This window comes from Peromyscus maniculatus, chromosome 2 (genome assembly GCF_049852395.1).
Source record: "Peromyscus maniculatus bairdii isolate BWxNUB_F1_BW_parent chromosome 2, HU_Pman_BW_mat_3.1, whole genome shotgun sequence".
Taxonomy (NCBI): Eukaryota; Metazoa; Chordata; class Mammalia; order Rodentia; family Cricetidae; genus Peromyscus; species Peromyscus maniculatus.
Genome location: NC_134853.1, coordinates 154,285,440 through 154,355,938, shown reverse-complemented (window position 1 = coordinate 154,355,938; position 70,499 = coordinate 154,285,440). Strand labels below are relative to the sequence as shown.

At 49.0% G+C, this 70,499-nt stretch overlaps 2 protein-coding genes across 7 annotated transcripts in view; both read right to left on the bottom strand.

Annotated features, from left to right (window-relative positions):
• Positions 1 to 10,842, bottom strand: part of Il22ra1 (interleukin 22 receptor subunit alpha 1) — a 22,338-nt gene extending 11,496 nt beyond the window's left edge. Inside the window, exons 1-4 of one of the 2 annotated variants that reach the window (XM_042272090.2) lie at positions 10,710 to 10,842; positions 6,947 to 7,067; positions 5,985 to 6,163; positions 3,810 to 3,985 (exon numbers count right to left, since the gene is read on the bottom strand). In XM_042272090.2, the coding sequence (XP_042128024.2) occupies positions 3,810 to 3,985; positions 5,985 to 6,163; positions 6,947 to 7,067; positions 10,710 to 10,752 (519 nt within the window). In that variant the 5' untranslated portion in view covers positions 10,753 to 10,842. Of the gene's footprint in view, positions 1 to 3,809; positions 3,986 to 5,984; positions 6,164 to 6,942; positions 7,068 to 10,709 lie in introns of those variants that run through there. The other variant, XM_076565399.1, reaches the window with a different exon arrangement.
• A 19,292-nt stretch (positions 10,843 to 30,134) lies between these two features.
• On the bottom strand, positions 30,135 to 51,835 carry Ifnlr1 (interferon lambda receptor 1). 5 transcript variants are annotated; one of them, XM_076565396.1, is made up of 7 exons: positions 51,418 to 51,834; positions 47,006 to 47,129; positions 37,942 to 38,103; positions 35,612 to 35,714; positions 33,442 to 33,601; positions 33,035 to 33,165; positions 30,135 to 32,062 (listed from the first exon to the last, which is right to left on the bottom strand). In XM_076565396.1, exons 1-7 carry the CDS (start codon positions 51,662 to 51,664, stop codon positions 31,286 to 31,288), a joined length of 1,704 nt encoding a protein of 567 aa, XP_076421511.1. In that variant the 5' UTR covers positions 51,665 to 51,834; the 3' UTR covers positions 30,135 to 31,285. The 5 variants fall into 5 exon arrangements, with proteins under 5 accessions (XP_076421511.1, XP_006975762.3, XP_042128022.2 ...); XM_006975700.4 differs by having other exon boundaries at positions 35,572 to 35,714; positions 37,919 to 38,103; positions 51,418 to 51,828; XM_042272088.2 differs by lacking the exon at positions 33,442 to 33,601 and having other exon boundaries at positions 35,572 to 35,714.
• Between the last annotated feature and the right edge of the window lie 18,664 nt (positions 51,836 to 70,499).

Here is a 70,499-nt window from a genome sequence, read left to right as displayed (position 1 = left end):
AATATTGGAAACCAGAACTGAACAATATCTTATTTTAAAAAAGTGCAGAGTGGCCTTCACAACGGTTTGGGAAGGAGAGAAGACAGAAGCCTGAAGACAAATGGACAGGATGAACCGCAGTAAGTAGGAGGGACAGTGGTGCCCTTCTGTGGCGTGCTGAAAACCTCGGGAGTCTTCCTTAAAAGGGTGACTTTAGGTCTGGGCATGTGGCCAGGTGCTCACCTAGTACCTGCAAGGCTCTGAGTTCTAGTCCACACGCTACAAAAATAGCGAGAAAAGAATATGTTTTTATGGCATGTGAGTCTCCTGTCAGCGAAAAAGGCCTGCGGGGTGGCTCAGTGGGTAAAGACGCTTGCCGCCAGCGCTGACGGCCTGAGTTCAAACCTGAGTGGTGGAAGGAGAGAATCAGCTCCTGCAAGATGTCCTCTGACCTCCACACATGCGCTGTGACACATGCATGCTCCTACACGTGCACACATGCACAAAATAAACCTCGAAAGGGAAGCTGTCAGGATATTGTCTGCAAAGATGTATTTTAAACATAAAGACACAGGCTAAAGATACATGGTTATAGAAAGGCACCAGGGCTGGATAGATAGCTCAGACATTCAAGGCTACAGTTTACAACCAAAACTCCAAGAGTTAGGTTCCTGAGACCCATGTCAGAGCCCATCTCTCTAGCTTCTCTTTTGGGGCCTGAAGAGATGGCTCAGTGGTTAAGAGCACCCACTAATTTTGCAGGATCCAGGTTCAGTTCTCAACACCTATATAATTGCTTACAACCATCCATAACTCCAGTTCCAGGGGATCTGATGCCTTCTTCTGAGCTCTAGGGGCACCAAGCATGCATGTGATACACAGACATATGTGCAGTCAGAACACTCGTACACATTAAACAAATCTTTAAATATATACGTATGTATGTATATACCATACACACTATAAGGAGACCAGAGTGGCGATATCCATGTCAGATCAAGTGGTCTTCAACAGGAGACAAAAGGGGGTGTCATCGTGACTAGTGGCCAACTTATCAGGGAGATGTGAGAATCATGCATGTGTGTGTTTAATAAGAGTTTCAAAGTGCATGACAGAAAAATGCACAGAACTAAGGGGAGATAAGTAAACTCATATGCCTAGCTGAAGAGTTTAGTACTCTTATTAGCTAAAAGAACAATACAGGCGCTCCACCCCACCCCCGTCAGAAAAGATACAGATGGGAAAGCTCCATTGGGCTCCACTATCTAGTCGGTGTGTGCAGAGCACACTGCTCTACACCTCCAAACACACTCACTCTCTTCAGAAGCCAAGCAGATGGCAGGCCATAAAACAAACCTTCATGAGCTTAAAAAAAAGACTAATTCGGATAGAGCAGGCTCACGGGCCACAGGCCAAATTAAATTAGAAATCAGGAATCATAAAATCTTTAGTCCAACCCAAATATTTATCAGAAGGAGCTGCTTTGATGACGGGCTAATCTCTAGCTGTTTCCATGACGACTGCAGGAATCCTCCACCACCTGCACCCCTGGCCCCCACAGCACAGTCCCAACAGGCTCCTCAGGCTTCTCTCTCGAGGTTCTCCCGCTTCAAGGCGAGGGAGGAGTGCCCTATGGGATGCTCACTACAATCCGGGTCTCAGACATGCCGCTGAAACATCCGAGCAGACTGGGAGGGACCCCGATGGTCTGTCTCATCAGCTTGATTGAATTAAGAGCTACTTAGGGGACAGAGAGGCCGTCCCTGGCTGTGTCTGTGAGAGTGTGTTCAGGATGGAATTGCTGGGGTTCTGACCTGATGGATGGATCAATCCCTTAATGGGTTTGTAATCTGATGGCTTCTCTAGGAAGCAGTGAGAGGTGGGAAGTGGTCTTCTGGGGAAGGAGGCCACTGGATGTGTGTCCTTGAAGGCCGCCCGAGTCATGCCCTGGCCTCTTCCTGTGTCCTCTCTCTGTGTTTCCTGCTTCTGTGACCTGCAGCACTCAGCTCTGCCACACCCCTCCTGACACCTCTGAGACTCCTATTGTCCCTTGAGTTACTTCTGACAGGGCCCACAGGAGCTGCGCTTTGACCAAGCTCCCTGGGAGGTTCTGACGCCACTGGTCCAAGGCATGTGCCGGAAGGCGGCCTCCTGTGGCTTCACGCTCCAGCCAGAACAGCCAGCTTTGGGCTTTCCAAAAACGTTGTGCATGGTCCTGCTTCTCTTTCTGATCATGGTGCCGCCACAGATGGAGGCCCTCCAGGGTAACTGCAGGCCTTGCTCGCATCTGTGACCCTGTCCAGTGAGTGGCTTAACCTCTCTGAGTGTGTGTCTTCTCATCTCAAAGATGGGGATGCTAGCTCCCATTCACGGAGCTGTGGTGAAGATAAGCGACATGCTTGCATGCCTCAGAAAGTGGCATGGACACCCCAGAGTTTTCCGCAGTCTCTTAGGTCCTGCCGAGCTGACATGCCTCGTTGCCTGTTCCAGTTCTTGTTTTAACCCCTCCCCCACCCACTAGGTCATTCACTCTTTGAGGGATTTTTTTTTTTCCAGAACTGCAGAGAAGGAAATGAAGGTTCACCCAACTGAGTCATGGATTAATGGTACACAGGGGAGTGTATACAGTCGGATCATTTGCATACCGTCTGCCACTTGTGGCCTTTTGACCTCTTGTTAGGACCCATCTTAAGTCACTCCCGACACACAGCTTCCCCAAACACTTCCGGGCTCACTCCAGGATTTTAATTTCCTTTCTCTCTCTTTTTTAGACACAGACTCACACAGGTCAAACCTGCTGCCTGAGAATGGTCCCGAACTCCTGATTCTCCTGCCTCCACCTCTGAGCTGTGGTTATAAGCATACACCAGCACACTTTGTTTCTGTGGTTTGGGGAACCAAATCCAGAGCTTTGCACATGCTAGGCAAGGACTTTACTAACAGAGGTATGGCTGCTGCCCCATGGCTCCAACATTTTCTAAAGAGACTGACTGGGAGGTGGTGACACACACCTTTAATCCCAGCACTCGGGAGGCAGAGGCAGGTGGATCTCTGTGAGTTTGAGGCCAGCCTGGACTACGTAGTGAGTTCCAGGACAGCCAGGACAACGCAGAGAAACTATGTCTTGAAAAATAAATAAAATAAATTTTTTAAAAAGAGAGAGAAAGAGAAGGACTGGAGATATTAATAGAACTATATTGTTCTCTGGATATTGGAGGATATTAGGCAAAAATAAATAAATAAATAAATAAATAAATAAATAAATAAATAAATAAATAAATAAATAAATAAGGCTTTCTGAACAAGGCCCAGTGACACAGCCTGTAATACTAGCGCTAATGCAGAAGGATTGCTATGAGTTTGTAGTGAGTTCAAGATGATCTTGGCTTACAGAGTGATACTCTGCCACAAACAAACAAACAAACAAACAAACAAACAAACAAACAAACACCAATCAATGTACCAACCAAGCAAAGGAATCTGGTCCAATAGATAGGAATAGTTTGCACGGTACAAAATTGAATATGAAAAGTTTATATGGTATAAAATTAAATATGAACAGTTTGCACGGTACAAAATTAAATATGAAAAGTTTGTACGGTACAAAACCGAAGCCTTGGCTCTGGAGGCCCTCCCTTGAGCATGCTACGGAATATGTGAGCCTACAGAGGTCGGTCGTGGCTCATGACCCCACTAGGATTCTAGGAACCCTACAAGGACATTTTTGGGGAAGTGCTGTTTTATATAATGTGTCACTTTTGCCGAAAGCAGACCTATCTTATTGGGAGGGAAGGGGGTTCAGGAAGGTCTGGGATATGACCTATATTTACCATTAGGTAGGTGTGGTTGACGTGGAGTTCTAAGCGGTAGAACAGGTCCTGGAAAATCTCCTCCAGAGTTAGCTGGTGGCCATCTTCCGAGAGGACGGGTGTGAATGTGGGGTGGATTAGCATCTGGATGGACCGCACTTGGGGGATACAGGTCACAGCCGGTGGTTTGATGGTAGCTAGAAAGGGGGAGAGAGAAAAGCTGGGAATGATTTGTGGAGCAGCGATGGATTCAACATGTGAAAAGAGGCCTCTGAGTGGCTGTTGGTCAAGAATGAGGCTGCCTGGGGGTGACAGAGGGTGGATGGGAGGTACCCAGGCAGGAAGGGAACTAGCCCTGATCCTGATGCCTTTAGTTCCGCCTCGATGCATCCTAGCCCTGGCATCCCCAATATGTGCCTGGAACACCCTTCCCCTTAGTCTGCTGCAATGACAATTTTGGGGGTATCAATGGCAGTTGAGTCCAGACAGAGTCTAAATAATACCCAGTCCAATGCTATCGCATCTACTCCCAAGACTCTGCTCTCTCAGGATGGAATTTTCCAAATGACTTCTCTGTTTTACAATACCTTAAAAAAAAAAGTGTGTGTATGTGTGTGTGTGTGTGTGTGTGTGTGTGTGTGTGTGTGTGTGTGTACATGTGGAGGGGATATTGGGTTTATTCTATGTGTATGGGTGTTGCACCTACGTGTCTGTCTATGTACTACATGTGTACCTGGTGTCCAAGGAGACTGAAGAGAGTGTCAGATCCCCTGGACTTGAGTTCAGACGGTTGTGAGCCACCATGTGGGTGCTGGGAATTGAACCTGTGTCCTCTGCGAGAGCAGCCAGTGCTCTTGATTGCTGAGCTAGTTTGTCAGTCAGAGTGTTGGGTGCCTTGTGTTAGGCCTCTCACTGAACTGGAAGTCGTCATTTCAGTCAGGCTGCTTGGCCACTGAGCTCCTAGTGATGGGGTTGCAGGCCGGTACACCCCACCTGTCAGCACCGCAGTGGTGGGGTTACAAGCCGGCACACCCATGCCTGACAATTTTTATTTTTACTTTTTTTACGTGGGTGCTGGGGATTCAAACCAAGTCCTCAGAGCTATATATCAAGAGCAGACTGAGCTCAATCAAAAGAGATCAAGCAGGGCACAACATACTCATCACAGGAAAGATCCACCAAGATGAAGTTTCAATTCTGAACATTTATGCCCCAAACACAAGGGCACCCACATATGTAAAAGAAACATTACTGCCGGGCGGTGGTGGCGCACGCCTTTAATCCCAGCACTTGGGAGGCAGAGCCAGGCGGATCTCTGTGAGTTCGAGGCCAGCCTGGGCTACCAAAGTGAGTTCCAGGAAAAGGCGCAAAGCTACACAGAGAAACCCTGTCTCGAAAAACCAAAAAAAAAAAAAAAAAAGAAAAAAGAAAAAAAAAAGAAAAAAGAAACATTACTAAAACTTAAACCACATATAAAACCCCACACATTAATAGTGGGAGATCTCAACACCCCACTTTCACCACTGGACAGATCTCCCAAATCGAAACTTAACAGAGAAATAAAGGACTTAACTGATGTCGTGACCCAAATGGACCTAATAGATATCTACAGAACATTCCATCCTAACAAAAAAGAATATACCTTCTTCTCAGCACCCCATGGAACTTTCTCTAAAATTGACCACATACTTGGCCACAAAGCAAATCTCAACAGATACAAAACAATTGGAATAACCTCCTGTGTTCTATCGGAACCGGATCTTATCTAAGACTCAGCAGCCAAGGAAGAGCTGGAGGCCTTTACATCCTGAGAGGATGGACAAGGGCTACCAAGAGAGTGGGGAAATGAATTCGGAGCCCCAGCTGTGGTGGTGGGGCCTCCTCTGACCTAAGAAGTTCTGAATAGAGGTAGAGAAAAGGAGCCACCCCCTGGGATGTGCCCTGGCCTGGAAATACCTTCTCTGAAAGCCATATCCCTGAGTGCAGAGATCGGCTGGGTCCCCATCCACTCCAGGTCTGAGAACTCTCCCTTCGCTACCCTCCCCCCAGATGTGTGGCCAGCCTCTCCCCTCCCCCCAGATGTGTGGCCAGCCTCTCCCCTTCCCCCAGATGTGTGGCCAGCCTCTCCCCTTCCCCCAGATGTGTGGCCAGCCTCTCCCCTTCCTGAAGTGAGCAGGCACCCCCCCCCCCCCTTACTGTGTTGCAGTGAGTTGAAACGTTCACTTCTCTTGGAGGTTATTTGAACTCCTGAGCTGACAACCGAGACATTGGCATAGTAAAATTCGGTGAAGTTGCCTGTCTCCATAGTCAGGTTGCAGGACTTCTGCTTGGTCCGTTGACAGCCTGCCTTGGCCAGCCACTCTGTCTCTCCGTACCTGTAGGTGAAGGCAGGCAGGGAATGAGGAGCCACACTGGGCCTGTGGTTTATTAATGGTGATAAGGACATCTGGTATTTACTCAGCATCAAAGCTGCGCTGTGGTCAGCTCTCACAATGGTCCTTATAGGTGTGTTTGTGTTGTTCTCAAGGGAGGAAGCTGCACTTAGAGGAGAAAGCTGTGACCAAGGGTTTGACGTGGGCATCTGATGACCAGACGGAACCCTGCCAGCTTGAGTTGGTCTGTGCTCCTTACCACCTAGCCTTTCACAAGCCCCTGTGGACCCTAATTTACAGGCAAGGAGACAGAGACTCAGAGATGGAGAGTGACCTGCCACATGTTGAAGTGGCAGGACCAAGAAGGGACCTGGGCTTTGTGGAGGGGCTGGAGCTGGACGCAGGTAGGAGGCATGGGTGCGGCTTCCGTGGACCCAGACGCGCCCATGACAATCAGTTGTCAGTACTTTATCACACAGAAGGCATGCACTCTAGTGATGCCATCTTACTCCGCCTGAGATCCGTGATGAGCACACTGTCATTACCCACCCTTGACAGATGGGGAAACTGAGGCTTCCCTGACTGTCCAAGGCTACATGGTGGGAGCTGGCTCTCACACTCAGTCCGACTCCACTGCCTGTACTATTAACTCTAGTGTGTCTTCCCTTTGAGAGGGATGTAGAAAGGAGCAGAGCTTCGTCTGTGTGGGGACATTTGGAGTTGGGGACAGCCTAGAGGTGCTGCAGAGCAGGGTCAGGAGAGGGCAGGGGAGGGTGAGATACCTGCCTCTTATACAACACGTTGTAGACCATGTCCGGGGTGCTCGCTGGTCCACTGTCCCACATCAAGATGTTTTCAAAGTTGCTGGAGTGGAATTTCACGTATCGAAGGAGACCAAATGCGTCCTCTGCAGTGCAGGAGAAAGCAGGGTGAGCCAGCGGGTTGGCACACTGAGGATTCCCCCCTCAAGGAGAGGGGCACCTCATTCTTCAGCACTGTTCCCTGCTCTCACCCTGCTTAGTGAGCCATGGTTTACACCCCAAGACATCCACCATTAAAGTGTTCAGGTCAATGTCTTCTGAGATCATCCCCACCCTGTGCAGCTGTCACTACTACCTAATTCTAAAACATTTTCTATCATCTATCTGTCTGTCTATCTATCTATCTATCTATCTATCTATCTATCTATCTATCTATCTATCTATCTATCATCTATCTGTCTATCTATCATCTATCTATCTATCTATCTATCTATCTATCTATCTATCTATCTATCTATCTATCTATCTATCTACCTACCTATTCATTTATCTTCTGCATTGCTGAGGATGGAACCCAGGGTCTGGGATGTTGATAGGTGAGCACTCTGCTGCTGAGCCTTGGCCTTTATTCTTAACTTTTGAGGGAATTACCAAGGGGTTTCCTAAAGCCTTAAATTCTACCCCCGCTCCCCGCAGTAATCCAGCTGTGAGACTTCTTTACACCCTGTGAATACTTCTGTCCCGTTCACTTTTCAACACTGAGGTTGGCATCCTTAATCTTATTTTAGAGTGCTCCAGGTAAAAGCCCCAAGACAGCACATGTCTGAAGTCAATCCTTTCACACAGTGGTGAAGAAGGTATTGCGAATTCTTCCCATGTCAGTCCCCACCTGCTAGCCATGTTGGGTGGCAAAGGAGCCTTCTACATTGAGACCTCCTAGGACGCAGGATGCTGACGAACGGACAGGGTCGCCATGGGGAAACTGTTTAAGCAATTTGATCTCATTTCCTTCAGTTTAGGATGGGGACAATTTGACTTACTTAGCAACAGACAACGATTACAACAGCAGCCGCCGCCACCGCCGCTTGGGAAGGATGTGCCACCGCTAGCCACCGGCCCCAGCCTCGCCACTCACTGAACGCCCACCCTGTGAGATGGTGACTACTGCTGTTCCCATTTCATGAATGAGCTAGTCATGAGTGCTATTGGCCAGTGTCACAGTTAGCCTTTGACGGGGTCCCAGGGCTACACGGACTGCTCAACTGAGCAGTGGAGCGAGGTGGGTGACCAGCTCTCCATAGGACTCCGCCTGTCCCGAGTGTAAGGGAGGGGCTGGAAAGCAGGAGTGTGTGTGTGGGGGAAGGAGTGTCCTCCTCCACCTCGGCTAAGTGGGGGCGTTAGTGATCTGAGTCCTGGGGGGGGGGCATCAGTTCAAGGAGGATGGAAGGAGGGAGAAGGACAGAAGACAGGCTAGGGAATTTGCAGCAGAGGCGGGGGCGGGGGGTGTAGCTCGGAGACAGAGCAGGGCTGCAACCCCTAGTCCCCCAAATCCCAACCCCAGACTAAAACAGAACCTGTCTGTCAGCCATTGTTTCCAGCTCAGGCCTTTTGCTCAGCTTTAGACAAGGAACGGGCCGGACAGGCCTGGGTCCCAGCGTGACCAGGGAGGGGTTGCTGCCTCTGAAGCGCCAGACCCCACCTGTGGTGAGGAAGAAGGGGCAGATGATGGCGGCCGAGCTGCTCCAGCTCTGAACATACTTAGAACAGCCTGGTTGGCGAGGGTGGGAAAAGGGACAGGTGCAGAGCTTCGAGTGGAGGCCTTGAGTACATATGTCTTTGATGTGTACGTGCCTGCCTCCCCCACACCTGACTACAGCCACGAGCAGGTCGAGGGCTTGAGGGGAGGGTAGCTATTCCTACAGTCCAAGTCTACATGGCTTCCTCAAGAGGGACCTGTGCGCTACAGGGGTGAGGGTGGGCAGACGATCGGAACAGCCCCTTCCTGTTACTGCAGGTCCCCTGCTTACACCTCCCCAAATCTGGGTCAGGCTGGGGCGGCAGCTGTGGCAATCTTTGTTTTCCAGGCTTTCCCAGTGGGACCTTGGGGACAGGGTTCGAGTGTTCCCACTGCCTCTACCCAGTGGGGTGGCTGTGCTGCTGGGCCTGAGATGTGGCTATCATTCTGCTCGGATCCTGGGCTGGGCAGATGCGAGGCCAGTTCTAGAGTTCTCTATTGGGGTGGATCGTTGGCTGGGAACAAGAGACCAGCAGAAGTAATACAGACCTCAGTAGAGGCGTCTGGGTGGACATGAGGGGGTGAGCCCCATGCAGGAGAGAGTAGATTTGAGAGAAGGCTGGGGTCTGTCTGTCCCCTCCAGGTGGCTTAGACTCTGCTGCAGGGCAGGTTGCTACCGGGGACAGTCCCCCGGGAGGATGTCTGGGCTGGGAGAGGCTGGGAGCATCCCTGATTGAAGCAGGGTGGGGAGGACCCAAGTGGGCTTTCTGACATGGGCAGAGCCCCTCCTAACTTAGGGGGTCAATGAGGCTTCTCTCTCTCCTCTTTCCCTCTTGAAATCCATCTGCTCTCCCCTTCCCGCCTGCGTCATCCCTACACTTCCTGGTTGAAAGTCTACATTGTGAAACCCGGGAAGGAAGGAGATGTATGGTGAGGAGTCTGGCCGTCCAGCCACTTTATAAAAGACAGGTTTCACATTTGCGTGGAAAAACAATGTATCAGCTGGTGTGGGAGCTAAGGAAAAAAAACAAAAACAAAAACAAACGCATAGCCAACGTGCACAGTGACCCGGAGCCAGCCTGAGAGCTGGGGTGGGAGCCTGTGTCTGAGGCTAGTGTTAGAGACCTGTCACCTCAGGGCTCCTTTCTGGGCCCCCACCCCTCTTAAAGTATCAGGAGAGTCACAGCTCCGCACCACAGCTAGTGGGACGTCAGAGAACACGCTTTGGGGGATTGCGGAGGTGATGGCGGGGATTGCTGCTTCTAATCTCCACAGCCTGTCACAGGCTGGATCGTGGGGAAGTCGTGCTGATGCTAAGGGCCCATCTGTACTGTTTGGAGAGAGGAGCCAGAGCAGGTTTCTTTCTTTAGGGACAGAATTCTGCACTAAACAAGGAGGAGGTCCAGGAGACGGCTGGACCACTTCCTTCCATCATGCCTGAGCTCCGACTTCTGAGAATCATTTCAGGAGAACAGACCATGCCCACAGCTCATGTGAAGTTCTCACAGGTATGAACCCCAAAATTCACTTTATTGGACTTCACAGTGGTAGTCTCATTTCTATGGGCACCCCGGCATGTTAGTGCAGCCCATCTGGCCACTCTTGAAGGAAAGTGCTTTTACTGATCCAGCCAGAGTGGCCCGAGGAGACAAGGGCAGAGGCAATGGATGGCCTAACTCGAGCTTTGTCTAGCCTGTCAGCCTCTCCTCAGTCAGAAGCTGAACGCAAAGTGGGTACCCACCCCCAGGCTAAGACTCTAGCTACTGAAGGGTGGGGATTCAGCACCCCCAGTTCAGACAGCTGGCCAATGCCTGCATACTGGAATGTCAATTGAGTCCCTTCAAGAAGCTAGGGTCTAGGGGTACTCCAGCGTCCCCTCCAGCTACCTGGAGTAGGCCATCTCTGTCTCCAGAAAAACACCCGGCACCCAGTCCAGTGCCAGCAAGGAAGAAAACGAAACTGGTTGTTAGGAGCCTCTTGGGGCACGAGGAGGCAAATGTGCTCCTTGGCTGTTGGGGCAGGGGGATTTGGGGACAGGTTAGGAAGCACTCACCGGTTAGGGTTCCCACAGCTAAGATGGTCAGTAGTATCTTCATTGGGTCCCCCCAGGGCCCCTTTGGACCTCGGCTCTGGACCCTGCAAGGAGGCTGGGCTGTGTGTGAAGTCTTGCCGCTTTGGCAGCTGGCTCCGCCTGGCATGGGGCGGGGAGAGGAGACCTGTGGGGGCAGGAGTACAAAGGTACCTAGTCTGGTGCTGAGGAATTCCAGGGCCTGGGTGAGATCCAAGGGAGGTTCCCTTCTTGGGTGCTGATGAGGCTGCTGCAGCAGAAGAGCTTGTTTATCTGGTCCTGGTGACTGATTCATCCCAAGGCCCCCGGTGGTGTATCAGCACACTGAGAGGGAAAGGCAAAGCCCAAATACAGTCCTATCAGACGGCAATCGGCACTTATCAAAGCCTGCCCTAAGAATGCATTACAAGAAGAAAAGAATGGGGCAATCAGAGCGCTCCTTCAGCAATGACTCCTTGGCTTGATTCTGGCTGGAGGAAATGCCAGGGGGCTTAAGGCACCTATCCCGCCCCCCCTAGGCTGAACAGTGCCCTTGGAACAGCCTCCTCCTGGCAAGGCTGCTGAGGTGGGAAGCCCAGGCGATCTTAAACTTGAATCTTGGATGAAGAAGCTATAAAAAGTAGGGGGAAATTGGAGTGGAGAGGACCCTTTCAAGCAAGCATGAAGGCCTGCGTTCAGACCCCCAGAACCTCAGTGAAGCTGGATGGACATGCAGTTGCAATGTCTGTGATGCCCGAACTCCTGTAGGTGGGTGGGCGAGAGACGGGAGGATCTGCAGACACTGGTGGTCCAGCTGGCCTGAGGATGCTGCAGCGAGCAACAAGAGATGCTGTCTCACAGAAAGTGGAAGCAGGTGCTGATGCTGAGGCTGTCCTCCAAGCTCCACACATATGTGCCTGCCCTCACTCACACAAACATGCACATGCACGCATGCGCAGAGAAAAAGGTAATAATAACCAAGGGGGTTCTTTCTGCTGCGTTGGAGAAGCCAGAATCGGCAGTACCATAGGACTTTAGATTGGGGTAGTGAGGATTGAGACTCCTCCCCCAGCTCTTATTCCACCTCAAAGAGCACTCCTGGGCAGCAGTGTCCGCGGAGATGAAGTTGAACTTCATGGTATCGAAGGTGTGAGTGTTCAAGAAATGTTTTTCTCCTTCTTGCTGGGCCCCAGAGATGATGGGAGAAGTCTGCTCTGGCTAGGTATAGGGTGCACACGATAGAGGACCCTGCCCTGTACACATTTGCCTGGCCCCATTGTCAACTGCAAACCCAGGGGATCAAACCCATCCACCTCACATGAGAACGTAGTAAGTTGCATTGAGCTGTGCCCTCAGCCCTGGGATTGGCGTTTTTAGATGGAATGGGCTCCGATGTAAGGGTTTCTCTCTCTCTCTCTCTCTCTCTCTCTCTCTCTCTCTCTCTCTCTCTCTCTCTCTCTCTCTGTCTCTCTCTCTCTGTCTCTGTCTCTCTCTCTCTCTCTCTGTCTCTCTCTCTCTCTCTGTCTCTCTCTGTCTCTCTCTCTCTGTCTGTCTGTCTGTCTCTCTGTCTGTCTCTCTCTCTGTGTCTGTCTCTCTCTCTGTCTTCCTTCCTTTCTCCCTTTCTTCCGTTCTTCCTGTTTTTCCTCCAAGACAGGGTTTTACTCTGTAGCGTTGGAGCCTGTTCTGGAACTTGCTTTGTAGACCAGGCTACCCTTGAACTCATAGAGATCCACTCTGCCTCCTGAGTGCTGGAATTAAAGGCATGAGCTACCAACCTCCCCAGCTAATTTTCTTTTCTGTGTTCTGATTTAATCCTGAACCTCTGCTAAAGTTATCTAACCCGAGAACCAGGTATACCCTATGCATAATTTGTAGAAATTACATGCCTCAGATTTGCCAGTGGCCTCCTGACAGGCTGAGCCCATGGGAGGCACTGGGGGCACTTCTCACTCACGGGGACCCCATTTGGGTGGCACCCTAGCAGTGGCTGTATCGCTCCTGGGACTCTTCCAACCTTGTTTTCCCAGCTCTGTCATGTGACCAGCTCTGACACTGCCCTAATTTGTCTTCCATGCTGTGATAACACCATGGCTGAAAGCACCTCCGGAAGGAAGGAAAGGGCTTATTTAGCTTACAGGTTATAGTCTGTCGTTGAGGAAAACCAAGGCAGGAACTCACACAGGTCAGGAATCTGGAGGCAGGAGCTGACAGAGGCCATGGAGGAGAGCTGCTTACTGGCTTGCCCTCCATGCCTTGCTTTCTTACAGACCCAGGACCATCCTGCTGTCCAGGAGTGGCACTGCCCACACTGAGCTGGTCCCTCTCGTGCCAACTGTTAATGAAGAAATGGTTCTTCAGGACAATCTGATGGAGTTATTTCCCTCTTCTCAAATGACCTGACTTTATGTCAAGTTGACAAAAGCAAGCAAGCAAACAACAACAAATACCCCAAACCCCCAAACCCCAAAACAACTAAGCAGCACAGGTATCGCAGTCCTGGGGTACTCTTCTGTGGGGATGCTGGCTGCTTCCCAGTTCTGGCTGGACCCACAGTCTCTTGCCCCTTGGGAACCAACCCTTTGTAGTAAAGTCCCTTGAGAATGGACCCTGGTGGAGCAGGGGGCTTTGATGACTTTAGGGACAAGCTGGAGTGGGAAGACTGTATCCAGAGGGCTGGGCTGCAAAGCACCAAGAAGAGACCCATGGTGTGTGAGGAGACAATGGTGGACCAAGGCAACTGGCCATTAGGACAAGTGGCAGCCACACCAGATCTGTGGAGCAGGAAGGCTTTCTTTGGGGTTCCTGGGGTGCAGGAGAGGAAGGAACCTTTTTTTTTTTTTTTTTTTAGAGATTTATTTATTTATTTATTTATTTATTATACGTACAGTGTTCTATCTGCATATGTCCTTGCAGGCCAGAAGAGGGCACCGGATCTCATTATAGGTAGTTACGAGCCACCATGTGGTTGCTGGGAATTGAACTCAGGACCTCTGGAAGAGTAGTCAGTGCTCTTAACCACTGAGCCATCTCTCCAGCCCGAAAGGAACCTTCTTGTGAGATATTTGTACACTGTGTGAAGATGTATTGCTGTGATCAATGTAATAAAAAGCTGAATGGTCAATAGCTAGGCAGGAGAGTATAGGTGGGACTTCTGGACAGAGAGACCTCTGGGAGAAGAAAGGTGGAATCGCCAGCCAACCTGGTTTTTATTGATAAGATTAATTAGATTGACTCTTCAATAGACAGTACAGAGATGAGGTAGTGAGCCTTGTGAAAGAACATAGATTTAAAAATGTGGGTTAATTTAAGTTATAAGAACTAGTTAGGAACAAGCTAAGCTAAGGCTGAGTTTTTATAATTTATAATAAGTCTGTATGTCATTATGTACAGGCTGCAATCCTGACAAATATAACTACAGAACCTGATGTGATTCTAGCTGTTGATTGTCTAGGTCACACAGGAATGAAGGGGACATGTCCTAGTTAGCACCAGCTGTGGGCTTGCCATAGCCTAGATTCATTTGAGGGAGTCACAGTGAAGGATTGTCCAGATCAGATTGGCCTGCAGCCATGTCTGTGAAAGATTGTTTCGGTTGATGATTGATATAGGAGGCCCCAGCCCACTGTGGGTGGAACCATTCCTAGGCAGGTGGGCCTGGGCTGTACGTGAAAGCTGCTGAGAATGAGCCAGTGAGTGAGCCAGCACTCAGCACTCAATCAGGACTTCAGTCATGGACTGTGACCTGGAAGTGTAAGCTGAAATAAATGTTTTCTTCCCCAGGTTTTTTAAAATATAAATAAATTAATTAATTTATATTTTATGTATGAGTGCTCTGCATGTATCCCTACACACCAGAAGAGGGCATCAGATCCTATTATAGAATTGAACTCAGGTCCTCAGGTCCTCTGGAAGAGCAGCCAGTGTTCTTAACCACTGAGCTATCTCCCCAGGTTGTTTTTGGTCATGGTGTTCATCACAGTAATGGAAGGCAAACTAGAACAGAAAATAAGATGTTAAAGAATTTGGGGACTGGCAAAATGATCTGCAGGTAAAGGTACTTTCTGCCTCGCCAGACAGCCTGAGTTGGATTCCTGGGACTTACAGGGTGGAAGGAAAGAACCAACTCCTCCAAATTATCTACTGAACGCCACACTCAGGTGCCACACCACACACAGCCCCTACAAACAAACAAACAATGTAATTTAAAAATTATTAAATGTAATTTAATAATGTTAATGGAAACATTATTTTGTGTGTGTGAAAGAGATACAGAAAAAGACAGAGAAACACACACAGAGACACAGAGACAGACAGGCAGACACAGCAAAGACAGACAGACAGACACAGATGCACACACGCACGTGTACCCACACATAGAGCCCACAAGAGCAAGAGGTCACTCACTCTATGTCTTGGGCTTTGGTTAAATGAATAACAATGTTTCCATCCAAGGTAAGATGTGGTGATTAATCTTGATTGTTCACTTGATTGGATTCAGACTCACTATAATGGCTGGATAAGAATGGCCCCCATAGGTTCATCTATTTGAATGCTTAGTCACCAGGGAGTGGAACTCTTTGATAGGATTAGAAGGTTTAGGAGGTATGGTCTTGTTGGAGGAAGTGTGTCACTGGAGTGGGCTTTGAGCTTTCAAAAACCCATGCCAGGCCCAGACTCTGACTCTGTCTCTCTCTGTCTCTATCTCTCTGTGTCTCTGTCTCTCTCTGTCTCTGTCTCTCTCTCTGCTTGTGGATCAGGATGTAGCTCTCAGCTACTTTTCCAGTGCCATGCTCGCTATCATGATGATAATGAACTAATCCTCTGAAACTATAAACCAGCCCCCAATTAACTGCTTTCTTTGATAAAAGCTGCCTTGGTCTTGGTGTCACTTCACAATAGTGATAGACAGTGATTGGTCTATAGCTCACCATGGAAACAAGACTCTGGACACATCTGTGAGGGAGTGTCTAGATTAATTGAGTTGGGAAGATCCGCTCTAAGTTTGGGCAGTACCATTTTGCAGTTTGGGGGTCCCACTGAGTGAAAAAACGGAAAGTGAGCTGTTCCAGACTCCTCCCAGAACTTTAGTCTACCCATACTTGGCATTGTCCAGTGTAACTCGCCAATGTGGTATAGTCATGATTGAAGAAAGATGCCTGGGTTGGGGTGGCGGAAAGATACAAGAACCATTACAACAGTCACTCAGCTGTTCCAGACTGTGGATACAATGTAACCAGTCACTCACACTCGTACCACCATGCCTTCCCTGCCATGATGGACTACACCCTCAAACCGTGAGCCACAGTAAGTACTTCCTTCCTTAGGTGGCTTTTGTTGGGTCTGTGGTTTGAGCCATGGGTAAAGTAACGGATACACAAAACAAACAGACTTTGCAACATCAATGGTGGAAATATCACTTCCTGGTAAAGATTTGCTGAGCACTCTGAAATGAGAAACTGCACAGATAACCCACAGACAGCACCAGCCTGGTAAAACTCATCCCACCATCAACAGAGATGAAGCCTTGAAGGGTATGAAAACATGAATGGAACCATCTCTGGGTGGTAGTGGATTTAGAAGCCATTTTATTTTCTTCCTGTGGTATAACGGCATTTTCTAAGATTATTATTGGAGTGTATTAGTTACTTTCCTGTTGCTGTGATAAACACCACGACCAGAAGCAACTTACAAAAGAGTTTATTTTTGTTCACAGTTTATGGTGGTTTGGAAAAAAATGGCCCCCGAAGGGAGTTGCTCTAATAGGAGGTGCGGCCTTGTTAGAGTGAAGAAGTCATCCCCTCTTACAAGAGGACTGACCCTAACAGTGCTAGTTGGTTTTTTCCCCCCAGGGACCAGTCTGCTAAGATCTCTGCCCCATATTACCCCACCATCCTGTATTGTCTCATGTCTGGCTTCAACCAGACCCTCAGGAAGTATGTCCAGTCTGGTAGCCAATCAGGTCCCACCTGGCCACAAGCAGGAACTGTTCTTGCTATTTTCAGTCAAAACCCTGACACAGCAGACAGACCCCAGACACTACGAACCTCTGTTGCTCACCATGTGTCAATAGCCAATCACAAAATGATATTCCTGGACCAGTAAGGGTCTCTACACAATCACTTCAAAGTACACTTGACCACAGCTGGAATTCCCCTAGCTGTGCTTAAAAGGAGCCCGGGAGCTTCTCCCGGGGTCACCATCTTGTTACATCGCTGACCCCTGCACACTGGACTTTTTGCTTTCAAGAAATAAATGCTCTTGTTGATTGCAGATGTGAATGGTGGCCTTTTGTGGGATGACTCTTGGACCCTAACAGGAGTAAGCATGGTCTTGTTGGAGGGAGTGTGTCACTGTGGAGGCAGGCTTTGAGGTCTTGTATATCCATCCTCAAGCTACACCCAGTGAGACAGGTTACTTCCTGTTACCTGTGAGTCAAGTCTTGATCCACAAGGAAAGAGAGAGAGAGAGAGAGAGTCTGGGCCTGGCATGGGTTTTTGAAAGCCCAAAGCCTGCCTCTCAGCTCCTTCTCCAACACCATGTCTACCTGCACGTCACCATGTTGCACCATGATTATAATAACTAAACCTCTGAAACTGTAAGCCACCCCAATTAAATGTTTTCTTTTATAAGAGTTGCTGTAGTCATGGTGTCTCTTCACAGCAATAAAACCCTAGCTATGACACAGTTCCAGAGGTATAAGAGTCCATCACAGTGGGGAGGCACAGCACAAGCAGCAGGAACAGGAGCAGGAAGCTGAAGACTCACATCTTGACTGTGAACATGAAGCAGAGAGAGCAAACTGGAAGTATGATTAGGCTATGAACTCTTTTTTTTGGGGGGGGGGGGTAAGGGTTGAGACAAGGTTTCTCTGTGTAGCCCTTGCTGTCCTGGAACTCGCTCTGTAGACCAGGCTGGTCTCGAACTCACAAGATCTACCTGAGGTTAAGAACTTTTAGAGCCCACCCCCAGTGATGTACTTCTTCCAGTAAGGCCACACTGCTTAAACCCCGCCCCCCACCTAATAGTGCCGCCAATTGGGGAACAAGTGTTCAAATGAGCCTGTGGGGAGCATTTCTCACTCAGATCACTACAAGGGGCCATATTAACTTCTGCAAGGAAAAGACAAGGCTGCTAGACAAACAAGAAGTGAAGATGGGCTTTTGCCGTGCTGAGCCCTTCCTGGAATGCTATTTCCTCTTCCTTGGCCAAATTCTCACTTCTTCAAAGCCACCTGGGATTGTTTCTCCTCCCAAATGTACATGTGATTGGCAATTCCAGCTCATAACAATCTCCAAAAAACCCGTTCAGAGAGATTGCTCAGTGGTTAAAAGCTTTGTTGCCTTTACAGAGGACCTGGACCCACATGATGGCTCATGGAACCATGACCACAGCACCTCTTATAAAGGAGAACATTTAATTGGGGTGGCTTACAGTTTCAGAAGTTTAGTTATTATAATCATGATGCAACATGGTGGCATGCAGGTAGACATGGTGTTGGAGAAGGAACTGAGAGGCAGGCTTTGGGCTTTCAAAAACCATGCCAGGCTCAGTCTCTCTCTCTCTCTCTCTCTCTCTGTCTCTCTCTCTCTCTCTCTCTCTGAAGTTACAGAGGAATCTAATGCCCTCTTCTGGTCTCTGCTGGAACTGCAGGCACATGGTGCACATACATACATAGCAGGTAAAACACCCACACACATAAAATAAATCTTTGAAAAATCCTCCCAGAACTTTAGTCTACCCATACTTGGCATTGTCCAGTGTAACTCGCCAATGTGGTATAGTCATGATTGAAGAAAGATGCCTGGGTTGGGGTGGCGGAAAGATACAAGAACCATTTATAAACATTTGGAGACTGCTGCCTGCAGGAGAACCTAGACTCTTTCTGCATGACGAGTTTTAGAGAGGAAGTGAAGGTGTTGAGGGGAGACGTACTCTCTCACTGATGGAGCTAGCTCTCCCTACCAGACCAGTGTAGGTTGTGCCCGCGAGTGTGGTAAACATCTCTCCCTGTAGAGTGTAAAGTGAGGTTTGGCCTGATATGAGGTCCCTGGATTTCTGGGTGTCTAGAAGCAGGTAGCTCTTTAATTCCTGGTGAGGAAGTGTTCTGAGAGCAATGAACACCCTTTGGCTGAATTCTAGGGGGGCAGTTGTCTAGCTAACATCAGCTAGCAGGGCTGTGTAGCATCAGATTCTCCTCGCTGATTCCAGCTCAGGCCATGAGGAGAAGGTCTTGTTTTGTGTCTGATGTCTCCGTCACTCCTTCCTTTAGCTTACCTCTGGGCTTTGGCCTAGAACATCCTTCCCATCCCTTTTCCCTTGTTCGTTGTTCAAATCTTCCTCCCGGAAAGCTACACTGTGTGAACTTCCTGTCTGCTGTAAGTTAAGTGCCGTAGCCTGAGCCCAGAGAGCATGCCACTGTTTTCTGTTGCCTTAGTGTTGTCTTGACTTGGAGTCAAGACCTGAAACGTGCTGTCCTGCACACCTTTGCATGTGCTTTGCTGACATACAGAGCAGTTACTGGGTTATATCTGTTGGTTGACTGAATGTGCCAGGGAGCTGGCCCATGGCTGGTCCCCTTTGAAACGGGACCCCTAAGCTATAGAAGAAGCTGATTATAGAGATGGCAGGTCCTTATCATCCCAGTACTTGGGAGGCTGAGGCAACAGGAGAGCTTGAATTGGAAGCCAGTTTGGACTATCTAGTAAGTTCCAAGACAGACGGGCCTATATAATAAAACCGTGTTTCAAAAACAAAACAACAAAGAGAAAACATTTAACAAATATGTCATAAAAGTACAAATACTCAGAAATATGAATTGTTTCTATCCTTTCTCTTAGCTCCCGGAGACATCAGAACTTCCTCTTCTGAAACAAGACATGAGAAGGAGTAGGATGTTTGTGGTGGTCTCTGTGGGTAGCATAACTGAGCCTGGGGCACTCCAAGAGAGGAGGAATAGGCACAAAGCTTGGTGCTCTGCTGTGGGATGGTTTGTATGTCAAACTACTTTGATTGGTCAATAAATAAAATGCTGATTGGCCAGTTGCTAGGCAGAAAGTATAGGCGGGACTAACAGAGAGGAGAAAAGAAAGAACAGGAAGGCGGAGGGAGTCACTGCCAGCCACCGCCATGACAAGCAGCATGTAAAGACGCCGGTAAACCACAAGCCACGTGGCAAGGTATAGATTTATGGAAATGGATTAATTTAAGCTATAAGAACAGTTAGCAAGAAGCCTGCCTCGGCCATACAGTTTGTAAGCAAAATAAGTCTCTGTTTACTTGGTTGGGTCTGAGTGGCTGTGGGACTGGCGGGTGAGAGAGATTTGTCCTGACTATGGGCCAGGCAGGAAAACTCTAGCTACAGAGCTCTTCCTGGGGCATCCAGAAGCCATCGATTCGGACTCATGCCTATCTGAGCACAAGTCTGGGCTGCACGCATCACGAGCATCCAAATAAACATCCCATCTTAGAAGCCTGGGGCTGGTTCCTGCACCTCCCTCTAGGTGACCAGTGCAGGCCTCAGTGTCTCCATTTGTGGGGAAGGCTTGGCCCAGAAGCCCTGGGGCTTGAATAGCATCGTTTCAATGGTGCTTTGGGGTCAGGAGCCACTTGAGGACCTGGAATTCTTTTCTTGACTGCTGTCACTCATTCTGTCTGTCTGTCTCTCTTTGTCTCTGTCTCTCTGTCTCTGTCTCTCTCTCACACACACACAGGATTTTTTAAAAAGTTAAAACATACAAACATTAGCCCGCCCGTGTCTCATGCTGTGATTGGAGGGAACAGCGCTATGGATGGGTAATGTGCACATGGATGCAGGTGCCCATGGCGACAGACCCGGTTCCAGCCCTGGCTCTCCCTCTTCTCCCTGTGTGTAGGTTACTTACTCTATTCCACTCACATTTCTCAGCTACAACCCGTTAAGGAGGCTCTCCACTCCTCAGCGGTCTCCCCACTCCTCAGCGGTCTCCCCACTCCTCAGCGGTTACGTTGTTGCCTTGGGGCAGTTTCTGAGGAGGCAGGCTCATGTAGCGCATTCCCTCTTGCCCTGGCTAGTTTTATGTCAACTTGACACAAACTAGAGTCACCTGAAAGGGGGGAACCTCAATTGAGAAAAATGCATAAAATCCAGCTGTAAGACATTTTCTTAATTAGTGATTGATGGGGCAGGGCCCAGCCCATTGTGACTGGTGTCTTCTCTGGGCTGGTGGTCCTGGGTTCTATAAGAAAACAGACTGAGGAAGCCATGGGGACCAAGTCAGCAAGCAGCTCTCCTCTATGGCCTCTGCATCAGCTCCCACCTCCGGGTTCTTGCCCTGTTTGGGTTCCTGTCCTGACTTCCTTCAGTGATGGACTGTGACCTGGAAGTGTAAGTCAAATAAACCCTTTCCTCCCAAGTTGCTTTGGTCATGGTGTTTCATCACAGCAACAGCAATACTAACCAGGTTACCTCATTACAAAATGAGGAACCAAGAGCATGGTAATATATGTTCACTCAGGAGGTCAAGTTGGTAGGTTTCTGAGGCCAAGTTCAGGGGAACATTCACACCAAGTGCTGCTGATCAGGCCTCCAGTGGGCTCATTACTTAGGACCCAGCTTCTTCAATTTTTCCAACTTATGACCCTTTTCCTCCTGAGAAATCTTTACATAACCCTGAGTATAGACATATATAAAATAACAAATTAAATGTTTACTGATAGAAAATCACAGACATTTTAAAAGCAATTCTTTGTATGCAGACCTTTTGTTAGTATACAAAGGCAAATTTGCATACTAATGAGGTGAATGTGCTTGCTTATTTTTATAGAAATAATTAAACCTTGGCCGAGTGTTTGCTACTGCAGGGCCCAGGGCACCTTTAAGGTTTGTCAGGGTTGATTATAATTTTATAGTCATCAATGCTGAGAACGTAGCCTTTCATAAACACGTACGACAAAATGGCAAACCATTTTTTTAGGGTCATTTGAGGAAGTTTTGGAAATTGTGTCCTAATCCCAAGACAAAAGCTCTTTAACATTTTTTTTTTTTATGATTTTTTTTTAAACGAAGCTCAAGCCAGCAATTCAAACACTAATCTTAAAAATGCTGCAGTCTGGGGCTGGAGAGAGGGCTCAGTGATTAAGAGCGCTTGCTGCTCTTGCAGAGGACCTGAGTTCAGGTCCCAACACTCATGCTGGGCAGCTCACAACTGCCTAGAACTCAGACTCCCGGGGATCCAACGTACTTTTCTGCCTCTGTGGGCACCTGCACTTACGGGCACATCTCCATCTTATATGTACAGATTACATATAAGAAAAATCAAATCAAATAAATCTTAATATCAAGTATTCCAACACACTATAACCCAGAGATGTGCTGATACCATACCCGCTGAGGAATGATGATAGAAAAATACTGAAAGTCTTTGTTTCTCATAATTAAGCCGGGGCTGGAGAGATGGCTCAGTGGTTAAGAGCACTGGCTGCTCTTACAGAAGACCTGGGTTCAGTTCCCAGCAACCACGTGAAGGCTCACAACCATCTGCAACTCCAGTCACAGGTAGTCAGATGCCTTCCTGGCCTCTGTGGGCTCTGCATGCATGTGGTACGAAGACATACGTCAGGCACTTCTACACATAAAATAAAAATAGATGATATCATAATTAAGCCATTATCTTTCTATAAGAGGAGAAACTAGTGCCCAGTAAGAACCCTGCTCTATGGGGCCAGCGAGAAGGCTCGGGCAGGAGAAGGCACTCACCACCAAGCTTGACAGCCTAAGTTCGAGTCCTGGACCCATGTGGTAGAAGGAGAGAACTGACTCCCTGAAATTGTCCTTTGACCCCCACACTTCTGTCACAGCTGCACAAATAAACATAACTAAAAAATAAACCCCACGCTCTATAACTTATACCTGACCTGATGTGTTTCAGGTAGTGACCCTGGCATCGTGGGCATGACAGCATGTGTGGTGCCAGGTGCCGAGGCAGCGACACACGCAGCACAGGTGAACATTGCTGGAAACACCCCACAGTTTAAGATGCTGAAATATAGAAGAGGGGGCACTTGGCCTAAGGTTCAGAAGTGGGGATGTGGGACCCCAGAGCCCTGTGGGAATTTGGCTTCCCAGAGAAACTGAGGCTGGAATATTATCAGATGATACTCAGGGAGGCCACCCCCATCTGCTGACGATTTTATGCCCCAGGACAGGGCTGACCCATGCTTCCCTCCTCTAAAGTTCACGTAAAGCGGTGAGGGGCAAACAGACAGACACTCCTGACTCTGCACTTGATGCAAACTGCTCTTCACACTTGGAGCGCCTGTCAAGTCATGCTCAGGAGCCTGCTTCCTGGGCTGGACCAGGTCCCAAAGTGTCCTTGCGCAGTGACTCACAGGGCTGACTCACTTAGATGTAGACAGAACTGTGGCTCTGTGTTCTTTAAAGCAGATGAGATCACTTTGTACACTCGGGAATGAACCCAGGGAAGATGGCAGCGGAGTCATCGATGGGGCCACAGGTCAGACAGGCAATGCGATGTTACAGGTCACCGTCTGGGAACTAAGGTCCTGACTTGTCTGGTGCCACCCCCACCTCTGCTGTGATCACTGAGCAGTACTGACAGCCCCCACCCCACCCCCGCTGCCCAGAGCAGCTGTGTGTGACAAAGGTCACTCACCTATATGAAGCAGGACTTGGGGATCTCTGTCTGTCTCACATGTTGGTCAGCCCCAGATAACTGGCCTCCCACTCAGTCACCTATTCACTTACTTTGGCATGTGTGTGTGGTATGTCTGTATGCCCATTTACATGTGTTCACTTGTATGTGCGTACGAGTGAAGGCCTGAAGTTGATGTCAGATGCCATCCTCCATCTCTTTATTGAAGCAGCGTCTCTCATTCAGCACGGAGTTCACTGACTCAGTGTCGCTGGCCAGCTTACCCAGGGAATCCTCCAACTCCACCTCCTGAGTGCAGAGGGGCCTCCAGGTCTGCCTGGCTTCTAATGTGGGTGCTGGGACCCACACTCTGGTCCTCATGCTACTGTGGCAAGTGCCTTATCCACTGAGCCCTCTCCCCACACCCCTCAGTTTGCACGAATCCTTTGCATGTATGTTCACTAGTCTGGAAGTCAGTCTGGAGTCACGTTTCTTTCTTGTCAACAAAATGAATGAGCCAGTCAACAACCTGGAAGAAAAAGTCAGCAAGAAAATTGAGATCTGGGGTGAAAATAGAAATGAGTCAAATAATAATAAACCAGTGGGAAGCGTCACCGATAAACTGGGTGAAGCAGAAGGGAAATGTCAGGGTTGGTGGTGTTGACTTTCCTGGGAGCTGGATGGGCTACGTCTGCGTACAGTATCCTCTTCCGTCATTTTTACCAGGAAACACTTGAATCACTCACCTGACACTCGACCTAGTTCAGTAGATCATCTGCTGTGGAGCGAGGAGCTCCTGGGGGAGCCCAGCTGTCTTGCATTTCCTCAGGCTTGTGTTTCTGCATTGGGAGTTTGTGTCAGATGCTTTGGATAGCCCGGTTTGGGGGAGGATCTCATCGAGTCTCTCTTCTCCGAGGCTCAATTCCCAGCATCTCTTGGCAAGGGGGAAACTGTCGGAAGAACAGCAGCATTGCCCAGCTGTGAGAAACACAGAAACAGGCTTAAAGCTGGCGACAGCCCACCAGTGACGTCGCCAGTGCCTGTGGGAAACTGCAGAGTCAAAGGTCAGCGGGGGTTAGCACAGGTGAGATCAACGTGGAAGCAGGGGACGGAGAGAAAGAGGAGACAAAGGGTTAAATGAACCCGAGGAGAGAGGAGAAGGCGTTTGCAGGAAAGGGCAGAGGGTGCGAGGTTGGAAACAGTAGGAGAAAAGGGAGGAGACAAGAAGATCGTTCAGTAAGTGAGGATGTTCAAAATAAAAATTAGGTAAGTACAAGAAGGGGCATAAAAATAATAGCTAAAACATTAAAAGGAGCAACAAGGGCTGGAGAGAAGGCTCCGTGGTTCAGAATGCTTACTGCTCTTGTGGAGGGCCTGAGTTCGGTTCCCAGCACCCACTCCGTGGCTCACATTTTCCTGCGACTCTAGTTCTAGGGGGTCTGACCCCTTTTCTGATCTCCCTGGGCCGGTACACACACACACGGTGCACAAATACACATTCAGATACATACACATAAAATAAATATATTTATTTGTTTGTTTGTTTTGAGGAAGGGTTTTTCTGTGTAACAGCCCTGGCTGTCCTGGATCTCGCTCTGTAGACCAGGCTGGCCTCAAACTCACAGAGGTCCTCCTGCCTCCGTCTCCCAAGTGCTGGGATTACAGGTGTGCACCACCACATCTGGCTTTTTAATTATTTAAATTTTAAAAAGATTAAGAAGGTAAAATTAAAAAAAAAACATGGGGGGAGAGGAATTAAGGGAAAAATATTGTTGCCAATAAGAAAAAGTGCATAAACAAAATTAGATGCACACAAGAAGGGGAATAACAATAAACACATAACATTTCATTTTTATATATGCTAAAGTCAAAGTCCTACTAAACTTCAAGGGGCAAAAAAGAATTTCAAGGGTGGGAAAATCAAGAATTGAAAAGATGATGTGCTGGATCAGTGTCTTAGTCTGGGTTCCTATTGCTGTGATGAAACACCAGGAGCAAAAGCAACTTGGGGAGGAAAGGGTTTATCTGGTTTACTTAAGTGGAGCCATAGTCTATTAAGGGAAACCAAGACAGGAACTCAAACCCTGTGGGAACCTGGAGGCAGGAGCTGATGCAGAGACCATAGAGGGGTGCTTCTTACTGGCTTGCTCCCCACGGCTTGCCCAGTCTGCTTTCTTACAGAACCCAGGACTGCCAGTCCAGGGGTGGCTGCACCTATAATGGGCTGTGCTCTCCCCCATCGATCACTAATTTAAAAAATGCCCTACACCTGACCTTATGGCCACATTTTCTCAGTTGAGGTTTCCTTCTTTCAGACAACTCTAACTTGTGTCAAGATGACATAAAACTAGCCAGCACAGTCAGTTTCTCTCTGGGCTTTCAAAGATCAGAAGTGCCAGGGAGGGTCAGCTGAATTTTTGGGCTCTTTCTCTTTTTTTTTGTTATTTGAAATGTGTGGGAGGCCAGCTCCCACCTTTTAAAAGGGTTCCTATGAGGAGGAGAGAGGGATAAGAAACTTTTAGATAGAAAGATAACAAAGAGGAGAAAGACAGAAACTCAGGGTAGCTTTGGGAGGGCCTGGATCACTACCCAATGGCCCCTTCTGTTTATTCAAAAGGGATTTTTATAACAATGTCAAGGGATGGGGCAAAAGACTCGCCCCTTGCAAGATCAAAGCACACCATACAGCCAGGTGTAGACCCTTCCAAACACCTGGTAACCATACCCGTGGTCAAGTCATCCCCTTATGCAGCCCTGCTGGGTAAAGCAAGCTCAGATTCTGGGACCCTGAGTAAGTTCTCACTAGGAAACCTCTGTGGATCTCTACAGAAATGTCTGTCTGTCTTTTTTTTTCTTTTTCCCAGAGCTGAGGACCGAACCCAGGACCTTGCGCTTGCTAGGCAAGCGCTCTACCACTGAGCTAAATCCCCAATCCCCCCCCCCCTTTTAAAAAAAAAAACATAGAATAACTTTTATTTATTCTTTGGCAATTTCACACATGTAAACAATGTGTCTTGATCATAAGCATCCCCTCCACACTTACCTTGTTCCCCAGGTCCTCCCAACTGTTCCTCTACCCCCTTCATGTCATCTCCTTTTTCTTCTTCTTTTTTAAAAAAAGTAATTAATTTTATTTTATGTGCACTGGTGTAAGGGTGTCAGAGCCCCTGGAACTGGAGTTACAGACAGGTGTGAGCTGCCATGGGGGTCCTGGGAACTGAACCAGAGTCTTCTGGAAGGGCAGCCAGTGCTCTTATCCACTGAGCCATCTCTCCATCCTGTCATCTCCTAATTTTTTCTGCTAATAACTCAGTTATAGCTCGCTGCCCGCTGGGGTGGTGACTGGTCTTAGCGCCTTCATGGTGTGCAGGTAACCACGGCTGCGGTGAGCTTGTGAGCACCATGGTCATGTCAGGTCCTAAAGACAGCATCGTGCAACGCTCCTCCCCACCCTCCGGCTCCTAACATTCTTTCTGCCTCTCTTTGTAGACGTTCCCTGAGCCGGGGTAGGGAGGTGGGGACTGGGGGGGGGGGTTGGGTTTTGACACAGTGTCTCATTTAGGACATAGTGCTCAAGAGACGGGTGCAGACTCAACGCGTTGACCAGTTCAGTGGACTCTTACTTTTCCTGTGGTTTATATTGTTGCCGGGTCTGACCTGGACTGAGGTCCACTGGCGCTGTCCTCATGTGTGTGCATCCATGGGTCCGTGTTTTTGCTGTCTCCCAAGTGTGTTGGGAGTGTGAGAAGCTGAGGTTGGCCTGGGCAAAGGGCCTGTCTTTGTGTTTTCAAAGCTTCCTTTAACCCCACCACTGTGGGGGAATGCTGCCATGGATATCATGTACACCCCCGAACTTCAGAGTTCTTGGGCTAGAAGAGAGAGAGACAGATTAACATGCCCAGGGCCCAGAATCTGATGCGTCCACTGGTCTCAATATCAGAGCTATCAAACTCAGGGTAATTCTCAGTTGATATGATTTGTTCCTAGCGGCAGGGTGAGGTTCTCTCTGTGGGTTTCCTAGCCTGAGCCCCATCAGCATCCGGTCCTCCTGCCTTGCATAGTTCTCTCTCCCTCAGGAGCCATGGCAGGTCAGGCTGATGCTCCTGGACCTGTGGGTTATCTTAAATAATAAGGATTCTTTTCAGAGTCGGCAGAGAGAAGAGCTGAGATGGATTTCAAGTGGAATGCCTTTTAGTAATGCCTCGGGTAATCTGAGATAGGAGATTCAACAGCAACTCACAGAGTACAGGGCATCCCATAATTTTATAGACTTGAGATGGGCAGGGTCTCTGAGTTTAGCAGTTTGAAGGTACCAGATAGGATATAAGGTAGAAACTCAGGAGTTAATCCAATCATTCTAGCCCAACTTGGGGATGCTTCAGATTAGGAGTTGAGCAGCTTAGGGAAGGTACCAGTTAGGACATAGGCTGTCCCTCTCCCGGGGTGGGGATGCTCTGTTCTCTATCATGTTCTCTATAATCCCTGATCTCAGGTGCCTGGCGTAGGTCTGTTTTTGTTTTGCTGTTTGTTTTAACAATAGATTCTCCCTGAGGATGGTGTGGCCAGTGGGATTTCTTTCTACCGCTGATTCATAGACCACACCAATCACTGTCTCATTGGACACTGCTAAGCTGGTAGCTGGATTTGAGGCTTGTGAGGGTTGTGGGCATGCCCAGCTCTCAGGTCGCTTGCTTTAGAAGTGGCTTCTTCCCCCTCTCCTGGCCAGAGACGGCATGGCTGAGGCTGTGTTCAGTTCACTTCTCCCTGTCACCCTGCTGTTTTGCCAGCTCTTTCCCATATCACTTCCGGTGACTTTCGGAAGCTCTTCCTCTATTTCTGTTTAGGATTTCTTTTCCCCTCTAGTCATCCATCTTACCTAGGGTCTTATTATTTCTTTCATTTATTCATTCAGTGTCAAGTGTCCACCCTGGGCCTTGATGTAGTGTCCATTTCATCCTTTCTTTGTGGCAACAGGGTTGAAAGGGGGTGTGGTTGAGAATCCTCGGGCAGTCCTGCCATCCCACCACTGTCCAGAAGGTGGCAGCACACAGGCCCAGGTGCTCAGAATGGAATCTAGCAGAGTTAGGGATTGAAGAAGTGGTTGAGGGTCAACAGACGAGGATGATCTGCCCTGCTTTCTGGAATGATCTCATTGCACAGCAGTCGAGTGGGCCACAGATGCCCGCGTCTGCCCACAAGCTGCGCTGTTCACTGCCTGTGCCTGTGAATTGGAAAGCCATTGGTTAAAAGTGACAGCTGGCACTGGCCTAAAACTGGGACTAAAAGAGGGTGGCTCAGAGGTTAAGAGCACCAGCTGCTCTTCCAGAGGACCCAGGTTCAAGCTCCCACATGGCAGCTCCAGTTCCAGGGGATGTGATGCCCTCTGCTGGCCTCTGTGGCTTCTCACGCCAATGACCCCATTCTTGCTGTGGACTGAGCATCCCCCCACTCAGAGCAGGAATCATATGCTCTAGGGAGCACATACTCATTATAGAGGAGGGAGGGGGTCATAGCACCTGCTCCTGGCCTCGCTGGTCAGCTCTGCCCGTGTCTGGGGTCTGATCGGCAGCAGCCTACAGTGACACCTGCAGGTATTCACTGTGTGTCCCCAGGAGTGTCACTGGAGGCTGGGCACCCTCCCTAGCGGAGAGCTGCTGCAGTGAGGTTAAGGTTGGGAGGCTGGCCCCACTGGGATGGTTCCATGTCTATCTGTGAACCGCTGTCTCCACTGGGTGAGCTCCCAGGGAGTGAGCAAACTCCAGGCCCACTGTAGCGCAGGTGGCCCTGAGGACCCAGCGCCATGGCTGACACTCACCCTGCTCACGCCAAGTATGTGGATCCCAATGTGCATGAGAGGCTGGGCCTGGTGGTACGGGCTTGTTACTCCAACTACTTGGGAAGCTGAGGCAGGAAGATACAAGAACAAGAATAGCCTAGGCAGCAGGGTGAACTCAAGACCAGCACAGCCAACTGAGAGAGACCCTGTCTCAAAAATAAGAAGGGGCCAGAGGCACTGGCTATGCAAACCTACAGACCTGAGTTCAATCCCTGAGGCCCACATGGTGGAGTCCGCCATACCCCACAGCCAAGGATACAGCTCTGTGGTAGGATACCTCCCTAGAACCTGTCAGACCTGTGGGGCAGCTACCCACCAACCCCACAGTTCCCCAGAGTTTTCTTGAGTGAGAGCAGCAGGAAATATTAGGTAGAAGGATTTAGATTGTGGAGATAAACAGGAAATACAGGATAGCCTCGAGAGGGCCTGGAACCTACTCCAATGGGCCTTGACTGTCTCTGTCCTAGGGTATTTATAGAAACGCCAAGGGATAAAGCAAAAGACCTCCCCCCAGCACGGCCAAGTGCAGACCATCTCAGACACCTGCACTCAGGCCCATGGTCCAATCATCCTCTCTATGCAGACCTGCTGGGTAAAGCCGCTAGGAACCTGAAAATGGGCTCCCACAAAGACCCTAGGTTCAAAACCAAACACAACCTCCATGTAGCATGAATGTCGCTCAGTGGCTGAGTCCTTCAGTGCCTGTCCTTGGCAGAGGATCACATCTGGTGGGCCAGGAACTGACATCAGACGCTCCCCAGGGGCGTGGAGGCCTCATCTCCAGCTTCAGGGACCTGTTTAATTTCGTACCTCAACTGGCTGCTCTTCACCCCATCTCAGTTCCCCACTTCCTTATGGTATCAACTGGAATCTGTATCCCCCAGACCTCTTTCTCTGGGTCTCCTTTCGAGGACTCTCCCTGTATCCCAAATAGCTGAGTGTACATTAGTTTCCACCAATTACAGCTTTTTCTCTAAAAATAGATCTCTTTATTTAAGGTTTTGGGTATTATACCAACAGATATATTAAAGTATTATTTAAATAGGATATAAAACACAGTGCAAAATTCGATAAAAATACAAATATGTAAGAAAGGTGTGCAGCCTTGGCATGCCGAAACCACACAGCAAGGCAGTCACTTTGACCTCGATGTCCTTGCGGTCCCCAGATGCCGTGTGCAGGGCTATCACGCAAGTTAAGTGCTGAGCACACATTATGAATGTTTGTGTTGATCCCCATGCCCTTTCTGGGGCTTTCCACAGGCTTTTTGTCAATGACCTAAGAGCTGAAAGGAGCTGGAATTTAGAATGACTAAAAGGCTCAGGCTAGACCAGAAAGTAAGCTTTAGGAAGTGTTCTTTTAAACAATGAAGTGGAAGCAGAGTTGGTTGGGCTCTGGTTTCAGAGAGCCCCCGACTAGAAGGTGTGACGGTGACCAGGAAGGAATGGGGTGACCTGGAGGGGAGACAGGTTGGAAGGTAGGTATTCGTGTCACTCTTGACTTAGGGGGTCTCTGGTGAGAGATGGCTGGGGTCTCCCTGGAGTCTGAACAGATGGAGGGCTCTAGTGCAGACAGTACAAGTGACAGGGGTGACCCCATGCCACACACACCTGAAAACCCCTGAATCCTCACCATACCCGTGGGACAGCTGCACCAGAGGGAACTGAGGTACAGAGATTGAGAGTGGCTTGCTCGGATGACTACTGGTAAATGGCAGAGCCGGGATTTAAACTGAGATTTGGTTCATGCAATGCTATACATGACCTATGGACGAGGGTGTGTCTATCCTTGGGATCCACAGACACCTGGCCTCGCCTCTTTCATTTTGTCCCAGGATGATTTTTCCATAAGGTCTGTCATCCCTGGGACAATGGGCAGACTGGAACTCAATCAGTCGCTGACCACAACAGCTCCATCCCTCTCGGGTCATGGGAAATGGCGACATCTCACAGCTCAATCCAAATGACAAAGGGCCTGTGAGTAATCCACAAATAGTGGCTAGGACCTTGATTACCTCAGGAAGGGGCAAGTGTCTCTTGAGACCTAGAGGTGTCTCTGGTCCCTGGAAAGTGCAGTAGAGGTAGCAATACCAGACTGGATGGGCCACCAGGGCCAGCTCACCTGGCCATATAACCTCCCAGCATCCCATCCCTGACCTCTGTCCTCTGCAGGCTTGAAGTGTCCCAGCAGCTGGCGATGCTGCCCTTGGGTTCTGATTCCCACTCTTCCTCCTCTTCTTCCTCTTCTTCCTCCTCCTCTTCCTCCCCCTCCTCTTCCTCAGGGTGGCTGTCCCAGGAGAAAGTCAGTGTCTGAAGAGAAACTGGGGGTTCCCCAGGAACCAGATCTCTCTTTGGGGATAAGGAATCCCAAATTCTCCACCTGCAGAGGTCATCTTTCAGCGGCTCTTCCAAGGTGCTCACGTCCTCAGAAAATCCCAGGCATGGAAACGCCTCCTGGTGCCCATCCCCATCAGGCTCTTGGTCTGGCTCCTTCTTGTCCGAACAGCTGGAAGATCCAGTTTCATCCTTAAGTGAGGAATCCCCTGTGCTGGGCCAGCTCCTGTCTGAAGAGTCCCAGGTGGATAAGTTTTCACTGCCCCCTGAATCTACCCCAGACTCATCTGTCTCCGAGCGCCCTGTAATCTGGAGCTTCTCCTTCATGAAGAGGGGCGGTTCCAGGTAGGGCTGGATGCTGTCGCTGTCATCTGTGTCCTCTTCTTCATCCTCACTGCTGTCCTTTTCTGGTCCTGCCTGCAGTGTGCCTGCGTCTCTGACTCGAGGGACTGGTCTGATCCTTATGGTCAGTTCTTTCTGGGGACAGAGGATCAGGTCATCTGGGAACTCAGGTCCACTGGGCTGAAAGGTTGCCATCGGAGATCTGTATTCAGAGAAGTCCTGATGTAAGGAGGGAAGGGGAGAGAAAGTGATTCGGGGTTTCTTGAAACAGGACTGGCTGGATCTGGGGCCCCTGGCAATAGTCCAGATGGGGTCAGGTGGAAGTTGTTTCTTTGGGAGGCGTTTCCAGGAAACACCAGGACCAAGCACAGTTGGGGAAGGGCGTTGCTGTGAGGGAGGGCAGTTCTCTAGCAAAAACCTTCATTGTTCTGAGGAGCCCTTGCACAGACGCACCTCAGAGCTACCCCACCGATGGAGGAGGCACCTGGCCTATTAAGGGAGATACAAATGGTGTGGGCAATGCCATTAAGTGTAAGAAATCCTGCTGGTGTGGGAGATCCACTGACTGCCATGAATAGGCAGCCTCAGGGCTGGGCCAATGCACTGCTCACTACTCTCTACTATGACACACGGACACAGGGCATTCTGTCTTCAAAGCCTGTCACTCCCTGAGTATTTAGAGAGTCCCACCTGGTTCAGCTCTCCTCTGACCTCTCTAGGCCTCTCCCTCCCCTCAGCTAGCTCCTGGAGTCTGACAGAATATCTTGCACCCCAATATTGGCCTGGTGATGCTCAGCCTTGGTCAAGTTGTAAACTAAGCATTTAGAGTCTTAAACGATGCCCCCATCTGTACTACCTCCCACCCCACACGCGTCTGACCCTCTCTCCTGGGTCTCAGGGCTGGGTGCTTCTCTTTGCACCCGATAAATCCTTAGCAGAGGTGGAGTGGTTCCATGGAATGGGGCTTAGGCATCTCTCCCTGGTGGACAGATTTGCTGTTGGATTTGGGGTTAAAGGAACGCACTGCCAGAGGTGGGCATTTAGACACGGAGACAAGATGGCCAACATCACAGTCTGGGCCAGTTCGATATTCTGCGTGAAGCATTCGAAACTCAGCCCCACCTTCTGTTTCTCAATGCCCCACCTCTGCACACCCCTCCATGCCCTCTATACACCCCAGATGTGCCATACCATGGCTTGAGGCCTCTTCACCCACTGAAACCAGGGGTCCCCTTCCAGTTTCTTCCAGATCACAGCTGCTGCAGCGGTGGCCAGCAGCAGAGGCAAGAGGAAGGGCAGTGCCAGGCCAGGCCAGCTGATCCCTAGGGAGGAGAGAACACAGAAACTGCAGACGGATCAATGGTCCAGTCCCTCTAAATGCTTAGTCCCGTGTGCCAGGTGCTTCCAGTGACCATCCTCCTCATGCCTCAGGAGGATAAGCCCATTGTGGTGGAAGCCAAGGCTCAGAGAGGCTATGTAAACTACCCAAAGACACACAGTCAGTGTGGCAGGGCTGGGATTTCCGTAAGTGAACACATCTCTCAGTTTCTACTTTCCACAGACTTCTGAAGTTTACTCTAGTGCCATTTTGCACTCACCTGGGGCCTCCAGGGAGATGCAGCTTGGCTCAGAGAAGCGGCTATACTTGTGGGCAGTGAGGGCATAGATGGTTCTGGCACTGAGGCAGTGACGTCCGCTAGCACCTTGCTGGAGAGGGATCTGCACGGGTTGGCCACGTGGAGTGGCAGGAAACAGGGTCTGTTTGGAGAAGCAAGCAGCAATGAGCATGTGCCCAGCTGATGGGTACATGCAGTGGGGTGGTCGGGTGAGATAGGGCTGGACCCAGGAGCTTTCATTTCCCTTCTTAAAGTGCAAGCATGGGGCTGGAGAGATGGCTCAGCAGTTAAGAGCATTGGCTGCTCTTCCAGAGGTCCTGAGTTCAGTTCCCAGCACCCATGTGGGGGCTCACTACTGCCTATAACTGTAGTCTCATGAGATCAGGTACCCTCTTCTGGTGTGCAAATGAATATTCGGACAGAACACCACACGCATAAATAAAAAAAAAAAGAAAGAAAGAAAGTGCAAGCACCAAGGGTAATTTCTATTTCCTGGTTTCCTCTCAGCTGAATTTCTTTGTATAGACCATTGGGGTTCAAAATCAGCCTGCTACTCGGGGTCACTCCTATGTAGCTCACCAAGGTCTGCAGGTACCCACATTTCCACTGGGGATAAGGGCTATTCAATCACTGTCGGTTCAGAACTGCCCCAGTTGCCCAGTGCAGTTCAAGGCAGGGGTGGGTGGCTTGTGAGAAGGGAGATATGCCCTGAATACAAAATGCCTATCAGTTTCCAAAGACAGAGGAGAAAAAGAAGGCAAAACAGCAATATTAACTCTGTGTTGACATGGCAATATGCTAAGGGATAAAAGGCAGGTGGATCTATTGTAGAATATTAGTTAAAGATGATTTACATTCGTTTATGTTGAGGAACATTTGTTTAATGATGCAAAGATGTGTTGCATTCTTTTATGTTGCATTTGTTTAACTCTGTGAAGCTGTGTTACTTTGCCTGTCTAAAACACCTGATTGGTCAAATAAAGAGCTGAACGGCCAATAGCTAGGCAGGAGAAAGAACAGGCGGGGCTGACAGGCAGAGAGAATAAATAGGAGGAGAAATCTGGGAGAAAAAAAAGATTGAGGTACAAAAGAAAGGAGGACTCCTGGGGCCAGCCACCCAGCTATATAGCAAGCCACAGAGTAAGAAGAAACGTATATAGGAATACAAAAAGGTAAAAGCCCAGAGGGATAAGGTAGATGGGATAGTTTAAGAAAAGCTGGCTAGAAACAAGCCAATCTAAGGCCAGGCATTCATAAAAAAGAATTAAGTCTCCACATATTTATTTGGAGCTGGGTGGCGGGCCCCTCAAAAGAGCCAAAGAGTTAAAAGAACCAACTACATGGATCTTTGTGAGTTTGAGGCCAGCCTGATCTACATAGGTGAGTTCCAGGACAGCCAGGGTTATGTAGAGACCCTGTCTCAAAACCAAATAGTCAAGCCAGGCATGGTTATGCATACCTGTAATAACAACACTTAGGAGGTGGAGGCAGGAGGGTCAGGGATTCAAGGTCATCCTTGGCTATATAGCAAGTTCAAGGCCAGCCTGGACTATAGGAAATTCTATCTCAACCACCTCCTGGCCAGTTAGCCTAGCTCAATCAGGAGTGCCTGGTTCACCGAGAGACCCGGTCTCAAAAAATAAGGTGGGGCATTAATGCTAACATTCAGATCTTTGTGAGTCTGGATTATATAACAAGTGCCAGGCCAGCCAGGGCTACATGGGGAGACCCTGTCTGGGAAAAAAGAGTGGGAAGTGACTGATGGAGATACCTTGGGGCTGCCATATGAACACACACTTGTGGATGTGCACTAGCACACTCAAGTGTATACACTCTTGGGCTTGTGCCCCACCCCGCTCGGAGGCAAGGCCCACAACTTCCAAGATGAGGTTGAAAACTTTGGTGCAGTTGAGGCCTGTCCCATGAAGGGCAAAGTGCCCTGTACTTGATCTCCTGGGCAGAACGTTCCTGTCACACAGGCCATGGCTGTTGCACACCTTCAAGGGCTGGCTGGAGTCAGGGCGCCTGGGGAGGCTTCCTGGAGGAAAGTGTAGGAAGCAGTGTGAGAAGTGAGGTGGGAGACCCCACTCGGGACAGCACAGGCTCCCCTACCTTGCGCCCCACGCCCTCCTTCCAGAATTCCACCTCGTACTTCAGGTCCAGCCAAGGCATGCAAGGTGGCAGCTGGTAGGTGGCGTTGACCCTTAGGATCTTCTCCATCTGGGTGAGTACAAGGGTGGGTGGCGCTGGCTCCACTGTCAGAAACAGAATAGAACCCGTCAAAACCCTCTGGGGGCCCAGTCTCCATTCTCCTGTCTGTCCTGCCCAGATAGCAGTCACATTAGCATTTTTTAAAATATCTACTGTGCTGCAAGCTCCTCACAGCCCTTTTATTTACCTCTCACTGGCCCTGGGAGGGGAGCGTCACAGCCCCACTGTGGGTGTGTTTATGCATGTGTGTGCATGTGTTTGTGTGGGTGAGCATATCTGTGAGTGCATGTGCAGAGGCCAGAGGTCCTTGTGTGGCTTCCTCTGTTGAACTCCACTTATCCTTTGAGTCAGGGTCTCTCCCTGAACCGGGAACTCTCTGAAGCATCTGACCACTGAGCTCTCTCCCCAGTCTTCACCAACTCAATTTTTAAAAATAAAGCAGGACCCTAGAAGCTATAACTTGCCAGAATATACTACTAGTAGTGGGTGGGTACTAGATGGGCGTTGGGATCCTTCTGACTTTAGATAAGTCTGGGTGAGGAAGGGTGATCACAGAGGTGGGGTGGGGACGGGGCTGTGAAGACCAAACAGTAACCTCACAAAACTTAGCTCTGTCCCTTGCTGTCCCAGAAAGATGAAAGGTGGGGGCGGGAAGGTGGATTAGTTAAAGATGTCCAGGGAAATGTGTGCAAGCCAGCACAATGTTCCTAGACATAACATTAGATGTCCCATGGGGCTGCTCTTCAAGCAGCCACAGGAAATCTGTAATTCCTGAGACTCTTCTATCCACAGAAACATTGCCATCTGGTCTTTAATGTATGAAAGCAAAGAAAACCATTGACTTCATGTCTGTTCACAAGAGGGAGTCTGGCAAACCCCTTGGCTGCAGGTACTTGGGGCCCACGGTGGAGAAGGAAGCCTATCTTGGAAGCAGAAGCTGGAGCTCAAAGGTCTTCTCTGGGAGTCAGGGAGAATTGCCCCAGACTGTCAACCTGAATGGCATTTGTTTACCTGGCTGGATTTTACAGCTGCTTTGGACCAATGCCCCCATTTCCCTGTCTCCTCCATTTTTTATTAGTGTTACCTTCCTCTCCCACATTTTATGTAGGGAACAGAGATTGTATACCTTGGCCTCACCAACTCAGAGGTGGAGAGGAACCATGTTCATAAGTCGTACTGAGTGGATTGCATCCAAGCCATTATCTGATGCTCTGGTTCAGACACTACCCGGGAGATCTTGGAATTTTAGTTAATGTTGTAATAAGAGGCAACTTTGGGGACCTTGATATGGCGTGAATGAATTCTGCATTTGCAAATGATGTGAATTTGGGGGCCAAGAGGAAAGCCCATGGCAGGCAGATCCACCCTGATCCCCGGATGCAGCCAGTCTGCGGTGCCATTGTTGGGCGGCAAAAGGTTCAGAGCCTTGAAATGGTGAGTTTATCCTTGGGCCGTGCAGATAGGCCCAGGGCCTTCAAGAGTAGAGGACTTCCTGCTGTTGGCAACAGGAAAGCCAGAGAAGGGGGGGAGGTGCCGAGATGGCAGATGTGACCAGGACACAGTTGTGCCACCCCCGGTTAGAAGAGGAGGTGGTGGAAGGGTGAGGAGAAATGCAGGCATTTAGCAGCTTGCTCCTAGCTGGTGAGCGGTGAGGGACCGGGACCTCAGCCTGGCAACCGGAATGAGCTCAGAAGCTCTGCCCTGGGCGTCCATGGTGAGACCCGGGCAGAGGGGTGGTGGGGCTCCCTGGACCTCGGACCCAGAGAAGCCAGTCTGGCCTACATGGCAAGTTCCGGGTCAGTCACTATCTGGAAAACAAAGGTAGGACTGTGCCTGAGGAATTGTGACACTAGAGGTCGCCCTATGATGCCTACATGCACACATGCCTACATGCGTACACAGGTGAACACATATTCAAACATATTAATACATACACAAACACATACAAGAGGTTGTGCTGGACAGTGTTCTTAGAAGGGATGGCTGCTCACTCAGTACTTTCATTAAAAGGACCTACCTTCAATACTTATCTTATTTGTATGTATGTATGTATGTATGTATGTATGTATGTGCACGCCTGTGTGTGTGTGTGTGTGTGTGTGTGTGTGTGTGGCGAAGGAGGCCAGAAGATGGCGTCAAGTCCCCTAGAATTGGAGTTACAGTCTGTTGTGAGCCACCTGTGGGTACTGGGAACCAAACTCTGGTCCTCTGCAAGAACAGCAAATGCGTCTTCAACCTCGGGACTCACTGTCAAAAAGGTACTCCAGGTACCCGGACTCCGCCTGTGGGGACCTGCCGCGGGCAGAAGCCGCCTGCACTCGCGCTCTGAACTTGTTGTACAGGTCCTGTCTCTTGAGGCACATCAGGGGACACACCAGAGCCTCGATGCCCGCACACTGCTCCACTCTTCGCCAACGCTGGTCGCTGGAGTAGCTGAGGGGAGACAGAAGAGGGTGGGCCATGGACTCACCAAACATACATCCCACCCTTCAGCCAGATGCCGCTGTTACATCTGCCTGTCCATCTGCTCAGCCGGGCAGTCACTGGCAGACAAGTGTGGGTGGGAATCCTGTCTCTGCCTTGGATAGCTCTGGGTCCTTCCACAGGGCACTGGCCCTCCGTCCTAGTCTACAAATCTGCAGTGAGTGGGCACTTTCTATGTGGTGATTTGCTCAGGCATCTGTAGACCACCAGCTACAGGCCAGGGGCCATGCTGGGCTGAGTGAGTGTCGGAGGCAAACACATAAGGCTTCTTATGACTGCAACACCCTCAGAACATAGGACTCATGCCCAGGCTTTATTCCAGGTACCAGTGACTCAATAAAGCCTGGCAGGTGAGGCCCCGCTTCCCCTACGTTCACAGCTGATGGGGGGTGGTGGTGGAAATCACCACACCCACAAGGCAAATCCAGGTACAGTAGTAATAGCAGCAGGTACAGTGATAACATGTTAAAAACACAGCAACTGACTTCAAAGGGCAGCTCAGAAGCGACCAGGGAGACGGTGCTCCCCAGCGAGGAGGAAGAGGAGACCAGGTGATGGAGAGAGAGTGAGAGACAGAACAAAGGCCTGAGACGGTGTGCTGGGTAGTTCTTGTCAACTCAGTACAAGGCAGGATCATCCAGGAAGAGGGAACTTAACTGAGAAAATGCCTCCATCGGATTGGCCTGTAGGCAAGTCTGTGGGGCATTTTTTTGACCAATGATTGATGTAGGAGGGCAAAGCCCACTGTGGGAGGTACCACTCCTGAGTAGGTGGTCCTGGGCTGTATAAGTAAGCAGACCAAGGGGGCTAGAGAGATGGCTCAGAGGTTAAGAGCACTGACTGCTCTTCTCGAGGTCCTGAGTTCAATTCCCAGCACCCACATGGTGGCTCACAACCATCTGTAATGCGATCTGGTGCCCTCTTCTGGCCTGCAGGGATACATGCAGACAGAACACTATATATGACTAATAAATAAATCTGAAAGAAAGAAAGAAAGGAAGAAAGAAAGGAAGAAAGAAAGAAAGGAAGGAAGGAAGAAAGGAAGAAAGGAAGAAAGGAAGAAAGAAAGAAAGCAAGCAAGCAAGCAGACTGAGCCAGGTGGTGGTGGTGCATGTCTTTAATCCCAGCACTCTGGAGGCAGAAGCAGGTGGATCTCTGTGAATTCAAGGTCAGCCTGGGCCACAGAGTGAATTCCAGGAAAGGCGCAAAGCTACACAGAGAAACACTGTCTCGAAAAACAAAAACAAAACCAAAACAAACAAAAAAACCCCACCCCACTCCCACCCCCCCCAAAAAAAAAAGAAAAAGAAAGAAAGCAGATGGAGTAAACCATGAAGGGCAAGCCAGTAAGCAGCACTCCTCCATGGTCTTGGCTTCAGTTCCTGCCTCCTGCTTTGAGTTCCTGTCCTGACTTTCCTCCGTGATCAACTGTGACCTGGACAGGCAAGCCAAATCAACCCTTTCCTTCTGAAGCGGCTTTCGGTCACGGTGTTTACAGCAGCAATGGAAAGTGAACTAGAACGCATGGGTGGAGTTTGGTACAACCAGAAAGATGCAAGGCTAGAGCGCCAGAGTCCAGTGGGTAAGGGATGGTGAGGCCCAGGTGGATGGGGGAGGAGGGAGACTGGGAGGTGGCAGGTCGGGGGCAGTCCGGGTCTGGGTTAGGAGTGTGAATGTATCCTAAGCATGATGGGATCTGCTGTGGTTTGTAGGCCCATGTTCCTCCAAATGAATGTTGGAGTTTAAACCCCAAAGTGATGCCTTCTGGGTATTAAATCATGAGGACAATATGGCCTTCTAACCATGGCTTCAGAGAGCTGCTGGACACTCTGCCTCTTTCCCACCTGAGGACACAGGGTTGGCATCTCTGCCATGTAAGGATGCAGTGAGCAGGCCTGATCTTAGGAGTGTCCTCTCCAGATACCAGGTCTGCTAGTGCCTTGCCCTTGGGCTCCTTAGCTTCCAGAAATACGGAGCTGGATAGTTACTGTCTCTAACTCACACAGACCAAGGTGCTTTGTCAGGACACCGTGAACAGGCTGAGGCACACTGAGGTGATCTAACAGATGTTTAAAAGGTCACCCTGGGAGCTGGCAGGACAGTCCCACAGGTAAAGGTCCTTGCCAGGTAACACTGGCCACCTGAGTTTGATCCCCAGAACTCATGTAAAGATGGAAGGAAGTAGAGGCTGGGTATGGTGGTTCATGCCTTCGACCCCGGCACGCACACAGACCGATCTCTGTGAGTTCGAGGCCAACCTGGTCTACATAGAGAGTGTCAAGCCAGCCAGGGTTAAATAGTGAAGCCTTGTCTCAAAAATAAATTAATTAATGAATAAATTAAACAAAACAATGTGCACACACACACACACACAATGGAAAGAAAACTGACTCTACAAAGTTGTCCTCTGACCTCCACACACTCACTGTAACATGCACATGCGTGTGTACGCACATAATAACAATACATTAAAATGCCTTTTCAAAGGTGACCCTGAAGGCAGAATCAGAGGCGGCAGTGCCAGAGAGAGCAGGGGTGGAGAGAGAGAGAGCAGGGGTGGAGAAAGAGAGAGCAGGGGTGGAGAAAGAGAGAGCAGGGGTGGAGAAAGAGAGAGCAGGGGTGGAGAAAAGAGAGGGGGGGTGGAGAAGTGAGAGCAGGGGGAGAAAGAGAGCAGGGGGGAGAAAGAGAGCAGGGGGGAGAAAGAGAGCAGGGGGGAGAAAGAGAGCAGGGGGGTGAAAGAGAGCAGGGGGGAGAAAGAGAGCAGGGGTGAAGAGAGAGAGAGCAGGGGTGGAGAAAAGAGAGCAGGGGTGGAGAAGTGAGAGCAGGGGGAGAAAGAGAGCAGGGGGGAGAAAGAGAGCAGGGGGGAGAAAGAGAGCAGGGGGGTGAAAGAGAGCAGGGGTGAAGAGAGAGAGAGCAGGGGTGGAGAAAAGAGAGCAGGGGTGGAGAAGTGAGAGCAGGGGGAGAAAGAGAGCAGGGGGGAGAAAGAGAGCAGGGGGGAGAAAGAGAGCAGGGGGGAGAAAGAGAGCAGGGGGGAGAAAGAGAGCAGGGGGGAGAAAGAGAGCAGGGGGGAGAAAGAGAGCAGGGGGGAGAAAGAGAGCAGGGGGGAGAAAGAGAGCAGGGGTGGAGAAGTGAGGGGGGGAGAAAGAGAGCAGGGGTGGAGAAGTGAGGGGGGGAGGGGGGGAGAAAGAGAGCAGAAAGAGAGCAGGGGAGAGAGAGAGCAGGAGTGGAGAAGTGAGAGCAGGGGTGGAGAAGTGAGAGGGGGCGGAGTGAGAGCAGGGGTGGAGAGAGAGAGCAGGAGTGGAGAAGTGAGAGCAGGGGTGGAGAGAGAGAGCAGGTAGATCCAGGATACACTCTGGAGGTGAAGCCGGTCAGATGCGCTCAGAGCCTGGGTGTGGAGTGTGAGGACAGGAAGTCAGGATGTGCCTGGGTTTGATGAATGAGCCATGAGAAAATGGAGACGCCGAGTGAGGATGCTCTGGAGAACAGCGCCACCAACTGGGAACAGATGTTCAACACCTGGGCCTACGGAGATTCTCTCTCAAACTGCCACAGAGGGTGATTCCGGTGAGGTCCCAGACAGAAGGGACACCTGCTATGTTACTGTCACCAAGGGGAAGGCAGTCTTTGTTACAATATACATATTATAATATTTATATAGTAGCTAAGCATTTGGCTGAATTGTGTTCTAGTGTTTTGTTGACAATAAACATTAAGAGACGTGAACTTGACTATTTAGCTGAAGAAATTCCTAAGCAAAGTGTTGAGAGTGAGGTCCAATTTTTAGCTTACTGTAAAATGTGAGTAGCTGCTAAAGAAAGAAGGAACCAGAGCCTGAAGACTTGGAAAAGTCTCAAGTCTCAGCATACCCATACAGCAAAATAAATAATAAAGAGTTGGATGTGGCGGTGAATGCCTGTAATCCTTGCACTTGGGAAGTATAGGAAAGAGGATCAGGAGTTCAAGGTCAGTCTCCACTACTTAATGAGTTCAAGGCCAGCCTGGGCTACATGAAATCCTGTTTCAAAAAATGTATTCTGGAAAGAACATCAACACTGTGGTTGGAAGATCCTTTGATAAAGATTCATGGGGCTGGAAAGACGGCTCAGTGAGTAAGAGCACTTGCTACTCTTGCAGAGGACCATGTTGGTTCCCAGCACCGTCATGGTGGTTCATAACCATCTGTAACCCCAGTTCCACGGGCTCCAAAGCTGTTTTCTGGCCTCTGAGAACACTGCACTGGAGCGCTAACATATATGCAGTCAAAACTCCTACACACATGGAAATAAAGAAAGCTTTAAAAAAAAGAATTCCTGGGTGTAATTAATGGACGCAATCAGCTCCCTCAGCAGAAGCCAGAAGTGGGTGTGGAATTGCTCCAGCTAAGCCACTGCCAGCCTTGACTGAAGGGGACAGAGACTAGAGAAAATGAAGTAAGTTGACCAGAGGGGACAAAAGAGTTATTTAATAGTTAGCATTATCTTTTGGGACAAGAGATAATGGAGCCTGAAGAGGATTGAGAGATCAGCAGGGGTGAAGGCAAGGCTGTCTTCCCAACTGCTGGGACACAGTTCTCTTGGGGATAGGGCTGCCTTATAGGGAAAAGTGGGTAGAGTCCTCCAGCCTGTTGATTCAAACTTCTCAACTGCCAGCCCAGTGGGCCCAAGGCCAGAACACTGAGCTAAAAAGGATCATTCTGGGGCCTTCGATGGAGCCAGGCATGGTGGAATGCATCTATAGTCCCAGCACTTGGGAGGCAGAGACAGGAGGATCATGAGTACTAGGCCAGCCTGGGCTACATCGTGAATTCTAAGTCAGTTTAGGCTACATAGGGAGATCCTGTCTAAAAAATATCAACAAAGCTGGGCAGGGTGGCAGATGCCTGTGATTCCAGTATTTGAAAGGTAGAAGAATATGGTGATATTTTATTTGTACCGAAATGTGATTTTATTTGTATGTTAATAAAGTTGCCTGGGGGTCAGAGCTAATAGTAAGCCATAGCGGAGCTGGGCGTTCGTGGTGCATGCCTTTAATCCCAGCACTAGGTAGGCAGAACTAGGTAGATCTCTGTGTGGTCCAGGATACAGCCAGCATTGGAGACACACGCCTTTAATCTCAATACCAACCATAGAAGACCTGGAGGTCTGTACAGACAGGCAGTGATGAGGTGGTCATGTGGTTGGGTTTATAACCAATGAGAAGGCAGAACAGAAAGTCTATATAAAGACAAACACACAGGAAGTAGGTCTCTCTTGACTGAAGAGGATCGCTGAAGCAGGAAGGGTAAGGCTCTTAGCTCTGACCTCTTGGGCTTTTATCTTTACATTGGCTCTGTGTTTCTTATTTAATAAGACAGTTACTTCTATATTTGGTGCCCAACGTGGGGCTCGAACCCACGACCCTGAGATTAAGAGTCTCATGATCTACCGACTGAGCTAGACTGATTGGCCAGTGGCCAGGCAGGAAGTATATAGATTAACAGAGAGGAGAATTGAGAGAACAGGAAGGTGGGAGGAGACACTGTCAGCCGCCGCCATGACAAGCAGCATGTGAAGACGTCGGTAAGCCACAAGCCACGTGGCAAGGTACAGATTTATAGAAATGGATTAATTTAAGCCATAAGAACAGTTAGCAAGAAGCCTGCCATGGCCATACAGTTTGTAAGCAATATAAGTCTCTGTGTTTACGTGGTTGGGTCTGAGAGGCTGTGGGACTGGCGGGTGACAGAGATTTGTCCTGACTGTGGGTAAGGCAGAAAAACTCTAGCTACAGAAGAAGCTTGAGGCCACCCGGTACTACCTTGTGAAATCTTGTCTCAAGACTCAAATGAGGGAGCTGGAGAGATGGCTCAGCAGGTATGAGCACATGCAGAGGACCTGAGTTTAGTTACCAGCACCCACATGAGACAACTCACAGTAACTTCATCTCCAGGGTATTCAGTGCCCTCTTCTGGCTTCTGTGAGTACCTGCACCCACATGTACATACACACATGCACACAAATGCACACACACACACACACATACACACACACACACACATACACACACACACACACACACTACAGTTTTTTTTGAGATAGGGTCTCAATCTGTAGTCCTGGTTGTCCTGGGGCTAACTGTGTAGACCAGGCTGGCTTCAAACTCACAGTGATTCACCTGCCTCTGCCTCCTTGAGTGCAGGGTTAAAGGCATATGTCACCATGTCCAGCAATAAATCTTTTTAAAGCAATCAAACAAAGAGAAAAACCTCACTGAAGGTTGCCTCACCAGGTGTGACTGGCATCTGTCACCCTTCTGATTTTCCCTCTGAGAATGGACATGCCTATCTCATACCTGTTCCACCATTTCAATTTAGAAGCATGTGACTTCCCCTGGTTTCTGAGGTCCACTGATGAAGGTAGTTCTGCCTCAGCGTGAGTCATGGTCTAAGTCACACCCACACATGATTTAGATAATATTTAGAGGGAACTTTGGACTGACAGTGCATGCTGGAGTGAGGTAAGACCTTTGGGGCTGTTGAGACACGTGTGAATGCACCTTGCAGATGAGGAGAACATGAGTATTGGGGAGCACTGATAAGAGCATGCAACAGCCATAGCAAACTGATACACACCCCAAACTAGGAGCAACCCAAAAACCCATTGAAGGGAAAATGAAGAAACAAGTACAGGTATAGTCAAGACTGGAATACTACTCAGTAGTGAAAAAGAAATGGAGGGTACATGTAACCTTTGCAGATTCTTCCAGACTAATAGTGACAGCCTGGGCTTCCAAGATGATAAGGACCCTGTCACCCTGTCCACCTCAATGACCAGGCTCTACAGGGAGCAGAACCAGACCCTTGGCCACTTGTTTGGCTACAACAACCTTTTAGTGGCTTGAATGAAAAATGTCCTTCATAGGCCCAGGCACTTGAGCACTTGGCCCCCGGTCAGTGGCACTGTTTGAGGACATGGTGCAGCCTTGCTGGCGTAAGTACATCACTGGGGGAGGGCTTTGAAAGCACATAGCCTCTCTCCACTTCTGTTTACTCTCTTGGCTTTGTTCTTGCAGTTGAAGATTGTCAGTGGCCAGGTGAGAGGAGCAGCAGGTGGCAACTGAAGTCAGCCCACCAGGAGGCAAATCTCTGATGGGTGAATCTCCCATAGGCAAGGCCTGTAGACCACAGACTCCAGAATGTCTTTTGCTTCTGCTGTGCCTTTACATGTTTGCTTCTGCCATCTTCCTCTAGTATCTGTCATGGTGTGAATGGGTGTGGGGAGATCCCCACTGCCTGTAATGTAGTGTGTTTATCTCATGGATACATCCCTTCCTACTGGGCATTTTTACCCGTAGATTGTTATGAAGATGATTTCTTCCTAAACTGTACTGTCTAATTGATAATAATAATGTTAGTTTAAATAGAGTTTTGATGATTGAAAATAAATATAAGGAAATGTCATACAGCTAGGACCTATGAGTTTCACCTAAAGAGCTGCATAGATTGAAGTTCAGGTTAAGGATTAAGGAAAACAATTGAGTCCCAGGAGCCAGGCTGGCTGGAATTCTTTTAATATTGATGTTAAAAGATGCAGTCACAGGTTTTTGTGTGCATCATAGCCAAAACAAAGCTTTGGAATGACCTCAGGTTAGGTTAAGATATTTTGATAATAGCTTTGAGGTTAGGAACAAAAAACAAAACAGCCCAGTTATTACTAGCTGATGTCCTTTCCTTGCGAGGACTGGTTGGTGATGAAAGATGATGATTAATACCTTGTACCTATTTCTGCCCTCAATCTCCTGATATAAAAATCTATTGATGAGTGTACGCATCCTGAAAATTTAAAGTAGAAATGACTGATTGTTTTTCATGTATAAAAGTTTAGGTTTATGAGTCCTTATAAGATTACCTTTCAATATGACTAATAAAACGATTGGTCCTTTATTTTGGAACTGCAAAACGCAGCCTGCCAGTAAAAGAACTGGCTGGGAAAAATAGCTTGCTTGCTCACACTCTGTTAATCTATAACAAGATGCTTGGGTATGGATGTATGTGGGTTCTTGGGGATAATTTGTTTTTTACCTGTAATACGTAAAATGTTAAATCATGTAAGGGATATGGAAAACATGTTTCTTACTTGTATTCATTGTAATCATTCACTTGAAAAATAGAATGTAACCACATTATAATTTCTATATTGCCTGAAAGATTTTGTTGTGGATATATAAGCTGTAGAGAAAAAATAAAGAATCAGAATATAGAAAAAGAACAAAGGAGGAGCCTATCAAGAGAGAGTGTGAGTGTCTTTTCCCTTACCCCCTCAGATAAAAACGTCATCTAGTACTCCAACTCTGTGGATTCCCTTTGAGCCCTGAGCTGCTGGAGGCTGCTCCCCCAGGCAGCGAAAGAAGATGGAATCTTTCAGCTTCCTGCTCTTGCTGCTATACCTCCTCCACCATCACGGACTTGTCCTCTGGAACCCTGAGCTGCAATAAACTCTGTCTCCCATACGTTGCCTTGGTTGTGGTGTGTTTTTATCACAGCAACAGAAAAGTGACCAACACAAACCCCAAGTACCTCTGTCCCCTGGTGTCTTGGCGCTCACAGCTCCACTCAAGCCCTACTCCAGCTTTACAGAAAGCCCCACCCCATCTCCAGCAAGCCTGTCATCTGCCGTCCTCCATTGACTACCTCTCCTACCACCTTAACCTCTAGCAAGAGCCCCTCTCCAAGAACCTGCCACAGGCCGTCTCCCAGAGACCCAGAGAACTTCTGGGTGCTGACACATGGAATACAGAGAGCCCAGGGCATCCCCTCCATCCCCGCACATACCCCTCTACCTCCCCACCCACCAGCATGGAGGCGCCCCTATACCCTTGGTAGGTCACGAAATAGGTCACGTTCGGGGGGCTACCAAGCCCTGGAAGCCATGTCAGGTACACGGTGAAGTTCTGGGAGAACAGTGTCACGTTTCTGGGTGGGGCTAGTCGGGACCTTCCTGTGGAAGAGAAAGAGGTCGTGAAGCCTGGAGCTCTTGGCTAAGCTTGGCACAGGTTCCCATAGCTGAAGAAGGAGATGTGTGATAGGTGTTCAGTGAGGACCAGCATCTGTCAGCTGCTGTATTGCAGCCCTTGACCTCTCCAATCCTTAGTGTCCCCTCTCTGGCGAGAGAGAGCTGGCTCTGTGTACTCTGGCACCCGAGGGTGGGTTCCACCTGGTTGCCACGGGGCAAGGGTCAATGAATGGCCTCAGACCCCTCCTAAACTCCACATGATTCGTGGGGCAAGTATTGTTTTTGTTGTTATCTTTGTTTGTTTGCTTGTTTTTGGTTTTTCAAGACAGGGTTTCTCTGTGTAGTTTTGGTGCCTGTCCTGGATCTCGCTCTTTAGACCAGGCTGGCCTCGAACTCACAGAGATCCTCCTGGCTCTGCCTCCCATGTGCTGGGATTAAAGGTGAGCGCTACCACCACCCAGCTGTTGTTATCTTTTTAAACTGTTAATTTATTACTAGTATATGTGTGTGTGTGCATGTGTGACATGTATGTGTGAATATGGGCATGTGCATGCCATGGCACACATGTAGAGGTCAGAGGACAAATCTGGGGAGTTGACTCTCTCCTCCCATCATGGGTCTTGAGGACTAAACTCAGGTCATCAGGCTTGGACGCTATTACCGACCAAGTCATCTCTATTACATTGACCCTGTGACCCCAGTGCTTGTCTGGAATGGCTGAGACACAGTGCACATAGGATACATGTGTGTTGAGTGAATAGATACTACTATAATCTTAGAAGGCCCCTCGTGGGCCTCCCTGCTGATGGAGCAGGACGGATACAGTGAAGCTTGCTGCCTAGGTGACAGGAACAGAGCTGTCATCCCAAGGGACCCAGCCAGAGCTGACCCTATTCAAACCTTTCCACCTACCGGTACACTCCCCATGGCTTGCTTATTTCAATGGACCATTCGGGCATTTGCCCATGAGTGCAGGGTGGTCTCCCGACCATTCCCCTACACAGACCGTAAGTCACTTCCCCCTTTCTGCTCCATCTGCTGTATTCCTGCTTCTCCTGACCCAGAGAGAGGGGACAACCCTCCTGCCTTATCGAACCCTCCTGTTCAGGATCCTTGGTCTTATTCCCACCTGCAGCGACGTACTGAATTCACACTTTTCACTGAAGAATTAGTCTGGGCTCTTCCTAGGGCACCACAGAGAACACAGGGCCAGTGCTCAGTGCCAAGGCGATGGCCAGGTGGGTCTAAAGTGGGCACCAGTCAGACGAGAGCCACAGGAGGTTTGCCAGGATAAATGGATTTCTTCTATGAGGGGGCACCTGGTTGTTGCCTGGATAACTGGGTCCTAGGCACCCTGCCAGGTACAAGAAGTGTCCTGTGTGTTCTGGTTTCAACTTGAAATGTCTCCCACAGGCTCACAGTTAGAACGTTTGGTCCCCAGCTCTTAATGCCATTTTGAAAGCCGTGGAGCCTGTAGGAGGTGGAGCCTGGCTGGTAGAACAGGTGACCCGGGATGGGGGTGGGGGTTGGGGGAGGGGGGCCATTGACCACTATGCCCAGCCCTGGTTCCAGTTCATTCTCTGAACCACCTCACCACAGGCTCTGGCTGCCCCAGTTTAGAGCCACTGTGCCATGCCTTCCTCGCCACGATGGCCGTAGACCCTCTGGACCCCTGAACCCCGACACATCCTTCCCCCTTTAAGTTGCTTCTCCCAGGTGCTTGTCCCAACAGTGTGAAGGGGACAAATTCCCTGAGAAAGCCACAATAAAAACGCCATAGCCAGCTCCCTTGCCGCGTCTGTGAGGATGGGGGTGGGGATATTCCCTCCTACTGGAACCCTCGGCATCTGTGGGTTCTCAGAAAATCTGTGTCCTCTTCAGCCCGCCCTCTGCACAATCGCAAGGGTTAACATGAAAGTCACACCGTGTCTGCCTCCTGCTTAACCCTCTCAAGGTTTCCATCTACCCGACTCCAAGGAAACTCCAAAGCCTTTACTGGAACCTCCAAGGGGCCCCCCAGTATGACCCGTACCCCTCCTTGTTCCCCCGCTTTCCAGTCCTGCTGGCTGGTGACTTCCAGGGGCACGCTGGCCTGCTCCCTATGCTGATCCTTTGCACATGGTGTTCCCAACATCTAGACACCCACTGGCTTCTGTCACATTCCTTTGATGACACTGTCTCTCTGTGACATGTTCCCTGGCCACCGTTTATTGGCCTCTATCTACCTCCCCTTTCACAGATAACTAGGTATACTAATTACCCTCAGATGATTGCTCCATGCCTGGACTTCCTGTCCTTCCCCCTGCCTAGAATAAAGTCCACACTCCTCATCCAAGTGGCCAAGGACTTGTTTAGGTAGCCTGGCGATCTGGTTGAAGTCTCTAGCAGCTCCCCACAGGCTCACAAAGCTGCAGGTCTCATCGTTTAGATGTCTTTGAACTTTGGTGTCTTGGGTTGCCTGGAGTTCACCATCTAATCTCTGGAAAATTCTACTCAAATGTCACTTCCTCCAGGTAGCCTGCTTTGCCATCTCTAAGAAGAGACGGTGATGGTGACCACAGAGGAAGAACAGCCTCTTTGGTACTGGGTGTCACTTCCAGTTAGCTGAGCTGAGCTTTGGGAGTGATCCAGGAGCGTTATAGCCCAGGTGGGGGAACCAAGGCCCTATCGGATACTTAAATCTAGACCAAGCCAACTCTCCGCTCTGTGCTCTGGGCCTACCTCCTCTTCCAGTATATCCTGGGTTTAGTCTTATTCTTTTTAGATTTATTGTGTGCGCATGTGCGCGTGCACATGTCTCACTCTGTAGCCTAGTCTAGATCAACTCTGTGGTGATCTTCTTGACTCAGCACCTAGAGTGTTAGGATTACAGGAATGAGCAACCACACCTGTTTACCACTTTTAACCCACATTTCCCACGTTCCTTGGGTGCCAGGAAACAGAAGGAAATTGCTCCATCTCCTGCCCCGGGAGAGGCTCGTGGTCCCAGGGAGAATTCTGTCATGCGCATCACTACGGAGACCCATGTATTTTTAGGCACCAGGCAAGAGAATCCCGGCTCCACATGATGTCTCTCAGCTCAGCCCCAAGCCTGGGCTGCCTCCTCACCTCAGGTATTTCAGACCCGGATGTGGGAGTCTGTTTCTAGCCTGTCCAATGCCCTGAGGCTGCATCACTGAGCCCCTGCCACTGCTGTTAAACCTAGCTCCTGGCCTGCCAGGCAGGCACCTAGCAAGAGGCCAGTCTGTGCATAAGCCCCTTAGTTTTCAGCCATTCGTGAGCAGGCCGGCTCCGAAGTTTGAGCTTGGCCACCCAGGAAAAGTCACAGCTTTCAAACCACCACTCAGGGGAAGTGCCACTCACACCCTTCATGGAAGAGGCACTGGGCTCAGAGACAAAGTTTGTGTTGGGGATAGAACATACCTCACCCCCAAAACCCTCATTAATTTAAAAACCCCCGCTGTAGGGCTGTGAGGGCGCTCTGGGATAGCACTGATCACGAGCGCGCTTCCTCTGTCCTGTGTCCCCCTCTAGGGTACTTCTAAGGCAACCTCTCCAGTGCTCTGAGACTCAGTTTCCCCCACCTGAAAATGATGCCTATCTGCCTCACAGGACAACTGGGCTGCAAACCTTAGTAAGAACAGTGCAAAGCACCAAGAAGCAACTAAAAATAATGCGGGCTTTTATGATTGTTTACTCAGTTAAGAACCTTCCCAGCCCTTTCTATTTTGAGTCTAAGACTCCGAGGTTCGCCTTTTGCTATCAGGAGAAGTTCTCCTCCCTCCGGCAGGTATCACTGGAAAGTTGGGGTTTTGTGCCTGGGTCCTGGCCTCGGGTATTTTGTGCCCTGGTGTCTTATTTACCATCTGAGAGACCGAGAGAGAAAACGCCCTGTTAAGAGTCTCATAGGAGGGACCAGATCATCCAGAACTGGGTCCCCGGGGGGCCCGGGTGGGGCGTCTGATCCGCAGCCAGAGGACGAGGAGGGCAGAAGAGGTCTGTCCCCTATTGATAAGGGTCAATCAGGTACGCACTCCAGGATTCGGTAAACATACAGTAAACGCTCAGATGTCCTCCGCCTCGGTCTCCGGAAACCCAGCTCCTTTCCTCCCGGAAAGGACGTCCAAACTCAGGATTGCTTCATCCTGGGACCAAGCAAACCCGCGGCAGGAGCATAGGGTCCCTGAGATCCCCGGGTGACCCAGCACCCACATCCCGTCTCGGGATCTCGGGTGAGTGGCCCACCGACGCCGCCCCCGAGGCCCGCGCTTACCTGGGACGCTCTGCAGCAGGCTTAGGAGCAGGGGCGCCCACCAGCCAGCCCGCCACATCTCGGTCCCGGGGGTCCCCGCCGCCCGCCGCCCGCGGCCCGCCGCCCGGCGCCAGGCCCATGGGCGGCAGGTGACCAAGGCGGCGGCCCAGGGAGGCGGAGCCTCGGGCGGTGCCAATGGTGGGGATTCACCTAGGGCCGTCCCGCCTGCTGTCCCCGCGGTGGGTGGGGACCGGGATATCAGTAACATTTTCTGTAAATCAGGCAAGAAATCCAAATCTGGGGTTCCGATGAGGACTAAGTAATCAGCACCCAGAACAGAGTTTGCCGTCACCGGCACGTCTCCTGTTCTGCAGGCGGAGCCGGGGAAGGCACCTAGCGCGTCCTGCGATTCCTACCGGAGTTTCTGCAGGAATTCGTGGCCTGTTTGTTATTGCCCGCCTACGCTCTAGGGACTTTGAGGAGGCTGTCCTTCCAAATCGGGACACAAGCCACAATGCTGGCCATTCAGTCACTAACCAGAAAGGAAGTCGCTAGAAGCTTTGTTTTCTATCCTAGAACAGGGGACAGGCCATTCCTCGACACAAAATGTTCTAACTGGCCAAGCGGAGGCTGGTTTTGCAAACAGAGGATGGCTGAAAACCGTGGAGGCACTGGAGGGAAAAGTCTGCAGCTCTTTCAAAGTTACTCTCCCTGTAGGCGGAGCGGGGAAGGGATTGATCTCCCGGGAGGTCAATAAACAGCTTAGTTTCTTTCTGGGGGCCAGGATTTAACATGGATGGATCTACCCTGATTTTTTTTGAATATGCTCTGTTCAGGCCCAGTCAACAAGGGGCTCCTGGTGGGACTCAACCTTGGCTCTGTAAGAAATCAACCAATATGGTCCATTTTCAGCATGAGGTGTGTTTAGAGCTCAGCAGAGATAAGCAGGGCTCTAGGCCCCTGGCTCCTTTGCCTGGTGGCTGATCCAGGCATCCTTACTGGGTTGGAAAGTTGCAGGTAGTCGGCTCACATGACTGAGCTCACATACCAGAAAAGGAGGGGGTTGTGTCCTGAACCATTAAGGTGAGGAATTAGGGAAGGGGGCTATACTAGCCAATAGGTATGCTGTGGACTATTCTTTTAAAGTGTGTTGTATTTTTTCCTACTGCTTTTGTTAACGATGCAAAGACGTGCTACATTTGTTTGATTAAATAAAATCAACCTGCGTGCAGGAGGCTGAGTCAGCAAGTAGCTGACAGGAAGTGGTAGGGAGGAGCCACGTGTAGCCAGGGTTCTTAAGTTGGGGGCTGAGCAGAAGGATGGTTGGGTTTTTTTGGAAGACACCAGCAAAGGGAGAAGATTAGCTACTTGCTATTCAGCTTCTCTGAGCAGAATTCCACCTCACTCCCTTACTAGCTTTGAGAGAGTCAGTGCCTGAGGAACAGAATTCCCTCAGGCTGCGGCTCCTGCAGCTGAACTGCTCCTGGTAATGGAGGATTTGCAGTCTCTGGTCAGGACAGCCGTTGCTTAAGGGGCAGCCACTGTAAATAACAAAAAACAGTCAACAACACAAGTGGATTGTAACTCCCCGAAGAATTCAGCCAATGAGAACTAAAGGAGGCAGAAAAATACGCGGAGGGGCATAAAATCCAGTTTTGTGCCAAATTTGATGCAACCAACCATTTTTGCCTTTTCTCTGGGCTAACATCAACTCTACACATTTATGAAACAAACTGATTCGCTGCTGAGTCTCCAGGGCTCTTATTGTGAAGTGAAGACCACTGCTTCTCTCAGCTCACATTGAGTTGAGGCTAGCCTGGTCTACTGTTTGAATCAAAACAAAACAACCAAAAGCTAGATAAAGCTATGTCTTCGTAGACACCATAGGGAGGAATACCTAGACATCTACCACTATGGCAATGACTATTCTTTTTGGGATTCTTTCTTTAAATTTTTCAAAGCTAATTGATTTGTGTGTGTATGTTCTGCCTGCATACCACGTGCATGCAGTGCCTACAGAATCCAGAAGAGGGCATCAGATCCCCTGGAACTGGAGTTACAGATGGTTGTGAGCTGCCATGTAGGTACTGGGAATTGAACCTGGGTCCTCTGGAAAAGCAGCTGTTGTGCTCAGGTCGAAAGACCCCAAAGCAAGACCACCATAGAACTGATATCTGATGCAAGCACATAGGGGTTTATTAACAACAAAGCAAGCCCAGGCTTTGTCTGTGTCCAGCACAGCGGGTGGAGGAGGAAGGACCCGAGCACTCACTTCAAGGGGTTTATATAGGAAAGGGATCTTGGGATTGGATGAGGAGGCTGGGGTGAGGTAGTTCTTTGAAGTTACTGGCTGAACTATAAGCATGAGATTACTAATGGCTAACAGGATTCAGGGTATCTACAGAGACATAAATTTTTTTACTCCCTATGTCCTGTTTTTGCTGAACCCAGGATATATACATTCAGATTTATTGTTCCAGTCCTATGTTCTCATAAGTTCAATTTCTGGTCAGTTGAGTCCATTACTCCCCGTATCCTGTTTTACCAAGTCCAGAATATATAGATTTATTGTTCCAGCCTTATCTTCTCATGAGTTCAACAGCTGGTCAGTTCTAAAACTGCTGGTCAGCAAATACCTTTAGAGGGGGAGGGAAACGGAGCGTCTCTCAAGATGGCTACTGATTTTTTCCTTTCACAGCCAGTGATCTTAACCCCTGAGCCATCTCTCCAGCCCCAAGAGGATTTCTTTTTCTTCTTTGTTTGGCAGTGCTGAGGACTGAATCCAAGGCCCAGGCATGCTAGGCAAGCACTCGGTGACCCTGCTGGCTGCATCTCCAGACCTCTTTTTACCTTTTGAGTCTATGTCTCACTAAGGAGCCCAGGTTGACCTTGAACTCACCAGCTCTGTCCTTGAGCTCACCTTGCCTCACCCTCCCAAGTAGCTTCAATCACTGGTCTGTGTCCCTACCTGATGAGTGTTTTCTTTTAACAGCCTCTTCTCTCTGATCATGCTTTTAAATTTTTAATTAAAAAATATCAAATCAGTATAGAAAGTGACAACTCCTACTTTCCAACAAGATAAGTCACTTTTATTCTAAAATTAATCATAGCTGTGTTAATCCAACACCCCTGAGGTGGAGGGATTTCTGAAATAAAGGGGTTTGCTTACTGAGTCCAACTGGGCGTTGGCTAGAAAATGTACAAGCTGCTTCATTGGAACCCACGAAGCTACAGATGGGAGAGGTAGGAAGCTTCGGGATGGACAGTCCACAGAGGAGGGCTGCTGCTGTGTCTGTGGGATTAAGTCGAGAAAATCCCCAAGGAAACACGTCTTAGTTCTCTTCAGAGGTGGAACAGGACATCTTTGTTAAGTTCTGCCTGAAGATGTTCGCATTCGCTCCATCCCATGACCTTGTCATAACGGAGGATTCAGAATTTTCTCTTCCTTTCCCTACCGAATCCCCTTCCCCTCTTCTTCCCTTCCTTTCCCTCCCTTACCCATCCCTCGCATTTCTTCCCTTTGTGGCGATATTGTGTTCCCCAAAATATTGTGCACCCTAATAAACTTATCTGGAGTCAGAGAACAGAAAAGCCACTAAACAGACATAGAGGCCAGAAAATCACTCACACCTTTAATCCTAGCATTCCAGAGGCAGAGATCCCTCTGTGAGTTCAAGGCCACTGGAAACAGCCAGGTGTGATAACAAGAGCCTTTAATCCCAGGAAGTGATGGCAGGAAGCAGAAAGGTATTTAAGGCGTGAGGACCAGGAACTAGCCTGGTTAAGCTTTTAGGCTTTTGAGCAACAGTTCGGCTGAGATTCATTCTGGATGAGGACTCAGAGGCTTCCAGTCTGAGGAAACAGAATCAGCTGAGGAACTGGCAAGGTGAGATGGCTATGGCTTATTCTGCTTCTCTGATCTTCCAGCATTCACCCCAATACCTGGCTCCAGGTTTGTTTTTATTAATAAGACTTGTTAAGATTCGTATTACATCCCTTCCTTTCATTTTTCTCTCCCCTCTACAGGTAAGGAAACTGCCATCTACATGCCCAGTGAGCTGATGCGACTGGAAGGCGCAAGATTCAGACTCAGCTCCATTGGGAAGCTGGCCTGTCTGACTCAGTGGTCACACTGTCCCTGTGGCACTACTCTGTTCCCTGCTGGGGTATTGGTGACAGCTGGTCAGGTGAGACGGGACCTAGGAAAGAGGAGGAGGCGAAGCAGAGGAACTCCTGAACCTCAGTCCTAACACAGAACTGGCTCTCTCTCGGTCTGGGTCCCACCTGGCTCTCAGCTCAGGTCTCACCAGCTTCTGGGAAGGATGCATCTTCACAGAATTTCCTAGACCCACGGAGTTTCCTTGCCCTGAGTTTGGCAGGGGCAGCAGACACTTGGAAGGTCCAAACTGTTGTGGAATTTATGCCTTCAGCTCCAGCAGTCCTTGGCAGAGCCTTGTAGACAGATGAGGCCTTGGTGGGGAGAGGTCGTTGGTTTACCCCTCAGGAGATTTGACATCACTTCTGTTGGTTTTAAATGCAGCGCTGTCACTCTGTGAGGAAAGGTCACTCGAGGCACAACAAAACCCAGTATCGGAGCTTTATTGGGGGGGGGGGCACAGAAGAGAGTGACCAGGCCTGTGAAGGACATGCAGGGAGAGAGAGAATGGGGGAAGAGAGAGCAGAAGAGAGGGGAGGAGCCTGTGACCTGCTTTTTAAGGATTCCCCTGCCCATGCGCACCTGGGCTTACAGAGCTATGCCACGCATGCGCAGATTGCGTGACCACGCTGTGCGCATTTGCGTAATCACACAGCGCACTAATGGCATAAGACGTAAGACCCCTTGCTTAACTGCTGAACTGCGCATGTGCAGACTTGCTGCTCAGGAGTGGCAGAAGCCTAACACCTCCACCCTGAAGTGGCAGCCCTTCCAGACCCGGAAGCCCACTGAGCAGGGACACTGGGGCAGTGCGGACCGGGGCATCTTCACTCACTACTTTGAGTGCTCCGCCTCTGCTTCTGGCTCTTTCCCCTCAAATCTGCCTTGTGTGTTCTCCCATGGACCCCTGCCCTCAAACTCATCATTTCAATGAGGAAACTGTGTCCAGCTATCTTGGTCTTTGAAAGGACATTTTGTGACCACACTTTGGATAAGTTAGAGTTCTCAAAAATTGTTTAGCTGAGGGTGACCTTGAACTTCCAGTCCTCCTGGAATGGAATATGGAATGCTGGGATTACAAGCATGTGCCACCATACCATACTTATGCACTCTACCAAGTGAGCCACATTCCCAGCCCCTCTACTGATATCACTTTATTGATAAGCATTGGTGACCCTTTTTTATTGGCCCCTGTTGCCCCAAGGCTCTGCAGAATGCCGCAGGACGGAGGTTCTACCATTTGCTCCTGTAAACCCACACAGAGAGCACGGCTAATATTTTCCTTTAGCCAGTGAAACTCATGGCTTGTACATAACACGGCTAATTATAGTGGCAGCTGAATTCAGACCCTGTCTGTCCTCAAAGCCTGTGGTTTTTAGACTTCTGCTATTCATTCTCTAGATGGTTAAGGGCGAGAGAGAAGGAAACCCCCGGTCCCAACATCTTCCTGATTTGCAAAGATTACAGCCCCTGTAACCAGTGGTCCCATGGGTACCAACCAATGCCAGCCCTCTGGTAGGGTCGGCCTATTAAGAGGAAGCAACTGTGTGAAGCCACAGTGTCTGGGGCAGGGGACTGGCAGGCCGTGTGACTGGGGCAGCCAGTCTCGGGGCATGAACGGCCACAGTGGCTTCCTTGCTGCACTAGATCAGTGGGCACAAGCTGCTTCTGGGCTGTGAGCTGCCCCCACACATCACTGGGTCACAGGAGCTGTGGCACCATCCCGAGCTTGTCCACTGAAAGCAGACCGTATCCCGAACCTCGAGGCCTATGAGGCTTATGTGGAAACTCTCCAGTCCACCAAGAGATTCAAGGTCACTTCCCAGTAGCCAAAGGCTTCAGTCTACCCGACAAGTTCCCCTCTGGGTCTCTGTGTTCTAGCCGCAGTCACAAAGGCCCTTCTCTGTCGCTTCTTTGGGCTTGTCTATTACTAGTCTGTGTGCCCAGCATCCCCTCCCTGGCTTCCCTACCCCTCACAGCCAATGTCTACCCTTCCTTCAGGTCTCAGATTCTGTAGCACGTCCTGGAGGAGCCTTCCCTGACCTTGGCTTTGGTTTGATCTCTGTTGTCCTCTGCTCTGTTCAGTGAGAGCAGAATCCCACAATCCAGGTATGTTTCTTTTCTAACCCCCAGGACAAAATACTTTGTAAAAGCCACTTAAAGAGGTGCCAGTGGTCTTGTCAGAGGGCAGCAGGTGGCAACTGAAGTTTGTGAGGTTGGTCCACCAGGAAGCAAAGCACTGATGGGTGAATCCAGGGTAGGCAAGGCCCGAGGGCTTCAGTTCCAGAACGTCTCTTGCTACTGCTTTGTCTTTACATGTTTGCCGCTGCCTTTTTTCTCTGGTCTCTGGCAAGGTGTGAATGGGTGTGGGGCATCCCCACTGCCTTTAAAGTAGTGTGATTATTTCATGGACATATCTCATTCTGCTGGGCATTTTTTCCTCTTTTTTTTATTATATATATATATATATATATATATATATATATATATATATATATATTATTTTACAATACCATTCAGTTCTACATATCAGCCATGGGTTCCCCTATTCTCCCCCCTCCCACCCCCTCCCCTTCCCCCCAGCCTACCCCCCATTCCCACCTCCTCCAGGACAAGTCCTCCCCCGAGGACTGCGATCAACCTGGTAGACTCAGTCCAGGCAGGTCCAGTCCCTTCCTCCCAGACTGAGCCAAGTGTCCCTGCATAAGCTCCAGGTTTCAAACAGCCAACTCATGCAATGAGCACAGGACTTGGTCTCACTGCCTAGTTGCCTCCCAAACTGATCAAGCCAATCAACTGTCTCACCTATTCAGAGGGCCTGATCCAGCTGGGGGCCCCCTCTCAGCCTTTGGTTCATAGTTCATGTGTTTCCATTCATTTGGCTATTTTTTTTCAATAATTGAGTAAAACCAAAATTTATTATAAGCCACAGTCATCCTAGGGACCTCCATGCTATATATATATATAGCCTCATGGTTCTATGGGTTGTGGTCTGATTGTTCTTTATTTTATATCTAGAATCCACTTATGAGTGAGTACATACCATGACTGTCTTTCTGGGTTTGGGTTACCTCACTCAGGATGATTTTTTCTAGTTTTATCCATTTGCCTGCAAATTTCATGCTTTCATTGTTTTTCTCTGCTGAGTAGTACTCCATTGTGTATATGTACCACATTTTTTTCATCCATTCTTTCATTGACGGGCATCTAGGTTGTTTCCAGGTTCTGGCTATTACAAATAGTGCTGCTATGAACATAGCTGAGCATGTATCTTTATGGTATGAATCAGCATTCCTTGGGTATATGCCCAAGAGTGGGATGGCTGGGTCTTGAGGTAGTTCGATTCCTAATTTTCTGAGAAACCGCCATACTGATTTCCACAGTGGTTGTACAAGTTTACATTCCCACCAACAGTGGAGGAGTGTTCCCTTTGCTCCACATCCTCTCCAACATTGGCTGTCATTGGTGTTTTTGATCATAACCATTCTGACAGGTGTAAGGTGGTATCTCAGAGTTGTTTTGATTTGCATTTCTCTGATGATTAAGGATGTTGAGCATTTCTTTAAATGTCATTCAGCCATTTGTGATTTTTGTTTTGTGAATTCTCTGTTTAGCTCTTTAGCCCATTTTTTAATTGGACTGTTCAGTATTTTGATGTCTAGTTTCTTGAGTTCTTTATATACTGTGGAGATCAATCCTCTGTCGGATGTGGGGTTGGTGAAGACCTTTTCCCATTCTGTTGGCTGTCTTTTTGTCTTATTGACTGTGTCTTTTGCCCTGCAGAAGCTTCTCAATTTTGAGAGGTCCCATTTATTAATTGTTGTTCTCAGGGTCTGTGCTTTTGGTGTTTTATTTAGGAAATGGTCTCCGGTGCCAATGCGTTCAAGAGTGCTTCCTACTTTCTTTTCTATTAAGTTTAGTGTAACTGGATTTATGTTCAGGTCTTTGATCCACTTGGACTTGAGTTTTGTGCATGGTGACAGATATGGATCTATTTGTAATCTTTTACATATTGAGATCCAGTTATGCCAGCACCATTTGTTGAAGATACTCTCTTTTTTCCATTGTATAGTTTTGGTTCCTTTGTCAAAAACCAGGTGTTCATATGTACATGGATTAATGTCAGGGTCTTCAATTCGATTCCATTGGTCTGTATGTCGGTTTTAATACCAGTACCAAGCTGTTTTTATTACTATAGCTCTATAGTAGAGTTTGAGGTCAGGGATGGTGATGCCTCCAAAGGTTGCTTTATCGTATAGGAATCTTTTAGCTATCCTGGGTCTTCTGTTTTTCCATATGAAATTGAGTATTTTTCTTTCCAAGTCTGTGAAGAATTGTGTTGGGATTTTGATGGGGATTGCATTGGATCTGTAGATTGCTTTTGGTAAGATTGCCATTTTTACTATGTTAATCCTACCTATCCATGAGCATGGGAGATCCTTCCATTTTCTGATATCTTCTTCAATTTCTTTCTTTAGCGATTTAAAGTTCTTATCAAAAAGGTCCTTCACTTGTTTAGTTAGTGTTATCCCAAGGTATTTTATGTTATTTGTGGCTATTGTAAAGGGTGATGTTTCTCTGACTTCTTTAAGATGTTTTATTAATGACTTTGAGATAGAACAATTTAAAGTTTAAACTTTGGAGAACAATTGAAAGTTTAGAAAGACACATTTTTTATTTTTGTATGCTTTTCGAATAGGGTTTCTCTGTGTAGTTTTGGTGCCTGTCCTAGATTTCGCTCTGTAGACCAGGCTGGCCTCAAACTCACAGAGATCCGTCTGGCTATGCCTCCTGAGGGCTGGGATTAAAGGTGTGTGCCACCACCACCCGGCTAGAAAGACACATTCTTCATAGTTAAGCGAGGGACTCATTGAGGTCAGGGAACACAAACGATGCAGCCTGGCATACCTTTCTTGCTAGGATGGGTTGGTGATCAAGGGTGATGGTGAATTCCTTGTACCCATTTCTGCCCTCAGCTTCCTCATATGACTTAATAAAAATACTGTTGATGAGTGTGTATGCACCCTGAGGATTTAAAGTAGAAATGACTGTTTTTCATATGTAAAAGTTTAGATTTGTGATTCTTTTAAGATTTCTTTATAAGATTTCCTTTTGAGACAAATAATAAAATGATTGGTCCTTTCTTTGTAACCACAAAAATGCAGCCTGCCACTAAAGAACTGGCTGAGAAAAATACCTTGCTTGCTTACACTTTGTTAATCTATAACAAGTTGCTTGGACATGAATGCATGTGGGTTTTGGGGGATAATTTGTTTTTCATCTGTAATATGTAAAATGTTTAATCACATGAGGGAAATGGGAAAGGTGTTGTTTTTCACTTGTACTAGTTGTGACCATTCACTTAAAAAATAGAATGTAACCACATTGTAACTTTTGTTTTTGAAAGAATTTACTTGGGTATATAAGTTGTAAGAGAAGAAAATAAAGTTGTTAGAAGGAAGACACCAAGAAAATGTAGAAAGAAGACATGAGGAAAGAGGGAGACATGCTGTGGGATGGTCTGTATGCCAAATCTGTTGCTCTGATTGGTCAATAAATAAAACACTGATTGGCCAGTGGCCAGGCAGGAGGAAGTATAGAAGGACAAGGAGGAGAAGAATTCTGGGAAGAGGAAGGCTGAGTCAGAGAAACTGCCAGTCACCACCATAACAAGCCACATGTGAAGACACCGGTAAGCCACAAGCCACATGGCAAGGTATAGATTTATGGAAATGGATTAATTTAAGCTATAAGAACAGTTAGCAAGAAGCCTGCCACGCCATACAGTTTGTAAGCAATATAAGTCTCTGTGTTTACTTGGTTGGGTCTGAGCGGCCGTGGGACTGGCTGGCGGGTGACAGAGATTTGTCCTAACTGTGGGCAAGGCAGGAAAACTCTAGCTACAGAGACACCAGGGTAGAAGGATGGAACCAAAAAGAACAGAGGAGATAAAAAGGCAGAAAGAATAATAAAATGAAGAACTAAGCTTTTATCCCTCAGAAAAGAAGTCTGTATTTTTCTCAATGATTCTGTATCTTGTTCCCTGTCTCTCTGACCCTCTGGGATGGGGAAGGGTTTGTCTGGGCTCCGGGTTTCTGGGGCACCTCAGTCCAGCTTAGGGGGAGGTGTGGCAGAGGCTCCACCTGGGTTATCAGGAGTGTGACGAGGTCTGTACACGGCAGTGAGAGCGTGTGCTGGGGACAAGGGACTGTTCACACGGTGGCATCCCAGGAAGCGGAGAATGGGTCAGCACCAGGGGTGGCCATCACTTTCAAGGCCCATCTCCAGTGAGCTATTTCTTCCAGCCAGGCCTCACCTCCATAAGGCTCCACAGCCTCCAGAACAGCATCGCAAACTGGGGGCTGAGCATTCAAAACGTGAACCTGGAGCCTGGGACTGGGGCTCAGGCAGTAGAGCTCATGCCTAGCATGCATGAAATGCTGGGTTCAATTCTCCAGCACCCCACGAGACAAGCACAGGGACTCATGCCTATAACCCCAGACTCCAGAGGTGAAGGCAGAAGGATCAGGAGTTTGAGGTTATCTGTAGCTACATAGTGAGTTAGAGGCCAGCCTGGGCTACATGAAACCATGTCTCGACAGCAACTACTACCACCCAGACTTACCCACACCAAACTAAAAAGAGCATGAAGCTGAGGGCTCAGGGACATTTCAGATCCAAACTGTAATACTTGGTAACTCTAAGTAACAGAGATTTGTCCCTCAGTTCTGGAGGCTGGGAAGTCCAAGGTCCGTATGCCAGCGATTTGCGTTAAGGCACACTCTGTTCTCACACGGAGGAAGAGCAGGGACGAGTCTTCTTCATGAAAGCCGTTTTTATGATGATATGAAACCCATTCGTGAGGGCTGAGCCCACACAACCCAAAAACACCACCTCCCATTTATCCCCCAAAGCTGTTGCATTCAGAGTTATGTGCATCTGGGGGATACATTTTAAGTCTCTTTGATGGCGCTTAGTCATAATTTGTAGAAATTCCTTTTGTGTGTGCTGCCTTGATGCAGTTTCAACCAAAGGCCCGGCACATAGCACCAGTCCAACCGGCACCGAATAAGCAAACTTTCGATGTCCGGGGCTCGGTCCAGAACATTCCACACACCGCAAACGGCTCAGCCCTCCTCCTGGCTCCTACCTGGCTCACTCAAAGCCACCCAATATTTACTGAGCTGAACTTGGCGTGTGACTCACTCTTAATAGACCTCCGTATCTGAAAGCATGACTTCATGGTCCTGCTGCCTTCCATAGCTGGGATTTTACAGGCTCTCATCTGAGATCAGGTGGATAAGGAGCTGAACAGGAGAGACCCAGGAAACTGCAGCTGGGTCAGAGGGTGGGTAAATATCTGTGAGGTTGCGGATTGCTTGCCTCGGCTATAGCAGAAACTACGGCAAGGGGCGTTGCCCAGCTGCCACACATGCGCAGGAATGCTGAGTCAGTGTCTCCGCTTCTTTCCGTTTCGGTGATACAGGCTACCTCCCACCCCCACCCCCCGGACAAACAGCAGCTTACAGGAGAACGGGTTTGCTTTGGCTCACAGTCCCAGATGAGTCCCTGTGGCGGGCAAGGCGGCCGGAGCTTACAGCCGCGCGGCACATGCGTCCGCAGTCAGGAAGCAGAGGGACAGAAGGGCCCATGCTAGAGCTCTGTTCTTTCTCCACTGTGTACAGTCCAGGATTCCCAGCCCCCACACAATCAAGGTGGGCCTTCCCATGTCAGTTACTGTAGTCGAAATAATCCACTCTAGGAATGCCCAGAGCCACTAGAATCTCCCAGGTGATTTTAGATTCAGTCAAGTAGACAGTTTGTCCCAGCCATCACAGTCCGTGTCCCCAAAAGACCTTGGCTTCAGGGTACTAGACCTTCCATTGGTGTCTGCCCCCTCCTACCTGTGCACTTTTCTAGGGGATCCTGGGGAGACACACCCTAACAGGAAGATCTGGCCCACTATGATTTGGGAGGGAAAAGGGGGCCACTTTACCCTGTGAAACACCTCCCACCTCATAATCAGTCATAAAAACTTCTTCAACTGTCTCTTCTCTTGGCCAGTCTGGTCAATCAGTGAGCTCCAGGATCAGCAAGGGACTCTGTCTCAAAAATAAAGTGGAGAACTGTTGAGGACGACGTTGGACCTCCACATGTGGCTTCCATGTGTACTCACTGTCACCAGCACATACGTCGGTACACACGTGAACACATATACCACACACACACACACACACACACACACACACACACACACACACACACTACATACAGATGGCTTTGGGTCTTGGAGAACGAGTTTAGGGGTCAGCTTGTGAGGTATGTGAAGAATGATGGACCCCAAACTAGCCTAGGCAAAACAGAAATTTTATGGTCCACCACACTGGGAATATCAGAGTTGGATGTGGCTGAGGTGAGGGTAAGGTTCTAGCAGAGAAAATTGCTGATGGCTGACTTTGATCACATGCCTCTGACCTAGTCTTGTGGACAGAAGGATGGGCTGCCCTCACTGATCAGTCTGGGCAGTAGCCATAGCGGGAAGGAGGGTGCTGTGTGGACAGACAGCCGCTGTCTTAGAAGAGATCTCAGAGACCGTCTACACCAACCTCCCCCAAAACCTCCTCTGGTGACCTGATGCCACTATATTTGGGGATCGCCAAGTCTCTCAGGAATTTTCCTTAGGAACTGCCCTTGGCAACTTGAGGCTAGACCAATCCACACTTTGAGAACACTTAGTATTTGATTCTGAATACTGCATTCCTGTTCTCATGTACCATGAGTGATGGTGCTGTGGTGTGTGTGTGTGTGTGTGTGTGTGTGTGTGTGTGTGTGTGTGTGTCCAGGTGGCAGGAATTTTGTTCCAAAAGTAACAACCATCTAGAGAAATTCAAGTTCAGGCAAATAAAGGAAAAACATAAAGCGTGGGTGTCTGTTTAGGCTGTGAAGGAGCGGACAGGGAGAGGTTGGTGTCCTACAGACCAGTGAACCTAACACCCGCCTCTGCTTTCCGGGTAGCTCCTGAGTAATCACGGCTTTCCCGACATTCTCTGTTCACTGTGCCCAGCCAGGCTGAAGGTAAATCTGCACACTGAGGCTTTGCCCAGGGGCAGTTGGGGCTCAGAGGGATGTGAGACATGTCTGCTCCTCTGAAAACTGAAGAGAATCACCACCTAACCTGGCCATTGTGTTCTTAGTTGTGATCTGTTCCAGAGATTTGAGAGCACGTGTGTGAATATTCATAGCCTCATTATCCACATAGCTGGCAAGGGGAAACAACCCAACTCCCACTCACTAATGAGCAGGTAAGCAGGTTGTGGAATAGCCAGTCAATGGAATCCTATTCGGCAATAAACAGAAGGAAGTCCTGACATAAGCCACAGCGTGGGCGAGCTGCGAGAACACTGTGCCAAGGGGAAAAAGCCAGTAGAGAAGGCTGTGCGGTGCATGCTTCTGGCTCCATGTATGACTTGTGGTGAATGGGCAGGTCTATGGGGATACTAAGAATGCCATCATCAGTTGCTAGGGGCTGGGGCAGGGCAGGGAACCTGTCTCTGGCTGTTCCTGGATACACAGTTTCCTTCCTGACTGAGGAAAGTTGAATTGTTGAATTCACTACCTATTGAATTAGATGGTAGTGATAGGTTGATATACACAACAATGTGAATGTATTGAAATTGTACATGTTAAAAGGGTAACATTGCCGGGCGGTGGTGGCACACGCCTTTAATCTCAGCACTCGGGAGGCAGAGCCAGGTGGATCTCTGTGAGTTCAAGGCCAGCCTGGTCTACAGAGTGAGATCCAGGACAGGCACCAAAACTATACAGAGAAACCCTGTCTCGATAAACCCCCAAAAAAAAAAAAAAAAAAAAAAAGTAACTTATTGGGCAGAGATGGCTCAGTGGTTAAGAGCACTAGCTGTTCTTGCAGAAGACCCAGGTCCATCAGTTCCAGGGGACCTGACACCCTCTTCTGGCTCCTTGGGCACCAGGCACATATATGATACATATAGATACATGCAGGCAAAACACTCATACACATAAAAATAAATAAAATTTTAAGGGTGACTTATTTGGCGTATGAATTCTCTCAGTTAGCTGGGTCCTGTGGGCAGACAGTTTGAGCATGAGGGAACAGGGACCCGAAACTTCAGGCACGTGGCTGCTTGAGAAAGAGCCTGGGATTTCTTACCTTGTTTTGGATCTGACCTTGTGCCAATATCTGGCCTCAGTCTGCTGTTCAGTGGGATGGGATGGACATCCTAGGCCCTGGGGTATGGAGGACTCTGTGATACTGGTACCGAGATGGTGGGAGAGGAGGGGGCGGCCATTCTCATTGGGAACCCCTTACCCTCTTTCCTGTAAGAACAGCCAGGCTCTTTCAAACCTTATCTGTCCCTTTCTGGATCTTGAGAGAGCTCCCAGATGTGCAGGTCCCAGAATGGGCATGCAGGGGCAGATACCCACATGCCAAGACCCAGCTCAAGGCTCAAAGGCCTGCCAGAACCTTCTGGAAAAGCAGAGTCTGTTCCAGAACCTGTTTCCCACAGGCTGATGTTTTGGACCTATTATGCGCCTCAGCCCCCCTGAGGACCTCCTCTCTGCTCCCCTTTAATTTTTTATTCCTCTACCTCTTAGTCCTACCTTCTCAAAATGAAGTTTAAATTACACAGTCCTTGTACCAATACAATTTCTTGGAGACTCATTAGAATACCTTTGATTCACCATTTTCCTCTATTCTGCCCAATGTCTTCCCTGGTTCCCATAACTGAACCATCCCCATGGATGAATAGTTGAATACGTCTTGTTTTTTCACCCTGGCCACCACCCCAGTGATCTTTCTGCCCAGCCCTTGTGTACCTGGGCACATGTTTCTCCAGGGCAGATAATGCCCAGATATTGATCTGCTAGGTCACGGGGTGTGGACATTTAAAATTCCAACTAACACAACCAACTGCTCTCCACCAGGGCTTAAGCAGCTTGATTCCCACCAGCAGAGCACATGAGACCCTTTCCCCAAATTCCAGGCCGAGTTTGGAACTCATCAGATTAAAAACGTCTTGTCAATAGGTTTTGTTAATTATGTTTCCATTGCTGTTCTGTGGAGGCTCTAGGTTGTTGGTGTCAGAGGAGAACTCAGAAAGTGGGGTTTAATGACTGGAACACTAAACCCAACTGTATTATTATCTGCTGTGTGACCTGGGGAGCATCCTGTGACCTCTCTGGTCCTGGGCATGTTCTTGTATATAATCTCTCAGTGTCCGACGTATATTAGTCTAAGAAACTTGGTCATGAACATCCTTTTGGCTCCTGTTCAGTTCCCTTGTCTGTTTCTCCTGCCCTCCTTATGACTTCAGAATGCCTGGGTAAAGTGGGGCTCTCAGAAGCTCCCCTCTTGTAGCACACACACACACACACACACACACACACACACTAATGCAAGTGGACACATTCACAACTGAACATCCCTCTGGAGGGGACACTCTGGCTCACAGCATTGCAACAGATACCATGTAGGCCGGGCACCAGATGGAGGGACTCTTTCTTTTGAGACACAGCCTCACCCTGTAGCCCAGGTTGGCCTGGTACTTGATAAATAGCTAGGCTTTCTTTGAATGAGTGACAATCTGCCTCAGCCTCCCCGGTGCTGGGATTATAGGTGTACGTCACCGTGGCTGGCTGGGGACAGGCTTTGTGATTGCCTTTTTGCCTGTACAAAGCTTTATCTTTGAAAGAAGAAAATGGGGCCAGAGAGACGGCTCAGCCGTTAAGAAGGCGTGCTTTCTTCCAGGAGATCTGAGTTCAGTTCTCTCTGTCTGTGTTAGCAGGTCATGGCTGCCTGAACTCCAGCTTGATGGGCATCTACACACACACACACACACACACACACACACACACACACACACACACACACTCCCTGCCCTCATCGCACACACAAAGATAAAACAACAAAAATGTACTGGGTCATGTTGGCACAGCCTGCCACGCTAGCCCTTGCAAAGCTGAGCAAATGTGATAAACTCAATCTTCAGAGATGTCTTGCTACCATTTGTAGGTATATTTTTAAAAGATATGTAACATGGATAGTACATACATTTCATATGAAATTTTCACTGAGCACATAGCATCAGGATACCACTCAAACCTTTAAATAATACACTTCACAATTCTAAAGATTGCTTTCGAAGTCAGCCTCAGTTTGGGTTCCCAGTAGAAGGGGTAAGGGTCTGTACGCTGGGAAGCCTGCCCCTCACATGCCGAGGTGCATGCTTTCTTCACTGAGGGATGGACGAGTCCAGCCAGGCGGCCGCAACATGGAAAGTGTAATTAGTTTGGGTTCCCAGTCTCTAAATCCCACTCCTTGCCCATATTAGATAATCACATGTACTTCCTAATAGGACCACCAGGAGGCACCATACACCAAAGGAAAGTGACCCATGTTGCAAGCCTATTGGATCATGAGGTAAGGTTTTGGGGATCGAAATAAGACCAATGGAGTGTCTTCCTGCTTCCTTGACATCCTTCCTACCTGACCTCAAACTTGTGGATGTGCCTATCGGAAGGCTCTGGGAGCCAGAGGGACACACCAGGGTGGGTAAGGACTGAAGTAAGAGTTGGCCCGGCAGCTTCCTTCACTGCATGTATGTATGTATGTGTGTATGTATGTATATATGTATGTATATATTCTTTGTGCCAACAAGACTGTTATTCTGGGCTTCAATTCTTATCCATCAGATAGGAGTGACAATTCCCTTATCTCCCTTCCCTTATTTGTGTCCCCCCCCACCCCCCATGTTTAATTCAAAAGTACCCTGACACCACCAGGAGGCCTCATTATCCTTTAAGGATCAGGCCATACATAGCACAGTTGGGGAGGCAGAACTGGCTGTAACAGGCTCCAGATGATAGCAACAATGGAGGTGGGATGAAGCGGTTGTATCTAGATAAGTGGAGCCAATGAGAGTAACTAAGAGTTCAGGTTTAGCGGTGGTGGTGCACACTTTTAATCCCAGCACTCGGGAGGCAGAGCCAGGTGGATCTCAGTGAGTTCGAGGCCAACTGGTCTACAGAGTGAGATCCAGGACAGCCAGAGCTGTTACACAGATGTGGAACCTGAGAAGAGAACATGGGAACGATACCAAGGCCTTTGTCTTCAGTGGACAGAGACCTTCTGTTGAATGGGGAAGACAGGTTTGGGGGTGCAGATCAAGAGTTTGTATTTAAAGGTGATAATTTGAGGTGCTTTGGAGGTTGTTCATCAGATGAAGAAAGAGAAGAGGTGAGGGGACTGAGCCTGGTCCCTTTCTCAGGGTCTCATAAGGTAACAAGGATCAGCAGGTTGGACCAGGGGAGATGTTAAGGCAAACCTGACATTTGCTGCGGAATCCATTCCAGCACTTCTGGAAGACATCGCCAAATACATCACCGCACTCTGGATCATCCTCAACTCAGAGCCCTAGGCAGCTGCTACAAGATTTGAGGCTGGAATAAAGCTTTCTGTTGTAAGTCTGAGACCATGCTTTAAAATGCGCTTTTGAGTCAGGGAGATGTTGGCTGGAGGCTAATATTGCTACTAAATAACTTGAGAACTCAGAAAGAATTGTCTGTGCTTTCTCCACCTGACTTTCTTCTGAACTCATGGTCCATCTTACAGGCCATTATGAAGACCAAACGTGATCATTCAAGAAAAACGCTAAGCACAGTGCCGAGGTCACTGCGAGCGCCTAATCAACAGAGAAGCTGCAGCAACAATAGTCATTGAACTGTTCCGCCAGTCAGAACGTTCTAGAATCTGTCCCATTGCTTGCTGTTTCTGACCTTCCCAGCGTAGTTAGTGTAACTCCTGGAGTGTCCAGAAGGAGGCGATCTTGACATTTACTCCTTTGCCCACAGAGCTCCAGGAAGTGGGTGGTGATTTTCCCTGGAGAAGGAAGGGCCTTCAGTTGATGGTTCTGGCTAAGGCTTCAATCCTTCTGGGTTCAATGAGAAGATCTTCTGGCTCTCCTCAAAATGGGCCTGGTCCTCTCTTCCTAGACACTATTCTTGGCCTCTCTTTGCTAATAGGTTCAGGCCAAGCAGTCCAGTTATCCCAAGGTGTCCATCCTACCCGGCCCTCCTGTCCAGCCTCCCAACCTCGGTGGTCTGACATGGCACTTATGGGCCGCCTTCCTGGACAGGCTGGATTCTCCTTCCCACTGACTCCCCACCTTTCCTGGGTCCTCCTGTGTGTGTCCAAGCTTGGGATACAGGCAAGCTGGGCGGAATCTAGCAGTTGGGGCCCTGAGCACTCCAATTTCGGTCACCTATAGACACTGACATTCACCATTCACGCTCTGCTTGTGGGTGTCTGGACCAGTGCTGAACTAGGTGCTCACAGAGGGAGGCAGGGTGCTGTGCCTTGGAACTTTGATCTAGCCTGACACAGAGCACACCCAGCCGCCTGCCTTGTGGGGACCCATGAGACCACAGCCTCAACAAAACGCAAGCCTATTATTTATTTACTTATTTTTGAAACAGGGTCTGGCTATGCAGCCCATGCTAGCCTTGAACTCTAACCTTCTGGTTTAGCCTCCCAAGTGCTGGAACCATGGGTATCCACCACCACGCTAAGAGCACATGTGATTATTTGTGTGTGTGTGTGTGTGTGTGTGTGTGTGTGTGTGTGTGTGTGGTGTCTGCTTGGGTTGGGCCTCTGTGCATATGGAGGCCAGAGGAAAACATCAGGGTACCCTGCTTCCTCTCCACTGTGTTCCTTTGAGACAATGTCTCTTACTGAGGCATTGCTAGCCAGTGAGTGCCTGTCAGCCCCCTGTCTCCACCTCCCATAGTGCTGGGGAGCTAATGGCACATGTGTGGCCACGGCAGGCTTTTTGATGTGAGCACTGGGATCTAGACTCAGGTTCTCATGTTTGCACACCAAGTGCTGTTCCCACGGAGCCATCTCGCCAGC

Coding starts and splice junctions, on each gene's coding strand:
- Ifnlr1 (XM_006975700.4), bottom strand. CDS start 51,664: ATGTTACTGATATCCCGGTCCCCACCCACCGCGGGGACAGCAGGCGGG. Junction 47,130..51,417: donor CCTGCTGCAGAGCGTCCCAG/GTAAGCGCGGGC, acceptor TCTCTTCCACAG/GAAGGTCCCGACTAGCCCCA. Junction 32,063..33,034: donor TGAAGAGGCCTCAAGCCATG/GTATGGCACATC, acceptor TCCTTACATCAG/GACTTCTCTGAATACAGATC.